This window comes from Dioscorea cayenensis, chromosome 10 (genome assembly GCF_009730915.1).
Source record: "Dioscorea cayenensis subsp. rotundata cultivar TDr96_F1 chromosome 10, TDr96_F1_v2_PseudoChromosome.rev07_lg8_w22 25.fasta, whole genome shotgun sequence".
NCBI classification, from domain to species: Eukaryota; Viridiplantae; Streptophyta; class Magnoliopsida; order Dioscoreales; family Dioscoreaceae; genus Dioscorea; species Dioscorea cayenensis.
In genome coordinates, this window is record NC_052480.1 from 22,764,633 (window position 1) to 22,836,721 (window position 72,089).

General features: G+C 34.5%; 3 protein-coding genes, 1 long non-coding RNA gene and 1 pseudogene across 11 annotated transcripts; 2 read left to right on the forward strand and 3 right to left on the reverse strand.

Annotated features, from left to right (window-relative positions):
* The first annotated feature begins 10,206 nt into the window (after positions 1-10,206).
* LOC120270038 lies at positions 10,207-10,914 on the forward strand. The gene is made up of 3 exons (XR_005539544.1): positions 10,207-10,447; positions 10,540-10,586; positions 10,719-10,914. It is a non-coding gene; the product is annotated as an uncharacterized LOC120270038 (long non-coding RNA).
* A 4,971-nt stretch (positions 10,915-15,885) lies between these two features.
* On the forward strand, positions 15,886-18,393 carry LOC120270674 (serine carboxypeptidase-like 45). The gene is made up of 10 exons (XM_039277745.1): positions 15,886-16,259; positions 16,358-16,459; positions 16,532-16,627; positions 16,715-16,807; positions 16,880-16,959; positions 17,053-17,334; positions 17,420-17,544; positions 17,627-17,719; positions 17,817-17,934; positions 18,080-18,393. The coding sequence occupies exons 1-10, from the start codon at positions 16,019-16,021 to the stop codon at positions 18,227-18,229; spliced, it is 1,380 nt and encodes a 459-aa protein (XP_039133679.1). The 5' UTR covers positions 15,886-16,018; the 3' UTR covers positions 18,230-18,393.
* A 109-nt stretch (positions 18,394-18,502) lies between these two features.
* LOC120270673 (chaperone protein ClpC1, chloroplastic) lies at positions 18,503-24,858 on the reverse strand. Of its 4 annotated transcripts, none has more exons than XM_039277743.1 (11): positions 24,778-24,858; positions 24,570-24,611; positions 23,122-23,710; positions 22,484-22,599; positions 22,282-22,404; positions 22,008-22,193; positions 21,712-21,927; positions 21,207-21,424; positions 20,471-20,546; positions 20,301-20,390; positions 18,503-19,998 (listed from the first exon to the last, which is right to left on the reverse strand). In XM_039277743.1, the coding sequence occupies exons 3-11, from the start codon at positions 23,675-23,677 to the stop codon at positions 18,817-18,819; spliced, it is 2,763 nt and encodes a 920-aa protein (XP_039133677.1). In that variant the 5' UTR covers positions 23,678-23,710; positions 24,570-24,611; positions 24,778-24,858; the 3' UTR covers positions 18,503-18,816. The 4 variants fall into 4 exon arrangements, with proteins under 4 accessions (XP_039133677.1, XP_039133676.1, XP_039133675.1 ...); XM_039277742.1 differs by having other exon boundaries at positions 24,462-24,611; XM_039277741.1 differs by lacking the exon at positions 24,570-24,611.
* A 9,746-nt stretch (positions 24,859-34,604) lies between these two features.
* Positions 34,605-51,452, reverse strand: LOC120270391 (annotated as a pseudogene).
* A 4,176-nt stretch (positions 51,453-55,628) lies between these two features.
* LOC120270659 (protein MEI2-like 4) lies at positions 55,629-65,141 on the reverse strand. Of its 5 annotated transcripts, none has more exons than XM_039277722.1 (16): positions 64,674-65,141; positions 64,296-64,333; positions 64,164-64,222; positions 63,912-63,957; positions 61,864-62,217; positions 61,280-61,695; positions 61,012-61,170; positions 60,491-60,607; positions 60,255-60,403; positions 59,263-59,360; positions 58,660-59,097; positions 57,632-58,295; positions 57,443-57,527; positions 57,287-57,355; positions 56,999-57,178; positions 55,629-56,204 (listed from the first exon to the last, which is right to left on the reverse strand). In XM_039277722.1, the coding sequence occupies exons 3-16, from the start codon at positions 64,218-64,220 to the stop codon at positions 56,064-56,066; spliced, it is 2,973 nt and encodes a 990-aa protein (XP_039133656.1). In that variant the 5' UTR covers positions 64,221-64,222; positions 64,296-64,333; positions 64,674-65,141; the 3' UTR covers positions 55,629-56,063. The 5 variants fall into 5 exon arrangements, with proteins under 5 accessions (XP_039133656.1, XP_039133655.1, XP_039133653.1 ...); XM_039277721.1 differs by having other exon boundaries at positions 64,296-64,359; XM_039277719.1 differs by having other exon boundaries at positions 64,164-64,333.
* Positions 65,142-72,089: the final 6,948 nt, after the last annotated feature.

Consider the following 72,089-nt stretch of genomic DNA (forward strand, 5'->3'; position numbering starts at 1 on the left):
TCATTCACTATGATATGCATTGGAATTTTGTCCACATGATTGTTATTAACTTATTGTATTATGCTATTTGAAGGACTCTAATCATGACATGGGAAAAATCCAACTGAAAATTCGTGATCCTCGGCGAATTCTCTTTGAAGATACTATGCAGAAAAGCTCAAATAGTTTACATCAATTGACATCAAATGTTATCGATACTAAGGTTTTTGCAAGTTCCCTTTCAAAGCTCTGTGGTAATGGCAACAAGCAAGATAAAAAGAGTGAAATAGAGGAACAAAACAAGCTTTTTGCTAGTCATAAACTTTGTCTAGTTTTGGACTTAGATCACACTCTCCTAAATTCAATCAAGGTATGATACATCTTTATAGTTTTTCTCTTTTAAGATTACTATATTTTCCACCTAAAAGATACTAAACTTTAGCCATATTCATTGTTAAATTTTTAGTTTGAAGACTTAGATCCTATCTATAATGAGAAATTGAGGGAGATTGAAAAGAAAGAGAGAGAGAAGCCACAACAACAAAATCTCTTTTGTCTTGAGCATATGCATCTATGGACTAAGTTAAGGCCCGGAATTAGAAATTTTTTAGAAAAGGTAAATAATTTTTCAAGATTTGAAATGATGAGTTTAATTAAATAGAAGTAATTGTGGAGTGAGAGCTTGAATGGTTGAATGTTATGATCTTGCAATATTTTATTTTTTTATATTTTTGGGTTTGCCCAGGCTAGCGAATTGTATGAATTATATGTTTATACCATGGGAACAAAATCATATGCTGACGAGATGGCTAAAATTTTGGATCCAACCGGTATGTTATTCGCGGGACGAATCATTTCAAGGGAAAATAACAAAGACTTAAATAAGGATTTAAAAAAAGTGTCATGGATGACATCTAGTGTTCTTATCATTGATGACACAATTGAAGTTTGGCCTCAAAATAAACCTAATGTGATTGTTGTGGAGAGGTATTTACTTTCATCGACAACTTTATTCTAAAATTTTTTCTCTCTGCATGTTTTGTTTATTTTGTTTTTGAAAATTTACAGATATATTTATTTTCCCCATAATCAATGCAAATCTAAACATCTCAATTCATCACTTTTTGAGGTTGGTCACGATGAGAGGGCAGATATTGGCACACTTGCCTCTATTTTGAAGGTATTTTTTTCACCCTTAGCTCTTTTTAAAGTTCTAGAATGGTCAACAACTTAAATAATGATTATTTTTTTTTAATTATGTGCATGTAGGTGATTGTGAGAGTTCACCAAAATTTCTTCTCACTTTCTTCAGTCACTGGCACTGATGTTAAAAACATACTTGCATTAGAGCAACAAAAGATTCTCTCCGGATGCAAAGTACTATTTAGCCACATTTTCCCAATTGGTGAAACCAATCCTCAACAACATCCCCTTTGGCAAACTTGTGAGAAATTTGGTGCTATTTGTACTAATCAAATTGATGAAGATATTACCCATGTTGTCACTAATTCTCTTGGAACCGAAAAGGTATATTTATTTTATATACGCATCATTTTTTTGTTATTTTGTTTTTAATCTTATTTTATCTTTAGGTTAAGTGGGCTTTTTCAACCGGAAAATTTGTTGTAAATCCTGGATGGTAAGGCATTTTTAATCTTGAAATTTAACTAACTAATTTTTCTCAATTATTTTTAATTTAAATGATAAAAATTTTTTTAAAGTATATTATATTACATTTCTAAAATTAACACTACATTCATTTTTTATGTATATTAATAGGATAGAGGCTACGGCATTTTTATATAATCGGGCGAACGAAAAGCAATTCATTGTAAAAAATTAATTTCTCACCATCAAATCAATTAATAGTTCAGATCAATTAAAATAAAGCTTTTATGAGCCACAATTGCATTTGTTGATCATAAGATAATGCTTTCAACTTTGGTACATATGCATAAAGTGAAGCCATAAAGTTAATCATGCAAGCAAAAGGGACATGTAATTGCAATTGAATACAGAGCAACAATTGAATGTATTTGTTTGAAAAGATTAATGAAACTATTATTTTTCACATAACTTTTTAATGCTACAAATTTGAATAATTTATTAATGTATGTTAATAGAAATTTAAGAATTTGAGAAAAAAAAAGTAAATTAAGGAAATAAGGCCTGATAATATGGGGCTTTCCATTAAATTCCTCTTATCCTTCTTTTAATTTTAATTTTTTTTAGCATCCATTATAATCTTTAGTTTTGAATGCTTTTGTTTGGCCACAATGCATGTGTTGCTTTCTTGTGTGCCATTGTGACACCCTTTCTTTCTTTTTCTAATTTTTTTTGTTGAAAATATATTAAAAAATTTACATTTTCCAATATTTATTTATTTAGTTCATATAATATATCAAATACATTTGATCTTAGCTAAATAACTAACTAGTTAAAATCAATAAATGAATGGTGGAATACATGATATTTCAATAATTATATTCATGGTGTGGAACAAACCATTGAAATATTTTGTAGTTTTTATTGTTTTGGGCTTTTAATTGTTAATGAGATCACCCCAAGAACTAAATTGTAATATTAAAATTAAATTTATGTTATTTTAAGAATATTTTAAGAAATTTAACAATTAAATACAGGTTTATTGTAAGATAAAATTAATGAGTTTGCAATTTTTTAAGCTCCTAAAAATTTAAAAAAGAAAATCAATGGAATATCACAATTAAAAAAATTGAGGGTTTGCACTAGTTCTCGTTTATGAAAAAAATTAAATATTTTTATTTTAAAATAATTTTATTATCCTTATTAAAGCAACCAATTTCATAATAAACGTGACTAAAATAATTGAATTTAAATATCCCCTTCCAGAATATGTATATAGTAAAAAACCCTAACCATTATGTATACCCCCAGATCAATTTAGTAAGAAGACTACTCTTAGTAAAAAAAATAAGGGTAAACTACATGTTTAGTCACTAAATTATTCGTGTTTTCCTAATCTAATCACTAAACTAAAAAAATTCAATTGGGTTACTAACGTTAGCATTTCCTTCCAATTAAGTCACTCGCCTTAACTCTGTTACCATGATGATGAGCTGGCGAGCCACCTCACCTCAAATGTGACTGACTTTCTCTTGGATTGCTAACATGGCAATCCCCAGGGATCTTCACTCGTTGTCGCTTCCTCATCATCCTCAAACCCATGTTAAAGTGGAATGCCACGTCAGCAATCCAAGAGAAACTTTGACAAGTGTCAGATGAGGTGATGCACCAACTCAACATTAGGGTAACGGGTTGAGGTGAATGACTTAATTGAAAAGGAAATGCTAACGTTAGTGACCCAATTGAATTTTTTTTAGTTCAGTAACCAAATTAGGAAAACTTGAATAATTTAGTGACTAAACATGTAGTTTACCCAAAAAAAAATAAAGATAAAATTATAATTTTAATAAGAAATTCAAGTCAAATTATGAGAGCTAAACCTCTCACAAATTTTTTTTTTGGTGCAAATTATGAACAAGTTACGAATGAGTCCGAATTCGAACCTTCGATAAGGAAGGGTTTGACTTGAGAAGAAGATAAAATACCAATTATTCTATACATGATCAATCAAAATTTTTATTTATTTATTTTTTAAACACAAAAAATGTCAGCTTGGTTAACTTTCAAATTAATTTAAATAGAAAAAATTTTGCACCCACACCCCTATAAAACATGTATATACTAAAATCCCCCGACATTTACACACGCCCCTAGATCACCAACTAAATTGAATTTCTTTTGAGTACCATCTTAGAATATTTTTTATATTATTTTATACTAAAATAATATTTTATCGGAAAAAAATATCCACAAATATTGATGCTTTAGAAGGGTATTAGGGAAAATTATTTATTAGTTTTTGGAATTTTTTTGTTTATTCCAATAAGTCTTTCGGATAAAAAATTTTCTTCTACAATCCCTCTGTTTTACAATCAGTTCCATTTCATCCCTCCCATCACTTTTGGAAGTTCGAATTATGTTCAACAATACACAAATTTGAATCGGTTTGTTAAATAGTAAATAGATACACCAAAAATCAAAGAGCAAAACTAAAAACTGAAGGTGATGTAAGAATAGTAAATCTGAAGTACCAAAACCAAAAAGCAAATCTAAAAATTAAATATGATGTAAACGTAGTAAATCTGATGTTATCTAGCCGTTGGACTTAAAAGTAATTCTGGGAAAAAAGAGGGACTTCCAAGAGATTTAGAAAAATCAAAGATTTTTTTAGCCCAATACTAAAAGTTGTTTGGACCTTTTTGAGCAATTCCGAGTACTATACTATGGTCAAATTTCACATTGAGCATCAAACTTCAATTTGTATCATTTCGGTTATCCAACTTCAATATGGTTTCACTGGACGGGTACCAAGAGGTTTCTAAGAGGAATTTGATGATATTGCTGCTAGAATTGCCTTGTCAGTAACAATTGACAACGTCAACTACTAACGTGTACATGCCACATCATCAACAATGTCTATGTTGCCACCTATTATATACAAGAGACATCATTGAATTGCATAATAGGTAACCACATTGATATTGTTGATGATGTGGTATGTACTCGTCAGTAGATAACGCCATGAATTGTTGCTAATAAGGCAATTCTGGTAGCATTGTTATCAAATTCCTCTCAAAAACCTCTTAGTATTCGCTCGGTGAAACCAAATTGAAGTTGAATAGCTGAAATGATACAAATTGAAGTTTGACGCTCAAAGTGAAGATTAACCATAGTATAGTATCCACTCAAGATATTTACCTGAGCAATTCCTCTATAAATAAAGATAAACTTTCCAACATATATATATATATATATAAATAAATTTAAAGTAAAACATTCAAATCCCTATCTTTTGAAAGTAGGAAGTAAGGATCATCATAACCTCTTTATAAAACACAAACACACATATATATATATATATATTATCATCATATATAAATACTATATATATATATATATATATATATGAACCGAGGGGTTTCTTTAGAAGCCTTCATCTTCTTTTTTCCCTCTCACGCTCTCTTTCCCGGAGTTCTTTCCAATCACAATCATTAGAGTTGTAGCTTGGAATTAATAAGGTATTATTTTTCTTGTTTAAATAAATAGTTATAAGATTTTTATATTTATATGAAAATTCTAGATCTTTTAAAGCTTTTTTTTTCTCATCTTTTTGTTCTTCCCAAACTTGCATTAATTGCATTTTTTTCAGGTTTATATCTTCTTTTATTTATTTCTTTCCACCACAAATTGATTGTTTTTAAAATCTGATTTATTTTATTTATTTTTACATGTTTTATTTTTTTTTTTATTTTTTTGCTTTTGCTTTTGATGTTCTCTGAATTGTGTTTTAAAACAAGATGTGAGATTAATTACAATTGTTTACTCTATAAATAATTATTCAAAATAATTAATCATAATGTTATTTTTTATAAAAGTGTTTTGATTTCATAAGTCCATGTTATTGTCAATAGTTTTTCGGTCTATTGGTATTGAATACTTTAGGATGTCCATTTCTCGGAAGATCCGAGATTAAATCTTGAAACTTAAGCAAGGTAAGAATATTAGTGCTTATTGAGTTTCTCATTGCACTACATTTAAATCTGATTAATTTTTATCAATTTTCACATATTTTAATGTTATGTATTGTGTTTTTAACAAAACATGTGATTATAAGTTTTCACTCTACAAATATTTATTTAAAAGAATTAATCATAATAATTATTTTTTATAAAAGGGTTTTGATTTTATAAGTCCATGTTATATTGCCAACGGCCTCTTGGCTTATTAACATTGGGTCCTTTACATAGGGTGTTTATTTTAAAAGAACCCGATATCAAAACTCAAAACTCACTCAATGTGAGTGTATAGGTGTTTATTGAGCATATTGTTGAGCTCCACGTCTATGCACAACCCGTGTAAAAAGGCAGTTGTTGCCGGTTTGTAAAAAATAATATAAAAAATCCATGTTATTTGGTCTACATAGAAATTTTTTTTTATTTTTTTTAAACATATAATCCAAATAATTTAAATTTATTTAAATAGTCTTTGATAATATTGGAGGGAAGAAATATTTTTCAAGATTATTTTAACCTGTTCCATTATGTAATTTAAGAATTATTATCATAATAAATTAGAAAAAAGCTATAAAAAAACTATGAAATTTCACTGTTTTAACTTCCTAAATGATAGTAAATTGTCCAAATTGATCTTTTCAACAAAAAATTATATTTTTGAAAATAAAGGGTACCAAGGTATTATCGAGGAAAAGAAACTTTGATTTTATTTTAATAAAAAAATAAAAGCATAAATTATTATTTTATTATTTGGTTAAAAGATATATGGGAGGGTTAAAGTATATTTAGATCAGATATATATATAATTAAGAAAAACTATTTTTTTTGGTTAGATTATTATTTTATTTATTTAGATTAGAGATATATAACAAATAATTTTTTTTTTATAGATACACATGATGATATGTCAATAAACTTGATCCTTCTCGTGGTTCTCCAATTATGTTAGGCTTGCATGTTGGTTAATAAATTAAATTTTTTATAATAATTTTTTTAATGAAATGTGGACAAGCACATATCAGGAACATGCACATGATTAGAGTTAGTATTCCAAAATATATGTGCTCTCATTCTACATGAACTAAAGTTCAAACCCACATCTCATACGCAGGACATGAACACTCTACGCAGAAGATCTGGTACTAATAAATCAAGAGATCATTGGCTTCAATAACAATTTGATAACTATGTTTAAACTTGATTAATTATTATAAAAGGATATTGCTCTAAGGAGTACGGCAAAACCAAATAAATCAAAATTAGCCATTGAATAAAATTTTTATAACTAGTTATAAAACTCTTAAAATTTATAAGTCTAACAAGTGTAAAGATTTATTTTGTTGATTTGTTTAAAGCCAAAATTTTATTATTTTCAAGCGCGGATGTTAATTTTAAATTTTGAATTATTTGGTATTTAAATTTTAAATTATAACATGAAAGTAACGTGTATAGATAACTAAAAGTAAGAGAGAAGTGGTGAAAACGACAAAAATGATTAGTGTAAAGTTAGGGTTTAAAAAAGAGAGTCGAGAGGATCCCGAGCTGGGGTCAGAAGGCGTGACACTGTTGGATGTAGGGTTAGAATTGAGAGATAAAAGATCAAGGAAGAGAATCCTAAGATAGGGTGGGGGAGACACGGTGCCGTTAGATGTTAATTTCAACGGATTGAACAGTAGATGACACGGATTTATGTATAAACAAAAGCGGTTACAAAGAATCTAATATAAAATTCGGATTTATATACAACATTAAAGTTAATTATTTAAAAATATAAAATTCTTAAAAATATAAATTAACATAGGAAAATGGAGGGAGAAAAAAAAAAAGAAGTAGATCATCATCACCGTACAATGAGGGACGTGTATGGCTGAGATTCAAACTTAGAATCACTGGAAATATAGAGTATTAACCCGCTCATTGAATTCTAATTTCCCTCCGAGGCTGAGCTCTTTCTTTTCTCGGAATTTGGTTTCATTGAATCCAATTTCACAGATTCATTCATCTCTCAATCGAAATCCCTTACTTTCCATATAATTTCACGCCTAGTTCTTGATTCCATTTCATTATAGAGATCTCAATCTAGGGTTTGCTTTGGAGTTTGTCAACAATGAATTAAACATTGTGTTTGCAATCTCTTTGAAGATTGAAAAAAAATTGTGACAAAAATCTTTTTGATGGATGACTAAATGGATTGATTGATGATTTCATAATGGTATCATCAATCAAGATTTGTACTTTCAGTGTTGCTTTAAATTCTCATAATGGTTTCATAATTTTGCAGAAAAGTTGCAGCTTTTGGAAATGCTTTGAGAGTTTGAGCTTAAACTTTGCTAGTGATGGATGCTTTGGTTCAACAGTCTTTCATGGAAATTCAAACAATGAATTCAGTGAGTTTTTTTTGGTTTATGTTGTGGTTATTTGTAAAAGTAGTGTCTTTTTTTCTTGATTAGAACATCATGTTTTGTGAATTTTGTTTCAGGCTTGTTGTTCAAGGAATTTGAAGGATGCTGGTGATTTTTTTAAAGAAAAGACATTGAGGTTTGTCTATGACTCTATATATAACATTATCCATCTCAATGATATACATTTCTTTTGAAGACATGTTGTAAATAATTATTTAACGTTTTTCATTGTGTTTTTATCAGCTTTTTTTCTCTCATAAAGCAGCAATACCATTCTTTCCTGACATCAGAGCAAATGAAAGAAGTTTGCACTCTTTTCCTAAACTTTGCGTGATTTGCTGTAATTGATTTTTTCATCAAATTATTCTTGGAGTCTCTTTCACAGATTGATTTAATCATACATTCATTAAGTTTTGAGACAATGAAAATGACAAGAGATAAAAGTATTATGTTGCGAAATATTAAAGGATGCTTTTTGACATCTATGCAACTATGGCTACCTATTGGTATCAAAAGCAAAGAGATAACTAAACTAAATAATATGGGTATCGATAACATTGCATTGCATTAAGATGAAAATTGCTTTTTTTTTTTTTGCAGAATTACCCAAGAACAAATGTTCTTTTGGTAAATCCTAAAAAACATAAAAGTTCAAATATATCTTTATTGAGTGAACATGTTTCGAAAAGACCAAAGAGTGAGATTTTAGAACCTAAAATTGTGTTGCAAAGTATGGACGGGGAGGTGAATTCTAATATGTCAAATGAAGCTTCCTCAAAAACCTCAGAAGTAATACAAATTCAACCTCAGAAATATCCGGTGAGCATATCTTTCATTCTTGATTCATTTGATCCTTGTTTTTAACTCTTATGAGCAGAAATTTTGAAGCACTTAGATGTTTTTCAGACTATAGTTCCCTTTTGCTTCTTGAATACATGTACTATTTTAGTTTTCATTCTTTACATCTTTCAGTATGATATGCATTGGAATTTTGTCCACATGATTGTTATTAACTTATTGTATTTTGCTATTTGCAGGACTCTAATCATGACAAGGGAAAAATCCAACTGAAACCTCGTGATCCTCGTCGTATTCTCTTCAAAGATAATATACAGAAAAGCCCAAATAGTCTACATCAATCAACATCAAATGTTATCGATACTAAGGCTCATGCAAGTTCCCCATCAAAGCTTTGTGGCGATGCCATCGAGCAAGATAAGAAGAGGGAAATAGAGGAACAAAACAAGCTTTTTACTAGCCATAAGCTTTGTCTAGTTTTGGACTTAGATCACACTCTCCTCAATTCAGTCAAGGTATGATACTTCTTTATAATTTTTCCCCTTTAAAATTAATATGTATACTCGTAAAAAATACTAAACTTTTGTCAAATTCATTGTTGAGTTTTCAGTTTGAAGACTTAGATCCTATCTATAATGAGAAAATGAGGCAATTTGAAGAGAATGAGCGAGAGAAGCCACAACAACAGCAGCTTTTTTGGCTTGAAAATATGCATATGTGGACTAAGTTGAGGCCAGGAGTTAGAAAGTTTTTGGAAAAGGCAAATAAGATTTGAACTCATGAGTTTATTCAATAATTTTACTATGGACTGCAAACTTGAATAGTTGAATATTATAATCTTGTGATATCTAATTTTTTGTATTTTTGGATTGGTCCAGGCTAGCGAATTGTATGAATTATATGTTTATACTATGGGAACAAAGTCATATGCTGAGCAAATGACTAAAATTTTGGACCCAAAGGGTAAGCTATTTGCAGGAAGAATCATTGCAAGGGAAAATAATAATGACTCTAACAAAGATTTAAATAAAGTGTCACGAATGGTATCGAGTATTCTTATCATGGATGACACAGTTGAAGTTTGGCCTCATAATAATCCCAATGTGATTGTTGTAGAGAGGTATTTACTTTCATCGATATTTTCTAAAGTTATCTCTCTTTGTATGTTTTGCTTATTTTGTTTTTGAAAATTTTCAGGTATATTTATTTTCCCGATAATCAATACAGATCTAGATATCGTAAGCCATCACTTTTTGAGATCGGTCATGATGAGAGGGCAGATATTGGTACACTTGCCTCTATTTTGACGGTAATTTTTTTAATCCTCAACTATTTCTAAAATTCTATAAAAATTAGCGACTTAAAGAATATTTTTAAATTATATGGATACAGGTGCTTGAGAGAGTTCACCGAAATTTCTTCTCACGTTCTTCCATCAATGGCATTGATGTTAGAAACATATTGGCATCAGAGCAACAAAAGATTCTCTCCGGATGCAAAATACTATTCAGCCGCATTTTTCCAATTGGTGAAACCAATCCTCATCAACATCCCCTTTGGCAAACTTGTGAGAAGTTTGGTGCTATTTGTACTAATCAAATTGATGAAGATATTACCCATGTTGTGGCTAATTCTCTTGGAACTGAAAAGGTATTTTTATTTTATATACATTTCAATTCTTATAGTTTATGATTATTGTTGTTGTTGTTGTTGTTCTGTTCTTAATCTTTTATTATCTTCAGGTTAAGTGGGCTCTTTCAACTGAGAAATTTGTTGTAAATCCTGGATGGTAAGACATTTTTAATCTTAAAATTTAATTAACTTATTTTTCTCAATTATTTTTAATTTGAGTGATAAAAAGTTAAAGTATATTGCATTATATTTCTAAAAATTAACACTATTTTTTTATGTATATTAATAGGATAAAAGCTTCGGCATTTTTGTATAATCGGGCGGACGAGAAGCAATTCACCTTAAAAAATTAGATTATCACCATCAAATTAATTAATATAGTTCATATTAATTTAAATGAGGGTTTCATGAATCACAAATGCATTTGTTGACCATGAGCCAATACTTACAAGTTTAGAACATAAACATAAAGTGAAGCTATAAAACTGATCATGCAAGCAAGAAACATGGATAATGCAATTGAATACCTTGTAACAGTATGGATGTATTTGTTTGAAAGATTAATGGAAATATTATTTTTCAAATAACTTTTTATATTTTGAATTTGAATAATTTATTAATGTATGCTAATAATAATTTACAAATCTGAAAAAAAAACAGTAAATTAGAGAAATGAGGCTTGATATCATGGGGCCTTCCATTACATTCCACTTAAGGCTTCTTTTTAATTTTCTCTTCTTTTATAATCTTTAGTTTTGAATGCTTTTGTTTGGCCACAATGCATGTGATGCTTGTTTGTATAATTGTATGCCTTTGTGATAATATGCATGGCTCCTTTTTACTAATGGAATAATGACACTTTTTCCCCCCCTTTTTTTTAAAGGTTGAAAATATATTTGCCCATAATTTATTTATTTAGTATATATATATATATATATAATATTTGATCTTAGCTAAATAATTATCTAGTTAAAATAAATAAATGAATGTTGAAATTCCTGATATTATGATCATTATATTCAAGGTGTGGAAGAAACTATCAGAATAGTTTGGACTTTTTTTTTTGGGCTTTTAATTGTTAAGTAAATCATTATGATAAATAAGTTGTAATATTTAAATTAAAATTACGTTATTTTTAAAATATTTTAAGAAATTTAATAATTATATAAACATTCATTGCAAAATAATAAATTTAAAAATTTTTAAGCTCCCAAATTTAAAAAAAAAAATCATAGGAATATCTCAACTAAATATTGAGAGTTCGTAGTTTATCCATATTTATAAAAAACTAAAATAATTTTATTATTTTTATCCCAGCAACAAATTTATAATGCTGACTAACAATGATATTATTTTTGAAAAATATAAGAGGTTTTACCTTTAAAAAATTTTTAAAAAAATGTCTTTATCCCATACAAATTCCAAAATTTTTGAAATCTTTTTTTAAAATGATAAATAATTAATAATTTTTTGGTTGCAAAAGGAGATTTTTCACGACCTAAATTAAAATATAATAACTAATAAGATCATAAAATTATCCTCTAAATTTATTAATCAATAAATATATAGCAATGAAAATTATTTTTCGGAAATTTTTAATGGTTGCTATATAAGTGTTGGGTAGCAACATAGTGTGGTGCCTATCCTCAGTCCACGTCAGCAGACATGCTGATGTGGCATGTCGGACAAGACAGCACGCCCATTTCATCTCATCTTTTTTGCACTATGGCCCTCCACTTCGTTTGAAATCATTACAACCAGATATATATATATATATATATATCACTAGACTACTAGAGGGGGCAAAAGGCAAAAAAGAAAGAAAAAATAAAGATGCCATTATTTATATTCAGGCCAACAACCTCCACAATCTCATGTCTTCCTTCTTATTTATTTTAATTTTATTTCATCTATTTGTACATTTAAAAAAAAAAATCTTTTAATGGGGCATTCTTTAGGGTTTTATCAAAAAAGGTTCTATTATGATGATAATCCACAAAACAAAAGGACTTTATGATAAAATTTTTATTTCAATAAATAAATCCCTAAACTGTACAAAATTATTTTATATATAAAAAAACCTTGTTTATCTTGAAATTTCTTTTCTCTCACCATTTTTTTTGCTAAAGATATTAATGTAATATTATATAAATACCAATATACCTCAAATCTCTCGAAAATAATATAATTTAGAAAGCAAACTCAATAAATTTGTGTGAATTATTAAATGTTCATATATATAAAGATGTCGGAGAGTATATAAATTATATATATAATGATAAAGTGAATAAATCATTACTTCAACCATGTTGAGAGTGAGTTGGCCAAGGTAATTAAATTTTATATATGGTAGTAGACTAATTGAATATTATAGTATCATAAATGTAATTTGACTGAATCTATTCAATTTACCGAATAATGTCACAAAAATAAATAATATATAATTTGATTACTTCTCATTTGTTGTATTGTTGCTCTCTTTTCGCTTGGATTATGGAGGGTTGTTTTGTTCTAGCTTTTTATTTAATTGAAGTAGTTTATTTATTTATTTTCAAAAAATAAATAAATAATATAAATTTGTATCATTAAGGTATTTATATTATATATTTATTATTTTTTTATTTTGTGGAAAGGCCAAAGCTCTTCACATGCATGCCAATACCACCCATAAAGAAACAACAAACACATATAGACATTAAAAAAAAAAAAACTTGACACAAATCATCACTGCCACAAATTCTTTTAATTAAATATCATGCAATAATTAATGGAATGCTCCAAAAATTAGTTGTACAATGTACTAGATAGCAAACTACTCTTAAAAACAAAACTTATATTAAAGAATATATAGAGTATTATAACAAGTATGGAATTGTCACCTTGAACCCTAATATATAGAATAGGAATATATAATAAGTTTGTCCATGAGGGGACAAATTTGTCAGAGAGGAAAAGTTTTACTTGGGAGACTTAAATTATAGGAAAGCCAACACTCTTTTCTCTTTGCAAATCACTTCCGAGAGAGAGAGAGAAACAAGTTAATTGCAAGGGTGGAGGAGGAAAAGGAAAGAAGAGAAAACTTTTCTTCATTGGAGCCATGCATGGAAAGCAAAAACAGATAAACATGAGAGCTTTCCCAACTCCCCATTCTTTGACCACCATTAGAATTTGATATTAATAAACTTATATATATTTATATATATAGTGTGTTTGATCTAAGAAGAGTACTTGTAGTACATAAAATCATAATGAGTGAGTTGGTACAAAAACAGTTTGTAAGTGTTGATGGTATATGTTGTTTTATTGTTCACTTGGCAATAAACATTGTTTCTGTGCCATTGTAATGACAATAAGGAATATTGTCATTACAAAGAGAGAATTGTAAAAGATTTAGAAAACATAAACTGTTTTTGTACCAACTCACTCTCTTTGTTTCTTTTAAACATAGTAAAAAAGTGAAGCATTTTTTACAAAGAGAGAATGGTAAAAGATTTAGAAAACATAAGGATCAACAAGAGAAGAAGAAGCACTGTTTTTCTTTGAAAGTTAGAGAAGAAGACTAGTTCAAGAGGAGCTGTATGGCTTTGTATTATACCCAAATTCCAAAGGCATCACATGTGTCTTTGTCTATTGACAGCACTGAATGAGCCAAAACAACTTTTCCAATTTGCCTGCCTTCTTCTTCCATTTACAAAGATTATTTACTTTTGTTTTTTTATATTATTTCAAAAGTTCAAATAGTGTAGATCATCTTAAGTTACATCATAACAAATGCATCATCCTTTTAAGTTATATCATCTTACATTATGACCTCTAAGTCAAAGTTCATATGACATTGTGTCTTCTCATTCAATATCAACAATAACAAGCTTGTTACTATTTAAGGTCATGAAGTTATATATAATGACAGAGGAGTGTAACATGAGGACTAATTCCTAAAGATTCTTACCCAAAAATACTTAATTTTAGAGTTCTGATTGTATCCAGTGCTTTAGTGCCATTAAATGAAATTTATAAATCTCTCATATGTTTTTATAATCATGATGTTTATGTTAAATTGAACTGATTATACTCACTCAATTTTTTTAACATATTCTTGATCGATGAAAACAAATATGAGTAATATCAAAATGGATACACCTTGATCATACATCATATCATATTAAAAAAAAATCTCTGTACATTAAAAAAAAAAAAAGAACAGAAAAGAATCAGTTCTGAACAAATTTCTGTTAAATCAAGTTCATGCATAACATTGTACAGAACAGTTGTGCTTTAAGTTGGTCAAACAAGAAAACAAGAAATCTTGCTTTAAACTACAACAGAGATGCTCCATGCAAAACCAGAAAGGAAAAAAAAAAGTTAATAATGCCAGCAATTCCCATACTTCAAAAGTTTCAGATTAAATTGTGTACCATATATATATGCATCTTATTAATTTCTGCTGATTTTTGGTTTTTAAATATCAAAGTGAAGCATGATTTGTTGCCATTGCATCTTTGAGGATAAACTTTTGGAAAGTGAATTTCATCAATAATAATGCAGAGCATTTCTTGATCTTTGAACTTCCATAATTTCACATCAAATCAAGCTTAGTACTTTCATGCTCTATGAGTGATCTGTGATCATAATCCATTCTCTTCTTTCTTTGCTTTTGTAATCAATCTTTGAAGATGGAAAACAATGTCAAAGAAGATTAAAATTAAAGTTATGGTGTTTATTCCTGACAGTAAATGCTATTTGTCTTTAAACCATTGACTGTCATTTGATTTTTATTTTATTTTTTTAAATTATTAATGAATATTGTCATCCACCCAAATTTTTATATTTTTTCTACACAAGTTTGAGGAAAAGTGAAAGCACTGCAGCCAAGCTAAGCTTTTTCATCTCATCAGACAGCCTTTTTCTCTTCCAGGCTTGCATGCCTTCATGTGACCCTCCCTTCACTCCATTATATATATATATTTACATTTTTTTTTTCTGCACATATTTTCTGAAATCTTTGTCAATGTTCCACAAGTTTTTATTTTTAAATAGAACTCCAAATTTACAGTTAATTAATTATGATTTAACTCTAATTAGAAATATGAAATGATGAGATTACAGCAAGCAAGGAAAATAATGAGAGGAAACAGACTGAGAAGGAAAGGAGAAAGTGTTTGTAATATGAAAATTTCAGAACCTAATAAAATCAATCTCTAAAGATATAATATCTTTTTGTTTTCACCAAAGCTCATCAATTTAATTTATAAAACTAATTTAAAAAACAAAAATATAACCACTGGTGTTTAAAGTGAATATTTCCTGCTCTTTTAGTCTTTTTAACTTGCCTGCATCTTGGACAAATATCAGAACACTCCAAAGAGCTAGCTATATACATACATACATACATATATATATATATATATATGGCTAGCTTCATGTGACCATTTGTATATAATGTGTGTGGACAAAAGCATTAGCATTGTCCACTTATTTTAAGTAGTTAAAACAGTAAAAAGATTCAAATCTCTTTTCCTATTTCTATCACCACCATCACCACCACCACCATCCACTTCCCACTCTCTGTCTCACATACTAACTACAACTATGCATAATCTACAACCATGGAAGAAGACCATGGCAATGGCAATTGCAATGGCAGTAACTTTGTTACAAGTCTGTGCCTCAATGAAGATCACTAAACTCCCTGGCCAACCTCAAGTGAGTTTCCAACACTACTCAGGTTACATCACAGTTGATGAACTTAAGCACAGATCTCTCTTTTACTACTTTGCTGAAGCTGAACTTGATCCTTCTTCAAAACCTCTTGTTCTCTGGTTAAATGGAGGTACTTTTTCTTCTTCTTTTTTCTTTAATATTCATGTACATCTGTGCCTCCAATCTTAACTTGATCAATGAAACAACTAAGTTTTGAATCTTTGCAAGGACCTGGTTGCTCATCTGTTGGAGTTGGAGCATTCTCTGAAAATGGTCCTTTTAGGCCAAGTGGTCAGATTTTGGTCAGGAATGAGTACAGTTGGAATAAAGGTATGTTCTTGATCTTTGATTTACAATCTTTTTTTGTGCATTTTGATTCAATGTTATTGAGTTTTATTGCAGATGCAAACATGTTGTATTTGGAGACACCAGCAGGAGTTGGTTTCTCTTATTCCACTGATTCTTCTTACTATACTGGTGTCAATGATAAGATGGCAGGTATTTTCTCAACATTAACATTCACTAATGATTTGTTTTCTTTGATTGTTTGATATCTGAATTTTCAAAGCTTTGATTCATCTTAAGCAAGAGATAATCTAGTTTTTCTGCGTCGATGGCTCACCCAATTCCCGCAGTACAAAACCCGGGATCTCTACATTGCAGGAGAAAGCTATGCAGGTAAACACAGAAAACAATATTGCATTGATTTCCTTTAATTTGATTTTCATATATCTGAATCTTGTTTTTCAGGTCATTATGTTCCACAATTAGCTCAACTCATGGTACAATTCAATATGAAGGAGAAGATATTCAATCTGAAAGGAATTGCTGTAAGATTTTTTCAATTCTTCAATTTTTCAATCTCAAATTGATTAATTAATCAATCAATTGAACTTGCTTTTTCATTGTAAATTCAACAACAGCTTGGAAATCCAGTTCTTGAGTTCTCCACAGACTTCAATTCGAGAGCAGAGTACTTCTGGTCTCATGGATTGATTTCTGATTCAACTTATAATCTCTTCACCTCTGCATGCAATTATTCGAGATATGTTCACGAGTATTACGGAGGAATGCTTTCCTATGTATGTGCAAGTGTGATGAACCAAGTGACAAAGGAAACAAGTAGATTTGTCGATAAATACGATGTCACTCTCGATGTCTGTATTTCTTCAGTACTTTCACAATCTTTGGCACTGAATCCTCAAGTAAGTTCAAAACCAAGATACTCAATCCGTGCATTTTGTCGGTTGCTTCACTCTTTATGACAATTAACAGTAAACATTTTGGCAGAAATTGACTACCCGGATTGATGTCTGCGTAGAAGATGAGACAATGAACTATTTGAACCGAAAAGATGTCCAAGATGCACTTCATGCAAAGCTTAATGGAGTTACAGAATGGACAGTATGCAGCAGGTTCTTAAAGTGACTCAATGTTTGATATTCAGAATTTGCTTACTATATATCTAATCAGAGATTATTGATTGCTTCTTTTCAGTGTTCTTCAGTATGAGCTTCTCAACTTGGAAATACCGACGATAACCGTCGTAGGTTCTCTGATCAAATATGGAATCCCGGTCCTTGTTTACAGGTAGACCAAACTAAGATAGCAGTTCAATTTTGTCGATGAAATTTGAAGTAATATTTGATTGAAGCGAATCGAATTGAATTGTTTTCATTTATTGTAGTGGGGATCAAGACTCTGTCATTCCTCTAACCGGTAGCCGGACATTAGTAGACAAATTGGCGAAAGAACTGGGACTGAACACAACAGTGCCTTACAGAGTTTGGTTTGAGGGACAACAGGTTGATACACACTAAAGCAAAATCAAATATCAATAAAAAAATTGCCGGAAAGTACTACTGAATTCATTTGATTTATGGCCGTGTTTGATTTATTGCCGGAAGTACTACTGAATTCATTTGATTTATTGCCGTGTTTGATTTGCAGGTTGGTGGATGGACACAAGTGTACGGCAATATCTTATCATTCGCAACGATAAGAGGAGCATCACATGAAGCTCCATTCTCGCAGCCGGAGAGGTCTCTTGTGCTGTTCCGAGCTTTTCTGCAAGGCAGACCACTGCCGGAATCATTCTAATGATCTGCACTTTTCTGCTCATGTAATTAATTCGACGAATTGCATTGATTGACACAAGAGTTTGTCAAATATATTCCACCCAGCAAGTTGATGAAATTGTATAAAAAGAATGCAGGAATGTGCAAGTTTTTTATCATGCAAACCAATGAAATTTTATTTGTTCATTGAGAATATAATTTGAAAGTTTGTATCATGTCAAACATTTGCAATAATAAGTCGTGTTTTCCACTGCCCAGCAAACAACACTGCAATCCATTAATTTGTCTCTAAAAGTAAATATCCTGAAAAACATAATGATCATTCCATGCAGTACTTATTTGTGTATCCTGAAGTTCATATCTGATGAGATAAGACAATACACTAGACACTAAGATGGGGGTGAACATGCCTCTTGATTTCTGAGGATGGGTGATGAAGCTGAGGTGTATAAAATTCGACTCAAACATCAGAATAACTTAAATCAAATACGAGACACTGAGGTGGCGATTCGGCAGCAAGGACCGAGCAGCCTCGACAAAAGACTACCATCTACCTATCAGCATGTCATTTGCCTCACACAACTGTCTAAGGAAACAATATAACTGCTATCATACAGTAACAGCAGGAGGGGATGCTTCTGCTGCGAGACCACTTCCTCCGTTCAGCACCGTGACATTGCCGTCAGAGTCAACATCAACAATGGCTGAATCTCCCTCTTTGATTTCCCCGGCAAGCATCCTTTCCGCCAAGCTATCCTCTAAAAGCCTCATGATAGCCCGCCTCAATGGTCTCGCTCCATAGCTCGGGTTGTAGCCTTCTTCGACCACCCGATCCCTGAATCTCTCGGTAACCTGAAGATCTATGTCCTTTGCTTTCAACCTCTCAAACACCTCTTTCAGCATTATGTCAGCAATCTCCTTCACCTCCAGTTTTGTGAGCTGCCTGAAGACAATCATTTCATCTAACCTGTTAAGGAACTCCGGACGGAAATATTGTTTTAGCTCCTCAGTCACCAGACTTTTAATCCGGTTGTAGCTGCTATCCTTCTCGTCGTAATCCAGATCGAAACCAATTCTACGTCCTCCTTTCTCAATCACGCTGCTACCAACATTGGAAGTCATAATTAAGAGTGTGTTCTTGAAGTCCACAGTTCGTCCTTTGCTGTCTGTCAGCCTTCCATCCTCCAATATCTGGAGCATCATATTGAAAACATCTGGATGAGCCTTCTCAATCTCATCAAAGAGGACAACAGTGTAGGGACGACGGCGAACTGCTTCAGTCAGCTGGCCACCTTCGGTGTAGCCAACATAACCAGGTGGTGAACCGATGAGCTTGGAAACAGTGTGTCTCTCCATGAACTCACTCATGTCAAGCCGGATCATGGCTTCCTCTGAACCAAAATAGTAGGCAGCCAAAGCCTTGGCCAATTCAGATTTCCCTACACCAGTTGGACCAGAGAATATAAAGCTTGCAATTGGCCGATTAGGATTCTTAAGACCAACCCGGGCTCGGCGGATGGCACGGCTTATGGCCTTGACAGCTTCATCCTGGCCAATGACACGTTTGTGAAGAGTTTCTTCCATCTTCAGGAGACGGTCAGACTCATCAGTCGAGACTTTCTCAACTGGAATTCCAGTCCAAGAGGATACAATGTGTTGGATATCTACTTCTGTAACAACTGGGCCAGAATCACCAGCCTCACTCTCTGCTTTGCTCATTTCTTTACCCTTATCAATTAATGCTGTAATCTGAGCCTTCAATTCCATCTCTCGATCTCTCAGCTCTCCAGCCTGTCAAAATGGACATTAAGTGCAATTAGAGAGAGATATGAATGCAGTAAAACATAAGAAGACCATCATTATTGCTCAATGGAAGTAGATTACATGTTCCCACCAAAAATAAATAAATAAAAATAAAAATAAAACAATTGCATCCACAATTGCTGCAGACCCTTTAATCTCCCGTATCCTTACATCACTCACCCAAATTAACTACCCACTTTGAAAACCAATGTCAATATCAATCCTCCAGAATCCAGATATTTGCTTTTAAGATTTTAACAATATCCATCAAGTTCAATAAACAAATATACCTTCTCGAAATCCTGACCACGAACTGCCTCATTTTTTTCCTTGGCGATCTGCCTGAGCTCTTTGTCAAGTTCTCTAGCCTCCTCAGGAAGCTACAAAACCCATATACTACTTGGTTAACAAAAGGTAAGCAATAACAACACGTTAGAAACATTGCTGGTGTGAATAATACCTGTGCATGACGAAGCCGAACACGAGAACCAGCTTCATCAATCAAGTCAATAGCTTTATCCGGAAGGAAGCGATCACTGCAAAAACTCAATTGATGAGTCTCCCGAACCATATAACAAATCAGAGAAAGTAATTGAACATTAATATCAATTTAAGTTTTCAAATATCTATGGTGTAATACTATCTGTCGTTCAGTTTCTTCACTGAGTGGTATGAGACCAAAGTGTCTCTATGCCCATGCTGATATTACACTTTTTTACATCTTTTATAGCTGTGAATTATCTCACAGGAACACCATAACTGAATTGTTCATGACATATTTTTTTTAGTTTTGAATCTCATTTTTGTTATATGACAGAGTACTCCCTGCACCTCTTATTTCTGTGCATAAATACATGGCATGCATTTTAGTTGCTTCCACAAGTATTAATCATCTGTCATTAGGATGCTTGCTTACACACAGAACAGGTATAAGGATTACTTTATAACTGAAGACCCACTTTCTAATACTTCTCAAGTGTATGATTCCATAGTTTTCTCCTCTGTCTACTACCATCTTCGACAAATAAATGAAGAAATTAGTTGGAACTTCTTTGAATGAGAAAATTTGTTTTTGCAGACACAAACAATTCTTAAACTCACACATGGGTTGTCAGATATATATATATATATATATATATAAACAGAGGAAACTTGCAGTATGTTAACAACAAATAACTCAAATGAATTTTACTAACCTGATATACTGATATGACAATCGTGCAGCAGCATCCAGTGCCTCATCTGTATAACGAAGTTTGTGATGAATTTCGTATCGTTCACGAAGCCCTCTAAGGATTTGTATGGTTTCATCGACAGTTGGTTCAGGCACTCTTACTGGCTGGAAACGTCTTTCCAGAGCAGGATCCTTCTCAATGTGCTTCCTATATTCATCCAGTGTAGTGGCTCCAATACACTGACAAAAAAAATAAATAAACACTTTATATTGTTTCAATAAGCAAGACAAAAGCAAGTAATAATAGGTAACAAAAGGAAATATAGGAAAAAAATGTTTATAGGAAGAAAATGAGGGGAGAAACAATTGCATTCAATGCGAAAATGTCACCATCACATTCACTACATACTTGCAGGTAAGTGTAGTGTACAGACCTCAAATTGCAGCAAAAAAAAAAAAAAGAAACAGACCTACCAATAGTGGCAGATAATGTTTCTTAACCCAAATCCATGTATTGATGTGCATACCTGCAATTCACCTCTTGCAAGAGCTGGTTTCAGGATATTGGCAGCATCTATAGCACCTTCAGCTGCTCCCGCACCAATTAGCGTGTGGACCTCATCAATAAAGAGTATAATCTCATCACTTTGCTTGATTTCCTCCATCAGCTTCTTCAATCTTTCTTCAAACTCTCCACGGTATTTTGTGCCCGCAACAAGCAGCCCCATGTCTAGGGTAATTACCTAAATCATACAAAAGATAAATACTAACACAGGTGCTATAAGTGAGGAAAATATTCAAATAAGCAATTCATTTGTATTACCTTCTTGCCTTCAATAGTTTCTGGAACATCTCCATTTGCGATGCGCTGGGCAAGGCCTTCTGCAATAGCTGTCTTCCCAACACCAGGCTCTCCAATCAGGCAAGGATTGTTCTTTGTACGGCGACCCAAGATCTGGGTAACACGCTCAATTTGCTGCTGCCTTCCAACAACAGGATCAAGTTTACCCTGCAAGATGTCAACATGATAAAGCATGGACTTAACAAGCGACAAAAGAAACAACTGCATTGTGCTAGAAGCAAATAAGAGAAAATACCTCTTCTGCTAATTTGGTTAAATTGGTTCCATATTCCTCAAGAGTAGGCATCTTGGCTCCACTGTTTCCACCTCCAACTCCGGCACCAACAGCTTCTGTGCTTTCACCAACCATCCGAATGACCTAGTTGTGCAATGAAAATGTATAAGCTTTATATTCTTTCAGATAAAAAAAAAAAGACCATTCTCCAACAGTTGCTTGCCTGTGTACGGATATTGCTTGGATCAGCTCCAAGGCTCTCAAGTACACGTGCAGCTACACCTTCACCCTCGCGAAGTAATCCAAGAAGCAAGTGCTCAGATCCTATGTAATTGTGACCTGTATAGAAAGAAATTTCCATAAGAAATTCGTAAACAAATATTATGATATAATGTTTTAAACTAACATTGTAATATAAGAGTGCCAGAGACAGACAAATCTGTATGCCTGCTATGCAAACTATAAAAGCTAGCCTCAGCTCTCCTTTCTTATGCTTACATTTCAAAAGTTCCACCAAAAAATAAATAAATAAATAAGTCAAGTGTGCACGTACACGCAAGCTTGTAGTATCTAATGTATTGTTCCTACAACACTGTTGAGACAAAAGCAGATAACTTAAATGGGAAAACATCAACCATAAAATCAAATGTAACCACTTTTATTTGTGCATTTGGCTTCATCAAATAGAAACATGTACCACAGAGTTCATCATGGGTTAACGGCTTTAAAACATTAGAAAACTGCTGAAACAATGTATACTAATAGTAAGTAATCATTAACACTCTGAATCATTTAACTTAGAAAGAAGAAAGAGAATAACAATTAAGCAGGTAAATAATGAATCAAAAAACTAAGTTATACCAAGTTGGCGGGCTTCCTCAAGAGAGAGTTCCAAAACACGCTTTGCACGAGGTGTAAATGGTATCTCCACAGCTACAAACCCACTGCCCCTTCCAATTATCTTTTCTACCTCTACGCGGGCATCTTTAAGGTTGATCCCCATTGATTTCAAAACTTTGGCTGCTATCCCAGTCCCTTCACCAATAAGACCAAGCAATATCTGTTCTGTTCCAACAAAATTATGGCCTAGACGTCTTGCTTCCTCTTGGGCAAGCATAATAACCTTGATAGCTTTCTCTGTAAAGCGTTCAAACATAGCAACAACACCTCCTCGACTAGCCTTCCTTTGTGGAGCAAGGATTGAAGCTGCCACAACAGAATGAAAATCCTTCTGGGATCTAGAACCCAAAGGAGTGGATACTCGCAAGCCATTAAAACGGTGCAAAGTAAGGGGATGGCTTCGCACAGTACACATCATCATAGCAGCCCTCCTTGTTCTCCCTGAACCAGAAAGCTGACTGCGGCTTCGAACTACCGCATTAGGAACAATAGCTGACTGAAAAAGGGTCCCAGCCATGTTCTCTTACCACAAAAGCACAAAAGCGGTTAGCTGAAAAGGACAGAAATACAATAGTCATTACAGATCATTGTAGTATATTAACTCATCAATTTGATCAATCAAAATTTCTGAAGAAAAATTTTCATTTTGCACAAGTTAGAAAATATTCAAAAAGATGGGCATAGAGCAAGCTAAAGACTGGTATATAAAAAGACATTTGAGAAGAAATGAAAGAAAAAAGAGAAGATTCTAAACATGGATAAACAAACATATAAGATAAATGAGACTGAGCAACATAGCTGGTATGCCTAAACAATCCTACACTAACAAGGAAAGTAAAAGAGAACCTGTGACTGTAAATACTAATATTGCTCACTAAGGGAAAAAACAATCCGCTTGTGTGACGCAGGCCAAATATAAGATCATCTTGCAAAGGGCATCTCTCATACAATTATTAAGAACTTTGAGGCCAACACTGTGCCAAAATTCACTTCTTGGCCGTTATATAAAGATAGCACAAGCATTCAGTGAAGATCAATCAAAAGATTAAAATAAAGACCATAATCAGGAACGCAGATGGAGTACATCAATAGGCCACTAAGACTGAGCATCCTCACAAACACCAACCCAAAAAACAATGATTGCAGAGAAAAGCTAACATATTGAGAAGACAATCCATGAACCACATCCCATAGATACAAATCCACACATAAAAAAACCACAACGGAGAAAAAAAAAACAATCAGTTCAAAAAGCAAGCAAATTAAACCTCACAAAACATAAAAACTCAACAAGATCTAACCTTTACTGATTTCACACCAAAACGAAGGTATTACCGACAAGTCCCTAAACTAATTCGTCCATAAATCCACTAAATCAACCAATTAGTAAAACAAAAATGAAGCTCTACATCAATCAAGCGTCCCACGAGTCAAAAGCTCCATTGGATCACCTATTTATCAAAAAAAAAATAAATAAATAAAATAAAATAAAATCAACCGTTCCAAACAATCAAATAGGGGAAAAAAACGATCTTTGAGATCTAGGAATAGAAATAAGGAGCTGAGCTTAGAGATGCAACGAAATCTAGAAGGAGAAAAGGGGAGGAAATCGAATACCTCGGAGCCAGAGGATGGAAAATCGAAACCCTAGCTCGAAGAGAAGGCTTCTTCGAAAGGATATGAAAAGAAGGAAGAAGACGTGGACTGGAATAGGCCGTGACAATTTGTATTTAAACCCTTGATATTTTAATTAACTTAATTTTTTTTTACTTAAATCTAAAATTAAAAAAAGGATTTTTTATTTTATTTTAAATATAATAATTAAAAATTAGTGGTAATCATACTGAAAACTAATTTATGCATGGGTGGCGGTGTAATTATTTATTTGAGTATTTTTTATCTAATTAGTTGCGAAGTAAAAAATAATAATTGTAAAACTTTAAAATGATTTAAATTATTGGTATGGTGTATAATTATAAATAAATAGGTATTAAAATTTTTTATTTATTGGTAAAAGTTTCATAGAATTACCGTATTGGTCTCACTGAGAAAGATGAATATAAGATGTTCAATCATCTTAAGTTCAAATCTCGTTGGATATAATGATAGTAAAAAATTCTCAGTTATAGGTCTGAGCTTATAGTCCATATCCTATATTATTAAGTGAGGGTGTGGATTTGAATGATCAATTCCCAGTTCGTATGGACACCACTTCAACTAACATGACACTTGCTTAGTAAAAAAATCAATATATATATATATATATTATTACGTGTGTAACGACCATGTTAAGTGGTCTCCTAATCAACTGCAATTACACAAAATTTCAGCTAAGTATTTCAGTATTTGGCTAATTTATTTTTACAAGAAAGTATTGAAACATCCCTCCCAAATTTGCACTTTCCCTCTAAATCCCTGCATGGTTTCCACTTTCTTTTTAGTCCCTCCTTTATTAGGCATTTTCTTTTCAGCCTTTATCCCCAAACGGAGTTAATTGGGGTGTTAAATGGTCATGGAAGTTACCATAATGCCCTTCGTATGGAGAAAGTTCCCAGGTGTGCGAAATGATGAGTATGCCCTTGAATATCTTGGTAATCGCGCACGGTTGGACGGTTGGATTTGCGAGGCATTGTGATGCACGGCCGCTTTTCTCCAATCTTGGCGACTGTTCATCTTCTATACATCGTGCGCAAGTCGGTGGAGAACCCTTTCCCTGCAATCATCTTCCTCGCGAGCGTCGGCTTTCATCTTCTCTAAATCTATTGTTCTCCTGTCAATTGCCGGCCACCGAAGAAGTTTCTCAAAGTAAATTGCAACCGAAAGGTGAGAAAACGGGCCTTCAAGTAGGTGGATGATAGTGCTATACATAGTGTTCAGACGTTGTAACATTGCTTCGTTTGTGTGTGAAATAAGACATTATCATGATGATGCGTATATACTCTAGCTTGTCATTTAGTTTGTGCATCTTATTGTGTAATATTTGAGTTTCTGTGTAACATAAGGTGTTCCTGTGTACAATACCTTCTTCGTGTGTAAAATAAGTACGCTCGTTATGAAAGATATTGATATTTTTTTTTCTTGTTTTATTTCCACAACAAATGATGACGACAACATTTGTAAATGCAAGGTGTTACCTAGCTCCTGTTGTAGAACTGATCTTCGTATTGAGGAAGGATATGAACAGGCAGCACTGGGAGATATTCCGAGGCACTCCTTTTGCCCATTTCATGGATGTCGCACCCATCATTCAGGAGAAAGGGGTGATTGACACGCTGCTGCAGGTGTATGACGATCGCACCCAGCGATTTGAGATAGGAGAGAGCATGTTGTCATTCAGGCCAGAAGATGTAACACTCATTCTTGGTCTTAGTTGTGAAGAGGATATCATATCGTTCAAGCACGAGAAGGTCCAATGTGAGTTTGAGGAGACATTCCTCAGTAAAATGCATTATCGTCACCGTGACGCAATTAAAGACAACCTATACAAGCTCATGCGAAGAAGAGGTGGTGATGAGGAGACATTTGTGAAGCTTCTGGTCGTCTACTTTCATGGCTACCATCTTCTTCCCCAGCACTTCTTTTAATGTGCCAATATTTGCGGCCAGGTACGCTAATGATCTTCCCTCACTTAGGCGTTATGCTTGGGCCCATGCCATTCACAGGTGGTTGATGACCGATCTCCCAACAATGGCCGAACGTGTACAGATGCGGTGTAAAGGAAACTACACCACCGCAAGCTACTTGAAAGGGTGCACCGTCGCCCTCATCATTTGGTTCTACGAGGTAACTGGCAGTGTGAAAAAACAGCGGCTGGGAAGAACACCCTGTATAATGTGTTATGGGGAAACCAATTACATCAAGACGACTTCAATCGGTCCTCTGTTGAAGTCGTTTAAAGGAAGAGAAGTAAGTTTGTGAGCCACCTGTGTAAAATTTTAGCAAAAATATGCGACTTGCGTTATTACCTGTGTATAACGTTGTTTAAATGTGTATAACCATAATGTCATATGTATAATACTTTGTACATGTGTAGGAATATATTTTTCTATGTATAATAATGACTACCTGTGTGAGACAATGTATTCATGTGTAAATTACATATGTCATGTGTATAATAAGGTTTACCTGTGTAATATATGACCAATGTTGCAGTTCTATGAACTTGTTCCAGCCAACAATAAGGAGATTGAATTGATTGGCGTTGGAAGGCAGGAAACCAGAAAGCAAGGTTACGAGAGGTCGTCTAAAGTGGTCGAGAGAAAGAGAAGGGTCGGACGACGTTCCCCGCTAACCATCGCCTACAAGAACATTTCTGTACGTGTAGGTTGACAGCACTATTGTGATCGTCAACCACTTCGTAAATGTCATCGCTTGATCGACCCACGGCGAAAACCAACTGCTTTCGATGATTTGTTCAACCTTTTTTCGTATCTCAGGGAAAAGGTATGTGTCCCACATGGCGACACTTCGCACCGCTCAGTAAGCATGTTCATAAGTTTAAACCGGCGTATTAACATGCTCGAAGCCAGGTAAGAGTTACTAATGAACATAAACATGATTTGCTACACATGAGATCGCAATCGCACATAGCAGCTCACGATTTTAACCACTAAAGCAAAATATTACACAGTAACATGACATATTACACTCCTACTTAAATTTATACCTAGTTAACCATTAGTTTACACAGTAACCACTATTTACACACATAACCTTTATCAACTACACAGGAAAAGAGGGATTTACACAATAAAAGCAATTGTTACGCAGTATTGTTGATTACTACACATTAAACACTGAACTGTATATTAATCTTACCTTATAGTATAGACCATGCTTGTTATCGGTAGATGCCTTGCCTATTTGGTCCAGGTATTGAAAGACTCCGCTACATTGGAATACATCTCGCACCACCGCATACCCTTGAACAAATAGTTACACTAATGATTAATGTCGGACTTGTGTAACAACAAATCATGTGCATCAGTCGATATAGCTACAAGTTCACTAACTGCATCATCGAATTCTTTAGATGTGTATGCTTACGCAATTTTCACGATTACTGCCCAGCATTGTTCTTTCAATGATTTCCCAAGGCTGCCATTGGCCTTCATGAAGTTGCCTTCCAAATGGCACAGACAATAACCATGCAGTGATGACGGGAACACACACGCGACTGCGTTAACAAGACCTTTCGACCGATCCGAGATAAATGTAAAAACTTTCTCGTAATCATCTTCACCATACAATGCCTCCCCGAGAGTAGCAAGAAACCAAGTCCAATTATCATCTGTTTCATTGTCAACTATTGCGAATGCTACATGGAAGATACCCTCATTCCCATCTTTGGCAATTGCACCTAACAGAATCCCGCCGTACTTGCCAAGCAAGTGAGTTCCGTCAACAAAAAGTAATGGCCTACATCCCAACTTGAAACCCAACAAACATGCCCGAAACGAGAAAAAAATGCGTTTAAATTGCTCACCGTCATTCTCAACGATTACAAAACTACCGGGATTCGTCTCAACCACTTTCTCCTCATACTAGAGAAGCAAATCGTAACTACCAACCTCCTTACCATGAATGGCGGCCCGTGCAATCTCCTTCCCCATCCAAGCACGCTTATATGGTAATCAAACTCCATGGTCCTGTAATATATCTTTCTGAATGTCGACAGCTCTATATAATGGCCGCTCCTGGAGTTTCTATATTACACATTGATAGACCCATTTTTCGCTTGCTTTCGGGTGCGTTGTTGAATCAATGCCTCCACCGCAACTGTGCGTTACTTGCATTGTCTTCACCCGGAAGGTGTCAACATTTTCCTCTTTCGATGCATGCACACGCCATTGGCAATCTGGAGCAGTGCACTTGACGGTCACACGAAGTTTATCATTTTTTATAAACGTAAAATCAAAAATTTGTCTTATGGCGTTGCTGTGTAGGCAATCTTTGAACTGCTCTGCATTATCAAAGCGTTGACCGACTTTGAAGGTAAACCTGTCAACTGTTTGTGAGGACTGAACAATACTGAGCGCCCCCGGAGGATGTTGTAACAGATAGTTCTCGACATCTGCATTCATACTTGCTGAGAAGTGTTCTTACGTGACAATGCATAAAACAGACAATATCAATACCATCCAAAAGAGGCTACCAATGTCAGAGATTTTCATTTCTTTTTTATGTAAGTCTTCTTCTTCTTCATCTTAGTGCTAAAGCATCTCATTTTTTTATCCTCCTTCGATTAGTTTGTTCTCTTTATATTTGTGCACTTTCTTAAGGCTAGGAAAAGAGCTTTGTTAGTTTCGTCATTATCTCATTTTCTACTCTCCATCCTGTAGAGTCTGAGGTCGAGGCAGTGGGGAAAGTTTTTTGAGGTTCTTCTTGTTTTCATCTTTTATACTAAGCAATAGACGATAGCCTTTGTAACTTTTTCAACTTTATGTAGGTGTTCATAATCAATGGAAACCTTTTGTGCCGTGGCACGATACAAAGGAGAAGAACGTATGCTTCAATTCACCGTATTGAGTTCATGGGAAACAGTAATGGGTGACATAAGTGAGCGGTGGGCATTGGACGGTTCTAGGGTTAGGGTAAAATTCGTGATACCTGACTCGTACGAGACGCTTTGCCCAATTGAGTCGGATGTTGACTTTCAACGCATGTGCCATATACATCATACTTTCAACAAGACTGTTGTCGACATCACCATTGAGGACGCGAGTGGGTCAACGGATGACAACTCAGGCTCATTGATTCCATCGTAATTACAATGATAATTATTGCCGGTTACCTTTCATTTGTGTGTTATGTGTAATTTATCTCATACATGTTTATTAAATTGGTCTCATATGTATTAAACTAGGTTATCTGTGTACTAAACATTCGTTATGTGTAATATTATGTATTTCTGTGTAAATATATACTTTGATGTATAACATTACTTATTCTTGTGTAGGTTTGAAGTTTTTTTTGTGTAATAAGGCTTTATAACTTTTCTCCAAAATGTGATTTGACATGGAGGGAAAGAGTTTTCCAATGCTTGCTTTTCAGACAAGGGCAAGGTTACCATTTCACAGCCCCATAATTGACGCCATTAACAGTAGGGACTAAAGAGGAATGCAAACATTAAAAGAGGGATTTTTGTGAAAATGAAAAGGTCAGAGGGACTTAACATGAAGATTGAAACTTTTCAGGGACTAAAAAATAATTTTCCCTTATTTTTATTATTTTAAATCATTCTATTTAAAAATCAAAACTATATTACCATTAATTATATATAACCCAATTCAATTAATAATAAAAGGATAAAATGACTCCATGTGATGCAGAGTGTTGTTATTTTTTTTTATTAATCAGAAAATTCTTGCATAGGCATATAACAGACTAACACAACAATAATAGCGAAAGGCATTGTCTAATGGTATTAGCTCCATTGTAAAATGTATTTTACAAAAAAAATTTATTATTTAAAGTTTAAAATACAGTTGATGTAATGATTTTAAAAATAATCCATGGTTATAGAAGCAAATTTACAATCCAATCTTTATGTTAATCGGATAAGTGCACATGAATCAAATGATTAATTTTTGGTAATCTTGATTTATTCATTTTATTATAAAATAAATAAAATAACAATTGAATTTATGGTGAAACTTTTCCGCATCAAGGAGATGCACCATGGATTTTTTTTTATATATATTTTTTAATTTTGCTTTATATAATAATATTAGAATAATACCTGCTTATAATGATTGGAATTAAGGGAGTGTTTGGTTCACAAGATTGGAGTGGGAGTGGGAGGGGAGTGAATCCAAACCTTTGTTTGGATGGTCATGAGTGGGAGTGAGAGAGGAGTGGATGAGGAGTGAGTGGGGAGTGAGCAATCCCCCCAATCCCCCCAAAAAATGGGGGGATTGCTCACTCCCCACTCACTCCTTGAGGGAAAATGACCAATTTGCCCTTTTATTTAATAATTAAAATAATAATTTAATTTAAATAATAATTAATTAATTAATTTTAACAATAATTATTAAATAAATAATAATAATTTAATTAAATATAATAATTAAGTTGATAATTTAATAATAATTAATAATTAAAATGAAATTATAATAACTAATAATTATAGTTAAATATTTATTTATAATAATTAATTAATAATATTTCTTCATTAATTAATTATTTATTATAGTTAATTAATTATTAATTAATTATTTTAAAAAATATAATTGATTATCAATTTGATATAATTATTTATTATAGTTAATTAATTACTAATGATATTAACAAAAAATTTGAAATATTTATTTATAACAATTAATTTATTTTTTTTCAATTTACATAATATTTCATTTGAATAAAGGGCATAAATGTCATCTTATCATATTTACCTTCTTTACTTTTCTCATTCCCAATAAATTACACTTTCCAATCCTTATCAACCAAACACATTCTTCATTCTCACTCCTCCTCCACTCCCCCTCATCTCACTCCTATTCCACTCCTCCCCCAATCCACTCCTGACAACTAAACACTCCCTAAGAGGTCGTTTGGAGAGCTCTGAAGTAAATGAGTAAGTTTTGAATTCCTGAGAATCAAAGCATGATAAACAAGTTATAGTTAGAGAGACAAAAACACAATTGCTGATCATTAATTTTATGAATGTGTTATGTAAATAGATGGAATCAAAATACCTGTATCATGGTATGTGCGGATTCCTTGATGCAAGAGTAGACATAACATCACCTAATTAATTAATGCCGAGAGGGACTTATTAAAGCTACTTCCTCCTGACCTGAAGGGATGAGAAAAAGGCCAAGATCACCTCAGATATTGGAAAGCTTCACTTGTCCTCCAACTCAGACCCCTTGGCGTATTTCTTTGGCAACGTGACTGCCAAAGCTAGGAGATGAGTGTTTGTGTATATATATATATATATATATATATATATATATATATATATATTTTGTTGTTATTTTATACGGATTGAGCATATATGTTTTTCCTCATGTAGCATGCATGAGAAAGGCATTGGAAGTAAGAGGAAACAAAACATAGTGGTGGAGCTGGAGCATGGAGGTTTTGTGGGAGCCACAGGGACAAAACACACAGCCTGAGATTTCTCACATGGCCATAAGTGCAGTGCACCTTTGCAAATGAAGTTCCATGTTGGTCAGCAAGAGTTCCTGACTGTTACAAGGAGAAGGTAATTAGAGTATGAAGATGGTTAACAAAGAGAACATGCAGAAGCTATTTGGTAAATATATATAGTCAGTTGACACTTGACATAGTGCTACTACGCACTGACTTTGCAACCCAAAATTGCTGAAACAAAAGTAAAGTCTGTTGGTGAAGAATTAGCTGCGGTGTTGCCACCTTGCCTTCAAAAATTGCTGCAGTTCTTAACTAGTTTGCAGATATATATATTTGATCATAAAATTTTGTTGAAAGAAGGGGCTCAGCCTGTCAGCTTATGCTTATGGTGCATTGCAAAAATACATAATGGTGAAGTTAACCCAAATCAAATCGGAAATTTGTCATATTATATGGAATTAATTAATGGTAATTTCATAGTTTAGAGCCACTTCAATTAATAAAAAGACTACAAAGGCTAAACTTACTCACAAAACACTTTAAATTAGGCATCCAAATATGTATAACTTCTGTATAAGCACTTCTTAAATATATATATATATATATATATTTTAAAAAAAAAAGCTTCCAAAAATAATAAGTTAGGCACTCGATCTCTTTCAGAAGAAAATCAAAACAAGCCCACTCACTGTTCTTCTTAGCTTCTTATAACTTTCAACTCTAGATTTGATAATTGATTCGGAACTGCCTCAGAACAAGTTAGAAGCATATATCCTTTCTTAATATGCACTTAAACATATAGGCAAGCTTTCTACAAGAAAATGAAATAAGGTTCTACCATGAACCAAAAAAGGGTTAGCCAAATATTGAGCTTCACTCTTTACATAATGCAACAATCCATAAATGGCACCAAGCAAAAATCTTTGACAAGGGCAATAAAGAGCCCCGTATTATGACTTAAGAAGGCAAGTGAAAACTAACACAAATTTGCCACAAGGATGACATTTCCCATGAACATAAGATATTAAAAAAAAAAAACATTTGGATAAAAGGGTATTATAAATGAAACAAACTGACTATGACAATATCAAGTATACAAATAATACATAAGCAACAATGCAACTGTACATTCATACCTTGAATTGAGATAATTATCACAAAAAAACAAAAAAATTATTCAATTAACCAAACTAACATGAAATGAAATAGTCTGAAGTTAATAAGAAAGTGACTACAATATTGTCGACCTTCCAATTTAAGACATGGAAAAACAACCACCAGAAAAATAGCCAAATGAAGTACTGTACTCCATCGGTTCCGGATAAATATCAAATAAATTTAGATGTAAAACTTAGTTCAAGAGCACATCAATACAACCTGCAGATCATTAACAAAAAAATTTCATGCCACCAAAAATCTTATTATCTTCCGAAATTGGTAACTTGAGAAGACCCACACTATTCATGATATCAAATTAATGACCAAAAAATATCAAACAGCAAGACAGGGAACATAACAATCATAATTCTTGGCAATAAAAAACAAAATGCACAACAAATGGCATCAAGAGATACACCATATCACCTGTACGCAGAACACAAAAGACAAATCACTATTCTTGACTTGCTCCAGCAGAAACGGCATTGCTTATGAGAGCATATTCAAGATAGGCAACATAAAATTGAAGCAAAACCATATATTAAAGCAGAGTTAAAAACAATCTGAGGTGGAATACAGTATCTAGGATAAGATCAAGTAAAACAAAGAAGCATTTTCCTTGGTTTTACTGATGCAATTGGGCATTAAAAAAAGAAAGAAAGAAGACTTGAAAAGAAATTAATTCAACGCTTATTTATTCTGGCAGGGAAGAATTTCACTCAACTCGGTGAAGGATTTATATGCCTTTGATAACCAATGATATGTTAGAAACTGCAAAAGGAGACAAATCTATAGCTTTTTTATGCAAGTTTTATGGGAATTCAATAATCCTGGAGAGAGAATTCATTTAAAAGATAAAAGAGAAGGCCAAAAAGTAAAATATTTTGTGATACTGAGTTTAATGACCTATACATTCAATAGTTTCTGAACAAATGTGAGTTCTCATTGAATCAGAGAAAAATGGCTCCCACTGCATATCACGCCATTTCCGAGCTTGCATATTGGACACACGGGATGTAGTTCTAGCCACGTGTCGATGCACTATTAAATGTAGAAAATGCACTAGTAACCCATGAATTAAATAAAAAATCTAGACAATTAATTGAAGATTAAAAGAGCTATCATTACCGGCTTGTGGATTTTGTGTCCGCAGGGGAGGTGGCAGATAACATTCCCAAGCCAATATTCCTCTAGGCAGATAGCACATCTGTCCTCATTACATCCGTCTACAAAAGCAACAAACTTATCAATCATGAGTTATTTGAAACAGATAATAATAGGTGTAATTTAAAACAAAATCATGCAAACCTGACCAACTATCGAAGTTGGCAAGCTAGGTAGTTGATCCCTAAAACAAAGTCAGTATTGACATTTTGAGAGAACAATTCATTAAAAGGGAAAACTAGAACATCAGACAATGTAGAATTATTGCCAAACAACTAGCTGATATTCAAGCTTACCTATCATAGTTACGTTGTGAAAAATCAACTAGTGGTGGCAGGCCTCCAGACACGACCCCCCTCACCTAGAAATAACAAAAAATGCCACTTTTCAGTATCTTTAAAAACAAATGAAGCAAAGGGAAGAAAAATGAAACGATGGATTTAAAATGAGCCAGTAATTAAAGAATGATACAAACATCACCAAAACAAAAAAGATACAGTTTTCCACTTCAAATTGATCAAAAAGAGATTAATTAATTTTTTTTTAAAAAAAAGTTGCCTACATACCATTTGCAAAAATGGCCATTCGGTGGGAGAATATGGAGCTCATGGGACTGTACCCTGGACCCAAAAATGCAAATGATTCCAATTAGAACTTTTATAAAGAAAAGGGCTTTAGACATACCTCGAATCCTTGATCACAAAATACATAAATAAATTGAGATTCCAATAAAATAGCTTGAAAATAAGAACATTTCTGTGCTAAAATTTAAGGAAGGAAACAAATTCCATTATCTAAATCAACACAATTCAAAACAGAATTTAAAAAACAACCCTAATCTTGATCAAATCAACATTTCATCTACACTTAAAGGAGTGCTAATTTAGTGTAAAAGCTTATTGTTCACCTCCTCGCCAAATGTATAAAAACATATATTAACAAGTCTATGATGCCCTAAAATTTTTAAACTTAGTTCTTTGACCAAGAAAATTAAGCCTCTCTGTTTTTCCTCTTTCCTCTATTGTTAACACTCACACCAACAGAATTGGAGGTATCAAGCAATTTCTCTATACTCATATGGAAAACATCATACCTGATAATGCCCAATTAGCTACCTCCAACATTCTTCAGAGTTTGGAATGTGTAAGAAAGTATCTAACAAAAGAATCTAAGTGATACTCTCCCTGGATTCCAATTCCATATAAGATTTTTGTCTTATTCAACATAAATCTTTAATGTAGGATAAAAAGAATCTAAGCACATTGAATAAACGAATTGTCAGGAAAATAAAAAGTTAACGTTGGAGGGAAAAACATATACACGCTATAAATGACAAACTTATATCCAAAGATTATTATGACAGTACGAAAAATGCATAAATGACTAACCATTTCTCAATGACGGGATGATAATGTCACGGAATCCATCTGTCTTTGGAATATAGGGTAAGCAGTTTCAATAATATTTCTGAGAGAAAGATCAAGCATGTGTACAGACCAAAGCAATTTTTTTTGGCACAAGAAGTTTCAAACAAAAGACATTTCAAACAATTCTTAACCGTGGTAAACTATGAAGATTCCCCACATATTTGTCACAGTTCGAATCAATCATAACATCTAAGAGATCTATTTGTAAATACCATGAGAGTATTATGAACGGGAAAATTAAAAAAAGAAAAAAAAAGACTATAAACCTTTAAGATCAATACTCTCATGATCCAAAGAAAAATGTCAACATAATACTCACCCCCAGGAAAGCATCCATAGCCAATCTGGCTTCATTCCTCATAGCATAACAATGATGAATAAGCTCATTGTCAGCATTCAATGAACCATCTAGTTCTGTGGATATGCCAGAACCAACAACAGTCTTATTGAGATTAAGCCAATCTGCATGCTTTTCTTTAAATTCGAAGCTGCATAAAAAAGTTAACAAAGGATAATGACTTAAAAAATGATCAATTTTATTTTTTTATAAATTTAAAAAATAAATTAAAAATAGGGATGGAGTAAATCCCCATCCAGGTGTTTAGTTTTGGTTTATAGGGAGGATTGTCATTGTCAAGAACCATGATACCATTATTAACTTGAGCAACATGAATACAGTTATCATAACAGGAAACAGATCAACTAGCATTACAAACTAGAGCGAGGTCAACCGAGGCCATATGCATTACCCGTAAGATCTACAGCAGACCATAGCAAGAATTACAACTAACCTGTGGAGCAATCTCATGCCATTGGCAACAAGGAAGCCTTTGAATCATCATTGTTGTTTATGTTTAGAAATTTAAGGCTGGGAATTGCCTTGGCCAAATGACGGCCAAATTTGAGATAACGTATAGGTAACCCTGAAGCCAACAGTTCTTCAAGTCAGTGAGAGAAATCATGCGAGCATCCCAATGTAATCAAACATTAAAAACAATTCTCATAATCAAGATACGATCGTGCACATACCCCTAAACAGTGTACGTAATGATGAGATCATCTCCTCCCACAACCAGTCAGGAAGGTAGTCTGATCTTTTACCGAAACCTTTAGCTACAAAAAGTTCGTCTAGTTTGGGAGATCTCAGCTCGTGCAACCGGTGAAGTTTGCAATATTTCTCTACCCACACGATACAAGACATGTGGATTATTCGCAAACCAACCTACACCATAAATTTGGAACAAACTTGTCAACAAAAAAAAAAACACTTCCTATTTATAATAGTTGTCTTGCACACCACACCTAGCTTTATAGCATATTAAGTCTTGTGATTCATGAAGTTGCATAATAAGAAAATGTTGTTGTTCCAAGGAGTGAGAAAAGATGATGAACGTGACGAGGATAACAACAATTCTGTAGTATTGATGGAATTACAAAGCAGTGAAATGGTCTTTGGTCAAAGTTCCCTATGGGAATGTCTAGAATCTAGATAATGTTTAGAGAATAACTGGCTAAATCTTTTAATTAACAACATTCTTACAACATGCAAAACCTGAGCTAGGTCTGTTTCAACCATATATTTTTTTTTTTATTAAGAGTGGATAAACCACTGATTTATTAAAAGTGGAAAAATAGTACAAGGAAGATAAGACCCTCACCAGAAGTGAGGGGGTACAAGTGCAAGAAAGAAAAGGGAAAAGAAAAAGAGAAGAAAAGGATCTAATCGAGTGAAGGCACCTGCCTAGCGCCCTCAGCCCCGACTAGAAGAACAGTGGGTCGACTAATCCCCGGGAGACGTCATGATCCAACTACCCCTGCAGAGTTGGAGGCCCTTGCTGTCAAGAAATCAAGAGAGCGCTTGATTTTTTTGAGAAGCTTCAAGAAGAGGTTGTTGATGTCTATCTCGTCGTTTGGGGAACCAAGATAGAAGCATATTAGCAGTTTTAAAAATGATATTTAAATGCGGCAACGCAAGTAATTGAAAGATACGAGAATTCCTTTCAAGCCAAATGTTCCACAATATTGCACGGGAGATAAGGTCCCAGAGAGGTTGAGATTGAGGAGCGAGGGACGAGATCCAGGAAGTCCATAAATAGGGAATGGATTGTGGAAGAGAAGGCGAGCCTAAGGAGTGAGTGAAGAACGCCCAAATACGTTTAGAAAATTCACAGTCAATGAAGAGGTGATGAAGCGTCTCTGAAGAATTGTGATAGAGGACACAGGTATCAGTGGAGTATTGAAAATTGTAGCCCTTCTTGAAGATGTTGGATAAAGTGAGGATTTTGTCCTCGCCAGCCAGCCAGGAGAAGAGAGTGATTTTGCTGGGCAATGGATCTTCCAGAAGAGTGGGTATAAAGGGCTGCGGGTTCCTCCATCTATGAGGAATTTATAAAAGGATTTAACAGTGAAAGTGCCACAATTTTCCAGGTTCCAAGTGTAGATATCACTTTGCTCAAGAGAACAGTCAGGAATAATATCTATGATAGGAGATAACATGTCAGCGTGATCAAAGGCGGAAAAATTTTGCTCATTGTTGGTAAGGAGCTGGGAAAATTGCCGAATGGTAATCCAAGGATCAGTGCAGTCATTGAAGAGGTCAGGCCAGCGATCTTTAAGTAGGATTCCATCATGCCAGCGGTCAAACCATAGAGAGGTGTTGGAGCCACTTTTAATCAATTTCGAGATACAAAAACGGAAGGAGTGGAGGATAGGAGTCACACCTGCCCAGAAAAAAGATTTGTTCCTAGGGGGAATGTGAAATAAGATTTCGTTTGTATCTTTGAGAGTGTAGTTAGCATGAATGGTTTTGGCCCAACCACCGCTTGGATTGCCCGGATAATTTCCACCACCACTTACTTAGTAAAGCAATGTTGAAGGTTTGGAGGTTAAGTATACCCCAACCACCCATGTCTTTAGGGTCTCAGTGATCCTGCTCCGTGCAATTAGTCTCGATTCCCCTTAGGGCCCTGCACTGTGGGCCTCTCCAAAGGAAGTCTCTCCGGATTTTTATCAATTTCCTTGATCACCCAAGCGTGAAGCTTGAAAACCGACATCCAGTAAACAGGCATGGAGGAGAGGATAGAGTTGACAAGGGTCAAGCGACCGCCAAGAGATAAATAACTAGCTTTCCAAGTAGTAAGCCTGGAACGAACCATACCAATGAGTTTCTCCCAGTCAAGTCTTCTGGGACGACGACCAGAGAGAGGGACTCCTAAGTAAGTGATAGGGAGACTGCTACGAGAGTAGTTAAGGATTCTAGCAGAGGAGTGATGAGGTTGGAAGCCATAGTTGGAAGAATATAGGCGCTCTTGGAAAAAAATTTATAGATAAGCCGAAGACCCCTCATAGAGATACAAAATTAGTTTGATTATTTGAAGGTCTTCATGTCCTCCAGTGGAAAAGATTAGGAGGTCGTCTGCGTATTGGAAGTGACAGATGCTATCGGAAGAATTAAGGGGAACGCCGTTTAAAACTTTAGAGTTTAGAGCGTGAAAGAACATAGCGCTTAAGACATCAGTGGCAAGGGCGAAGAGCAGGGGAGAAAGAGGATCACCTTGTCTCAGACCCCTTTTGCAACGAATGTAACATTGGGAAGTTCCATTGATAAGGAACTGCACCTTAGCGGAACAGAGGATGGAGTTGACCCAGGAGAGCCATTTAGGGCCAAAGCCTCTTGCGGCAAGGATTTCAAGCAGAAAGTTCCAATCAAGGGAGTCAAAGGCTTTTGCAAAGTCCACTTTGAAAATGTGACCCAGACGTTTTCTTTTTTGAAGGTTAAAAATGACTTTTTGAGCGCCAACAATGTTCTCAGCGATACACCTGCCCTTGATGAATCCAGATTGTGAGTCATCAATTAGCAAACTGATTACCGAACTTAAACGGTTGGCAAGGATTTTGGAGATGATTTTACATATGGAGTTGATAAGACTGATGGGACGAAAGTCCGATACAGTGCAGGGCGAGTTGTTTTTAGCGATGAGGGCAATGTGAATCCAGTTAATACGCTCGAGGTTAATGGTTCCCTCATAAAAGTCCTCGTAAAGTTTGACAATTGAGGGTTGAAGGATGGTCCAATGTTTTTGAAAGAAAAATATAGGGAAGTCGTCCGGACCAGGGGATTTGTCGGGATGAAGACCAAAGACGGCAAGTTTGATCTCGTCAGAAGAGAAAGGTAATTCAAGATGGGAAAGATCAATTCTTTCCTTGTAGCCGAAGAGGTAGTGCCAGTCAAGGAGAAATCTGTTTGACAAAGCAGTACCGAAAACCGAGCGGTAGTGATTAGAGAAAAATCTTCCAATTTGTTCGTTACCAGAGATCCAACGGCTATCCTGAAGAATACGAGGGATAAGATTTTTATTTCTCCTGCCATTAGCAACCTAGTGGAAGAATTTGGTATTGGAGTCTCCTTCCTTAAGCCAGGTAATTCTGGATCGTTGTTTCCAGTAAATCTCTTCCTGATTTAATATGTTATATAATTCAGAACGAATTTGAGAAAGACGGTTAGACTCTTCCTCAGAAAGAGGTCTAGATTCACCAATGATATCAATGGAGTGAAGTTCAGCCAGAAGATTGCATTTAAGGATCTTAGGAGCTTGAAAAGTGTTTCCGGACCAAATACAGAGTTTGGATTTAAGTAGAGTCAATTTTTTGGATATGACAAACACTCCGCAGCCAACCGGGTTTAGTTCTAGCCACCAATCATGAATGAGGCTGGTGAGGTGGTGATTGGTGTACCAGAACTTCTCGAATTTGAACAGCCGGGGACGCTTAAAGTGGTTTCCAAATTCGAGACAGATAGGAGAGTGATCTGAGCCGAATCTAGGAAGGTCAAATTGATTAGTTCTGGGAAATAAGGAAGTCCAATCATGCGAGTAGAGAAATCTGTCAAGTCGGACCCAGATAGGGTTAGCTTGTCCATTGGTCCAAGTGAATTTTCTCCCATTTATAGGGGGATCGATTAGGTCAAGATCTCAAAGAAGGTTCTGGGAAGAGGTGATATCTCTAGGATTAGAAATACCAAGGTTTTTATCTTCAAAGGAAAAGATAGTATTAAAATCGCCACAGATAATCCAGGGTGAAGTAATGAGGTTTCTTAATGTTCGGAGTTCATTCCAGAAGTTGGGTCTTAAGGATCTAGAATTAGGTCCGTAGACGCTAGAACAGATCCAGGAGGAGTTATCGGAGCGATTAGTGAAGTTGATGGAGATGGAAAAGGATCCTTTATGAAAGAGATTACCGACAAGAAGCGAGCTATTCCAGGCGATAATAATTCCACCAGCGGAGCCTTGGGCTGGTAAGAAATCAAAAGAATCAATGCTGGAGCCCCCGATTGTTCTCCAAAGAGAGCAATGGATGTTTTGGAGTTTGGATTCTTGGAAGCAGATGATGTCTGCTTTGGAGTTAGAGATAACATCTTTCACTAAATGGCGTTTAGAAGGTCTGCCAAGACCTCTGACATTCCAGCATAAAATTATCATGAAAACAGGGAATGTCTAATTAGGTCTCGGAGGAGACCCAAGGGCTGTAAGGCATTTGGAGTTCCTATCAGCTTCGATAGACCTGATTTTGTCTATGCATTTTTTTTTGTGATTAGGGGAACCAAGAAAATTAATGCCACAGGAATTACTGTAATTAATAATTTGAGCATCTGACTAGGATGAAAAAACAGAATTAATAATTGAGGGCGTACCTTCTCGTGGATCTTCAGGGGTTTTCTTCTTAGAAGATCGAGAGGGATGGGGAACGAACCCAACGTCTTCATTCCATCGTCCTGATGGTTTCTTGGGTCTCTCGCTTCTTCTAAGCTGTTTGGGACTGGTATGGAGATGTTTTGAGAAATATTTTGGGGACTCAGGAATTACTGGTGCAGTGTCAATATGTGGGGAGATATGATCCTCCTGATCGATGCAGTTGTCTTCAGGGAGGAATTCAGGATCAGCCATGTCCTGGTCAAGAAAGTTCTCATCTTCCCCCCAGTCGAGAAGTTCTTCATCAGAAGGGTTATCTTCTGGGGAAATATGTGGAATGGGATCAAGATCATAGAATTTCTTAGAGTTGATGCTTGGCACCAGGGTCCATCCTCCATAAAAGAAAATCCATTTATAACCCTCAACCATATTGCATAAGCATATTGACAACTATGTTATCAAATAAATCAGAAACTGTAATGGTTGTTTCAGTAAATACCTATTGTGTCGAAAGTTGGGGCAACTGGTATGATACCAGCATTACAGACAGAACCGTGTGATGGGCGGAATGCCAAAAATGCCATAAAAGGCAGCAAGAATCCTAACGCCACCATTACTATCAACACCTGGCGAAGAGAAAACATGTTTTAGACCTTCCATAAAGTATATCAATATATCATACTTGGATTCAGTACCAATAATTCTTGAGACAAACGCACAAAAAGCAACAAACTAAAGAAAATCAAATTTGCAGCAGTAGGCGATTGGAAAAAGTCATACTTGAATGGGAAAAAGAAGCTGGGAAAAATATATAATATATTAATAAGTATGCATTTGAAAGAACGCAAGCTAATTATCAAGAACCACTCCATGTTTGAACAGTTAAAAGTATACATACAAAGACAAGGAAGAGGCTTTAACAACAGTTACCTTTCTAACAGACAAGGAGTTCATAGCATTTATTATAAATAATTAGGGTGTGTTTGTATGATGTATCAATGATTACCTTTGTAGGATAATCATTGATTACACATTCCCACCTATGTGTTTGGATAACACATAGGGGTAATGATTACCTTCCTTTATTATCTCTTGAAGGGTAATCACCATTTTGGGGGGAATGGAGAAGAGAGAGAAGGGAATGGGTGTCAAATATCTATTTTACCCCTCTCTCTATATATTTAAACATTACATTAATTAACATAAATTATTTAATTTAGATATTTAATCCTAATAATTAAAGTAAATTATATTTTTTATCTATAATAATATATTTGAATAAATAAAAATAAGTAATTTAAATAACTATTATAATAATTAAAATAAGCAATAATATTTAAAATATTTATCATGCTTAGTTTTTTAAAATAAAAGGTTTTATTTAATTTAATTGATAATCCTAATATTAAAATAAATAATTATATTTTAAACAATTCAAATAAATATAAACATTAATTTATCATTATATATATATATATATATTACAAGAAGGGCATAAAAGTAATTGTCTCATATATTCTCCACTTACTTTTTACATTCCCAATGCATAACTTTCATAACCAAACACAGTTTTCATTCTTATCCCCTCCCCATTACCCTAATTCCCATTCCTCACTTCATTTCCCCCTCATTCCTATTCCGTCATCCAAACACACCCTTAGAAACTATAGCATAACCTGTTTGGATGTCTCCCCAAAACACATAAAATATCTATGGTACTTCACAACATTTATTAAAAATTAGAAACTATAGCATAACCTGTTTGGATGTTTTGCTAGTTCCAAACAAGCAATAGACCATGGCTAAGAATAAAACAAATAACACACGCACGCACACAAAATACCTATGGTACTTCATAGCATTTATTAGAAACTATAGCATAACCTGTTTGGATGTTTTGCTAGTTCCAAACAAGAAAAACTACTGAAATTAAAATACCTACCACCTAGCTATTTGAAATATTCTAAAGCTAGAGTTAATTACTGGCTATTGGAACTTATCAAGGAAATCAGAAGACAAAAGCTCACCTAATGCAAAGTCAACAGAACTACTGGCAACGGCCACAGCTGACCCACTAGACGATCCACCGGGTATTCGATCAGGTGCAACTGGATTTGTAGGCATAAGGAAATGTTCGTTTCGACCAGTGATACTGAAATGGTCAAGTATTGGATTATAAAATAAAATTACCAAAAAATTAGAACATAAACAAAAATAAACGTGGAACAACTAAAAATGTTGAGACATATCTTACTTAGAAACTTGCAAGCTATATTATTCATAGATGAGCAAATGCACAAGCCTTAAATGACTTAATTATTAAAAATAATAGAGGAAAAGTATAGAGTAAGAACTACTCACCTCCATCCCATTTCATCCATAACCGTCTTTCCTGTTAGAAGAAGAGAGAGAGAGAGAGAATGGAACAAGTGTATATGCTTGAACAAGTTACAAGAGTAACCCTTTGGGTCTACATATAGAGCATGATAAGTATACATATATGTCTATACATATATATACATGTATACATAGAGATACAATACAATAATACATCTAACACCCCCCCTCAAACTCAAGGCGGATCGTGTGCCTTGAGTTTGGATAACATGAATAGATGTTGATCACGTGTTTGCGCCTTGGTAAAGAAATTAGCTACCTAGACCTCTGTAGGAAGATAGTGAAGTGACACGATCTGAGGACGTACATGACATCGTGTGAAGTGTGCATCCACACCAATATGTTTGGTCAGCTCATGCTTGACCGGATCTGTAGCAATCTGAAGGGCTCCAGTACTATCACAGTGAATAGGAGTGGGAGATGCGATCGGTACACCAAAGTCCTGTACAATCGAACGCACCTATAGCACTTCCTGGACGGTAGAAGCCAACACACGAACCTCAGCCTCATCACTAAACTTGGCAACGGTAGGCTATTTCTTGGTCTTTCAAACAATAAGAGAAGATCCAAGAAAGATACAGTAACCAATGACAGAGACCCGATCATCAGGAGAACTAGCCCATGTAGCATCAGAATAGGCCTTTAGCTGAAGAGTGGACTGGCGTGGATAGAACAGACCATGAGATACAGTGCCACGAAGATATCGCAGTACCTGAATAAGATGAGCATAATGAACAGAAGTGGGTGCCGCAACGAACTGACTGAGAATGTGAACGGCATGTGATATGTCAGGACGGGTGACGGCCAAGTAAACCAAACTGCCAACTAGATGTCGATAGCGAGAAGGAATCAGATAAAGGAACCCCATTAGAAGCACGAAGCTGTAAATGTAACTCTATCGGTGTAGCGGCAGTACGGGTATTAGTCAAACCAGAGTGAGCAAGTAGGTCGTGAGTATAACGCTGCTGAGAGAGACGATAACCATTAGGATGAGAAGTGATCTCGATACCAAGGAAGTAGCGAAGCGGACCTAGATCAGTCATCAAGAAAGTCTCACATAACCTCTACTTCACAAAGGTAATGTGAGCAGAATCATCGCCAGTAAGGATCATGTCATCTACATATAAAAGAAGAATGGTCTGACCATGAGAGGAAGAGTGAATAAATCTACTGGATCATGTATGCTTGGAGTGAAACTAGCGACCCTCAACCATCTGATCTTGAATTGCTCAAACCAGGCTTGTGGAGCCTGTTTGAGTCCATAGAGAGCACGGCGAAGATGACAAACAGACTCCTGAGGCACTCGAAGGCCAGGGGGAGGAGTCATGTAAACCTCCTCCTTCAAATTCCCATGAATAAACGCGTTCTTCACATCAAGCTGATGAAGAACCCAACCACGACATACCGCAATGAAAGAACTAAAGTGCTGCATCAGGCGCATGTAGGCTACTGGAGCAAACGTCTCCTCATAGTCGTGGCCATACTCCTGCTGAAAGCCATGAGCAACCAAACGCGCTTTATAGTGCTCGAGAGACCCATCAGAACGAGTCTTCACACGGTAGATCCAGTGACAAGTGATGAGAACGGCATGAGAAGGAAAGGGAACGAGATCCCATGTATGAGTCCGAGTCAAAGCATCAAGCTCCTCTGCCATAGCACTCAACCACTCAGGTAATTGAACTGCTTCCCTATAGGTGCCTGGCTCAAAGACATCTGAAACACTGGTGCTAGCAGAAGCGTAACAGACAGGGGGATGTAAAGTAGAGCGATCACGTAAAGAATAAGTGTGAGAGTGTACCTCAGGAGCTGGATCGATAGTAGGAGAAGTGTCAGAGATGACCAACCGAGATAGAGGCTCTGCGGGGTCCCGACGGTGGTATGTGAAACGAACAGGTGGGTGAGCAAGAGGAAGCGAGGGAGGAGAAGAAGACATTATAGTAGACTCAACAGATAAAGAAATTCAGCAGGAGGGTTGAATGATGGAGGAGAGGAAGACACAGGAGGAGTATGCTCAGCCGAAGGGATAGGAAAAAGGAAGGAAAGAGGAACAGAGGGAGATGGGGACTCAGTGGAAGAAGGAGAAGCATAAAAAGGTGTGGACTCATCAAACGTGACATCACGGGAGATGCGAAAACGATGAGTGACGGGATCATAACAACGATAACCTTTATGCTCAAGACTATACCCTAGAAAGACACATGAAACAGGCTGGGCTATTAGCTTTGTTCTCTCCCGAGGTGGGAGCAAAACAAAGCAGCGACAACCAAAAACGCGAAGATGATCATAGCGGGGAGCTGTCCCATGAAGACGCTTACTTGGACTACAACTATTAAGGTGAGAAGAGGGTTGTAGGTTTATGAGATAAACAGCAGTGCTGACAGCTTCAGCCCAAAAATGAGGAGGAAGAAAAACGCCTAGAAGAAGAGCACATGCAGTCTCTAAGATGTGACGATGCTTACGTTCAGCGACCCCATTCTGAGGATGAGCCCCAGGACAAGATAATTGAGGCAAGGTGCCTTCAGAAGACAAAAAAGCACGAAAGGCGTGAGAGGTGTACTCACCGCCAGAGTCAGACCGAAAGGTCTTAATAGAGGCAGAAAACTGGGTGTGGATCATAGCAGAAAAAGAGCGATAAATAGATAATAACTGACTATGGTGAGACATAAAATAAAGCCAGGTGAATCGAGTGTAGTTATCTATAAAAAGAACATAATAGCGATGACCACCTTTAGAGACAAAGTGAGCTGGACCCCAAACATCAGAGTGAATAAGTTCGAAAGGAGCACTAGTCTGAGACACACTCAAAGAATAAGGACGTTGGAGTTGCTTACCAAGTTTACAGCCAAGACAGACGACATCAGAAGGAGGAGAGACAGCTCCTAAAACACCATGACGAATAAGGGATGACAAACGAGACGGACATAAATGACCAAGACAATGATGCCACTTATGATGAGACTGAATAGCAGTATAACAGTGATGAACGGGTTCATGTGAAGATGGAAGACGAAGGGAATCCAACGCATAAACTCCATGTTGACGATGGCCAATTCCAATCACCGTCCCACTGCGATCCTGCACACGACACGAGGTACGGTCAAAGATAACCTGACAATCATGATCAGTAAGCTGGCTAACAAATATAAGATTCATGGATAAATGAGGAACATGAGAGACTAAAGGAATTGAGAAATCACTAGAAGAGAAATGACTAGTGGAGGAAACAAGAAGAAGTGTGCCATCAGCAGTGCGAACACGAGTGATGTGAGATGGTGAATGGGAATGATGTAGATGAGTGGCATCAGGGGTCATGTGAAGAGAAGCACCAGAGTCAAGAAGCCAGAGAGGACAGAAACTACCTGAAGCAGATGGAGCAACCTGAGTGGAACTCGCATGTCCAATAGAGAAGGTAGAGTCTGCCAGATATAACTGCTGGAACTGCCGGAACATAGCTAAAAACTACTGATCTGCAGGAGACAACGGAGTAGGAGAAACCTGTGTAAAATGAGGTGTTGGAAGAAGAGGTAGAGTCGGTGAAGAAACTGCAGGGCGAACGACATGGGGAAGCATAGAAGAAAATCTGGAGGTGACCCCCCCTGTGGAGGAAGTCCGGAGCGAGTTCTTTGAGCATGAGCAAAAGTAGGTTCATAAGTACCCATTATATATATATATATTTTTTTTTAAAGCACTATTTTCAAAGATAGAAAGAAAATAGTAATAATAATAAAGATAAAAGAAATGGAGATAATCAGACACTTTTTTTTTATATATAGAAATTTATATGATAGGTCCCACCATGTCTCTATGTAAAGATTTGAGATGGATTTTTTTTTTAAATAATAATTTATGGTGGGCCTAGTGGTCTCCTTGATGTCTTCTTGGATTTGGAAAAGTTCTTCATGTTGGCAGGATGTGGCTGGAAAAGGTTTTGAAGTTGGAAACTTGTGATTGGAGAAGTTTTTGAGGTTGGAAGCTTGTGGCTGGCAAAGATGCTTCAAGTTTCATGTGGACATTGTTTGAAAAATGTCAGACTCAAGGCTGAATTTCAGAGTTGCTGTCCGGCGGTTTTGGTTTCGTGGAGATGAGATGGCCGGACTGTGGTGGTAGCGTGGGCGGTCGGGCTTGGTTATGTGGATTCGTGGAGATGATGGTTGGTTTGTGGAGATGGTCAGGTTTGTGTAGATGGTGGTTGGTTTGTGGAGAAGGTTTTGTGGGTTTGTGGAGATGGCCGGATTTGTGAAGATGGTGGTTGGTTTGTGGAGAAGGATTTGTGGGTTGGGGTAGATGAATAAATGAAGACAGAAGGTGATATAGAAATTTTCCTAAGAAAATGACCAGAAAAGGGAAGAAAATTGATGAAGATGATTGGAGAAGAGATTGCCGGAGAAGATGGTAGTTTGTGGATCAGGCTTGAGGAGGAGACCGGAGATGGAGAGGCTATGTACAGCGAGAGAGAGGAGATCAGCAGCAGACGATGATGGCCGGAGGGATCTAGGCATCTGATACCATGTTAGAAGAAGAGAGAGAGAGAGAATGGAACAAGTGTATATGCTTGAACAAGTTACAAGAGTAACCCTTTGGGTCTACATATAGAGCATGATAAGTATACATATATGTCTATACATATATATATATATGTATATATATATATGTATACATAGAGATACAATATAATAATACATCTAACATTTCCAACACAAGACGCACCAGCTTCTACAAGGGATGAAACCACTAAAGATGTCCCTTCTGCGGGGTCATGTGGTGTCGCCCAATAGTGATTGCCAAAGCCGGTGATGTAACCACTGATATCAAATCTGCAGCAAACAACTTATATTAGCATATTGCCTTATGAAAAGTAGGTTGGGCTTTTGATAAAGCAGCTTTAATATAAATAGCAAAGGAGGTATAGTAGAGATGAATGGGGACCAATCTAAGCCACCATTAAATATTAGCTGTACTTTTTATACAAATGTCATCATATAAATATAATTTCGCAGCATCCAATAGCCATATTGCAAGACGTACAAATCAAACATAAGCTTATATAACTTAAGCTAAACAAATAGCAAAAATGGCTTTGTATAATGAGACATACCTCACCAAAGATCGACAAGGTGTAATATATTAATTTTATTCTATTTGAGAGAGTAATTGATCAAAAGACTTATTCGCCATTCATTTGTAGATATCTAATTCATTCAGAAAGGTTACAAATCCCAACATACACATTAAGAGGTAGATTAAAAGAAAACATAATCAAACAAAACACACAGATTACCATGCAATCATACACACTGGCAAACATTTACACCCACTACTTACTGTCTCCTCTGGTACTACATTGACTTAATATTTTTTGGGTGCACTGAAATCAGAATAGTCAAAGATTGCTTCTAGACAGCTTAAGCCACTTGATTTGTTGTCAACTTCTTAATGCAGCTGCTAATCTACACTCATAATTAAAAACCACAAATATTTTTATAATGGCAATTATAGCAAAACATCCTCCCAAAACCCTCGAAAGAAATAGTGAATCAAGAATTTGTTATGTGAAAATGCTTCAAGATCATTGATAAGCCCTTTAAGATCATGACCAACCTACCTTCACTACTATTTATCTTATTCCAACATATTAGCATCTTCAGATTGGCATACAAACAAAATATTCTTGTTGTTTGACTATAGAAACCTCTTTCTTGGTTGTTCTAGCAATGTAACAGTGCAGTGCTAACTATAATAATAAGAAACTCCAAAACAACAAACTATGAAATTAAAAATTATCTAAACAGTCATCCTTTGGATGGTCCAATGGTATGACACAAGAGTGCAATGGGGAAGGTAAGAGTTTGAATCCTTTCTCCGGTAGTACTATTCATACACTATGTTCTTAGGCCTAGTACTGTTAATACTGTTTACAGGCCTGGTCCCTGTGGGAGAAATAGTGATTTCACCCATCTAGAGTTGGTAAAAAGATTTTCCTAGGAGATCTGTAAGTCAGGTGCATCTTTGCACCTGTTTGTCCATTTGATAATCCCTTATGGTTTCACCCCTCCAAAGTTGCAAGGTAATGGGGGCAATTGTCTCCTATTAGTTATTTGGACTACCCTATTAAATACCTCTAATACGATTTGTCCCTAAGAGGTCGAGTAAATTTTTTTAGTGAGTACCTAATTTTAGCTTTATTTCAGTTTGAGCACTAACTTTCAATTTGTATCAAAATGAGCATTAAATTTTAATTTTATTTCTCCGGCAAGATAATTAAGGATTTCTAGTGGATTTTTGGTGATGTGGACACCAGAAAGCATGCGTGGATGCCCTGTGTCCACGTCACCAACTCGACAGCTCAGCCACTAGCAAGCTTTCTGGTGTCCACATCACCAAAAATCCACAAAAAATCCCCAATTACCTAGCTGGAGAAATGAAATTAAATTTTAATGCTCATTTTGATACAAATTGAAAGTTAGTGCTCAAATTGAAATAAGGCTAAACTTAGGTACTCACAAAAAAAATTTACCCTTATGTCCCCATATTTTAATTTTTGGGTAAGGTATTCTACCAAAATAAATCTAAACAAACCAAGTAGATAATTAAGAATTACGTAAACAAAGGTACCAAATAATCAATTATTATCCAAAAATAAAAAATGAGAGAGACGAAGCACATAAAGAATCAGGAATCATTAGGAAAAGCACCAAAAGGATCAACAATCATTCAAGAAAAGCACCAAAAGGATCAACAATCATTCAGGAAAAGCACCAAAAGGGTCAAGAATCATTCAGATCAGAAGCATCCAAATTAGATGAACACCATAGAAAGGTTCTTGCACTTACATATCAGACACAGCGAACGTCAGACCGTTCAATGGAGGAGAAGTTTCTGAGGGCGATGGCAGTGGAGGAGCGTGCAGCTCGAAGCGCGTCAGGAAGGCCCCAAATCAATTCGGAGTTCGAGTGTGACAGTGAATTAATGAATTGATGATGGAGTAAAAATTTGAATACATCACCGTACTTTGCCTGTTTCTCACTTTGGTGATCGACTTTCAATTTGTTTCTTTTCAGTCACAAAAAACTAATTTTTTTTTACCGGGAGGGTACTCGTTCATTTCTGTTCGTTTTAAGATGGCGTGGTCACCGGAGATATTACGTGGCTGTTGACAAGGCTATGACTTATCCGCGTTGGATGTGACACGTCAGCCACATGCTAACTGGACACCCTCTCTGCGCCATGTCAAAAGGCCAACTCAGCCCTTTATCCACGTCAGCCCTAAGCCATTACTTTCCCTTATGTTTCTCTCTCGCCCGACAGTGGCTTCTCGAGAGGCAGGAGGGAGAGAACCACCGCGGCAGTCTGTCTGTCCCTCCATCCGAGAGGTGCAGGGAGACCAAGACTCTGTAGATGTCTGCTTATGGAGTTTCTTTGTTATCATTTGCAAACATGGTATGATTTATGTTCTCAGCAATGAAAATATATTTTCTAAAATGTGTATAGCAGACTATATACAGTGTTTACATTTTCTGTAATTATTTTTCCCCAGTTGTTACAACTAGCAACTAGTGTTTATAACTGATTAACATGTTGATTATTGATTAGAATTATTGACTAACTTATAAATAGTTCAATGTATTAAATATAAAGATTTTTAAACATGTTCATTACTAATTAAAATTAGTGACTGACTGACTAAATAGACAAAAAAAACAACAACAACTAAAGATTTTTAAACTTCAACAAATTCACAAATTTCCACTCAATTTGATGAATTTCCATTAACTTCAACAATTTCTCACATTTTAAGAATTACATATTAAACTGGATTTTCATTGGAGGAATGGATTTCATAAAAGGGAAAAAAAAAACAAACAAACAAACAAATACATCAATGGACTTTGTAAAAACCTAGCCAATTGTCAACCTGCCATTCTACCCTCTCCCAGATCTTCCAGCATGCCATGGAGAAATATGTGCTTGTCTGCTCTCCCCAGTTGGAATGTCGTGCACTCAGAGTCTTGGTCTCCCTGCATCTCTCGGATTGAGGGACAGAGTCTTGGTCTCCCTGCACCTCTCGGATGGAGGGACAGACAGACTGCCGCTGCCGCGGTGGTTCTCTCCCTCCTGCCTCTCGAGAAGCCACTGTCGGGCGAGAGAGAAACATAAGGGAAAGTAATGGCTTAGGGCTGACGTGGATAAAGGGCTGAGTTGGCCTTTTGACATGGCGCAGAGAGGGTGTCCAGTTGGCATGTGGCTGACGTGTCACGTCCAACGCGGATAAGTCATAGCCTTGTCATCAGCCACGTAATATCTCCGGTGACCACGTCATCTTAAAACGAACAGAAATGAACGGGTACCCTCCCAGTAAAAAAAAATTAGTTTTTGGTGACTGAAAAGAAACAAATTGAAAGTCGATCACCAAAGTAAGAAACAAGCAAAGTACGATGATGTATCCAAATTTTTACTCTTGATGCGATTGTTTTCAAATCATCGAGGCGCGCATTTTAGGGTTTAATAACAGGTCGGCAAACCGGTTCGCGGTTCGACCGACCGGTTCAACCATTTTTTATTTTTTATTTTTAAATAAAACTTCATAAAATTATTAAAAAATCCAAAAAAAAAAGAAAAAATGGGAAAAATAGAAATTTAATAAATATAACTATAAAATTAAAATTTTATTACTTGTACTAGTTCACAAGTTACATTTACTATATGAATTTTATTTTTAAAATACAAGTATACAACTATAAGTCTACAAGGCTCAATACTCAAAACAAAACTACATTAAATTGAATAAATTCATTGTTTCAAAATAAGATTAGGAGAACTAGAATTCTAGTCCTTGTATTTCTTGATCAAATTTATATATTTTTATAATTTTTTTGGATATTAATAAAATTAATTTCTTGTATCAAATATTTGTCATTCACATTTGTTTTTAATTGGAGGTTCCCATGCATTAGTCTGGCGTAATTAACCCACAACTTTTTAAAGTCTAAACAAAATTAAAATTTAATTTGTGATTTGTCATTTTTAACCGGCTTAAAGACATGGTAAAAATAAAAGAGCCCATAGTAAAATGAATAATTAAATGTATCTTAATTATTACCAATTTAATGATTTGGTTTAATATTGATCCATGTATGTTTAATTTTTGAGATAAAATTATTATTAATTCTAATGAATAAGGAAAGTGACGAAAGATTAATTCAGCCGGGTAAAAAAAAATCCGGACTCGGTCCAACCAAAATAAACCTCAACTCAGCCGAGTTGCTAGCTACACAGCACGAGACGTTACCAACTTCCTAGTTGGCTCGGCCAGAAGATTTTTTTACCGCCTAAAAATATCCGAGGCGGAGATATTATGACCTACGCCACGTGTAAAGCGGTGCCACGTCGGATGCCTTCGGGACCCGCTCCCCGAAAAAATGCGCCGTTTTCCTCCCTTGGGTTTCTTTTCTCCCTTTGTCTCTCCCCATTGGGCCCTCTTCTTCTCCTTCTCCTCCTCCTCCTCCTCCCCCTTTTCGGTGGATTTTGTGATATAGATTGGTGGCAAGGTAGTGATGGATGAGGATTATAAGCATGATCGACGATTAGAAACTCAGGGGATTGATAGTCTCAAGGTGATCATATCGTTTTTTTGGTTTTTCTTTTTTTCATTGTGTTCTTATGATTATTTAGAATGGATTCTCTAGAATGTGGTTTTATTGTTGTTGATTCTTTGGGTTTTATGTGATGGTTTATCACTGGGGAAAAAGGTATGGTCTTGATGGAAATGGTGGGTTTTTGTGGTGTGATTGAAGCAATTGATTTTTTATTTTTTATTTTTTGAAAAAGAAGCAATTGATTTTTGTCTGGGGATTGGTTTTAGATTTGATTGATGAAGGTTTTGTTTCTCTCTTTACTTTTTTTTTGGTTTGTGTGCTTGATATCTATTTTGGAAACAAGGGTTTGATAGGATAGTGCATATTATGGTCCGAAATGACATTTTTGAAGCAGTTTGTTTGATTAATTGAATGTTTAACAGTTGATTTGAAGTTATGTTTTAGTTTTTGGGGCTTCCTTTTTGTTGTTCTCATGTTGTACATGAGGAATCTTACCTGTTGAACGTGGGTTGCATTATTTCAGGAGCCATTATGTAGGAAATTGTGAAAACAATGCATAATCTAGTGAAAAATGAAAATTAAAGAAGAATAAGAGGTTGTAAATTCACTTCCTTTGTATTGTTGGTTGTTGGGCAAGCTAGGATTTTATGATGGAAAGTTGGAAACCCTTGCATCTTTCTTTTGCCAATTTCTGGTTGTCATTAACGCAAGGAACGATGAGATACAGTTGAGGCTAAGCAGGAAAAAGATCTACTATCAGTTCATTGTAACCTTTCGTATAATTAATCTTCAACTTCACTTTTGGAGATATGACCAGACATTATTTAAATGTTGAGTTATGGATTTCTTTGTGAAGAGAGCAACTTGAGGGCTTGATGAGACTTATTTGGTATGATAGAACACAAAGGGCTGTATCATGTCCCATTTGCATCGAGCTAGGTTTTGAATATAAGTTGGTGGACACCCATTTAAGCGCAGCTTTCCTTGTGAGAGGTTTGAGTTCAAAGTCCATTGGAAGCAAATTTTGATGTGGATAATGATCAGTAACTATTGCTGATAAAAACATCTTGTCCACATTCATCTAGAAACATGCATGGACACACTTAAGTCTGACACACATGTTTAACTTGTTTTTTTTTAATTGGTGATATTTCAGCACCTTCTGCTGCTGAGTGAATCTTAATCTACTTAAATTTTGTTACATCACCAAGTGAAGTTTACTCAGTTATTCATTTAATTAGGAAGTTTGTTATGTTTGCTCATTCAAATCCATGGTCTCCTTAAATGTCTTCTTATATGAAATGTGCATATTTGTGAACTTGTAGAATGTGCCAATTCACCTTCTTCTCTTTTTTACTAATAACCAAATTGGAATATGATGAAAGAGATATGGTAATCATGCTACATCCTTTGGAGAAAAGTCTTGGTCCCCCATGCATGTCCTGTTATGGGAAATGTGCATATTTATGAACTTATTTAGTTTCTTTTCCTTGTTATGTCGATATTCCTTTTATTTTTAATATATATGATTAACTTATTTTATTTTAAAAAAACATTTTTTTGTTGATAAATACAACAACCATATTTAATTAAAAACATACACACAAACCAGAAATTAATCATCCAATCCATACATCCTCATCCAGTGACGTAAGATTTTGAACTATATGCTTGTGCCTACACTAATACCTACTATTATCAGTAGAATTTGAAAAACCAGAAATTGATCATCCAATCCATACATCCTCATCTAGTGACATATGATTTTAAGCTACATGCCTGTGCCTACACTAGTACAATAGTACCTACCATTATCAGTAAGATCTGAATTCAGAACACTTATAAGTCTCACACATCATTTACAGTGAAATCAATACAAAGTAGACTAAGAACTCTTTGGTTAATTTACAGTTTGTTTTACCCTCATGTCACCAAACAAGTGAACAAGCACAAAAAGATTTGCAAAATGTTTCATAGATTCAAATACTTTGGTATTCATCTGAGCTGTAAGTAAACAGGACACAATAAGACACAAAAACATTGAGCAGTGGCTCAGCAAAATTTTCAAAAGATAGCATCAACAACAAGGCTATGCAAAACTAAAAATGGAGAATTTGAACATGAATGATGGAATGCACAGAAGGTTTTATCAAAACTGCAGATCAGTTATCGTCATCGTCATCGTCATCTCTAATTTTCTCTGACTGCCATCAAACTGCTGTACATTTCACTCTTGTTGCTCCTTTTGGCACATCCCCATTAGATAATGAGGATTGAAGGTAAAGGAAAAACTGGGAATGAGATCATGGTACAAACTGAATTCTTTCTTGATAGCACCCAGAATGAACAGGTTCTTTGTATCACTCTGAATTTGTTGTGGATCAGGAGGAAGAATCAGTAAAATTGGGAGTTTCATCTCCATGAGCAGAATTGGTTGGGCTACCTTGATTGTGCTCTACATTGCTGATGGTTCTAGACCTGCCAGGTCTCGTTCGGACGTTGTTACCTATGGGAAATGGTTCCTGCAATGACGAAAAACATGAAAATATCGTAGGAGTTCGTGAGTAACCGTTCAAATTTTAACAATTTGAGAAAGAGTTAATAAAGCCTTGAGACTTCCTAGGTTGATAATATTCTGTGTGGTTTTCAAATAAGGAATGCAAAGAGTAGCAAAATGTAATGTTGGTAGCTACAACCATGCAACAAAATGTTACAAATTTGGGGAAGTCATTCAGTGTTTTGCAATAATAATTGAGATTTAAGAAGTTCAGAACTGAACAATTTACTTAATCGAGCTTTATAGTGATTGAAATGCTCTGGAGAGAATTCCTTATGTTTACATGTGAATTGTGGTAATTGCACCTTGGTCACTAAAGTTTTTAGATTTTCTTCTACAAAGACTTATCAAAGATCAGGCATTACTGAAATCAACAAACAAATTGATCTTTTTAATTCAATACAAAATGTATTGCGGGTTATATCTCCATGAATGTCTGATGCCAAAATACTAGACTTTCAATGGTTGGGCTACATCAGCAACCCTTCTGCAAAATAATGAATGGATTGCATAAACCCTCTAAAAGTGTAAAATATATAAATCACCGCCACTATTCAATAGGCTTCTAATCATTGAGCTCCTAGTTTAACAAAAAGAACAGTGTGGGGAATATCTTTGTGAGCTAATTTCAGAAGCCTGGCTGGCAGTATGCGCAAAGCTAAATTCACACTTTAAGTCATTTTGAGATCCAAGGGACTAATGACCATAAATGTGAAATAATTTAAAGATGATATGGCAATACAATATGATTGGTCATACCTGATCACCTGCATTTGGACCATTCGAATGGAATAATATAGGACGGCACCGTTTATCCTCATTCATCAAACTAGAGTTTTGAAAGTGAGTAATCAGAGCTGCTTTCCCTTGAATACGAGCGTACGCAAGTGATGCAACCTTTTCACTGTTGAATTTCTCCCATTTCTTACCATTGAAAGCCTGCACACAATATATATTTTTTTCATTTTTAATTAGGACACTAGCTTAGGCCTGGCACAGTGGGAAATATAATCCAAATTATGATAATGAGCTTGCAGTGGGAATAACCTGGAAAAATGGGATTATATGTTGCGGATTAATCATGTTGATAAAAGCATAGCCCACATTACATTTATTCTGCAAAGGAAAAAGAAATTTTCAATCAGATTAATAAGTCCTACTAGGTAACAATCAACAAATTGTCCTTGAATCAATATTACTTACCTTAAAATCAATAGGCAAATAAATGAAATCATAAGTTCCACGATGATGCTCATCAATGGCAGCCAAAAGCATCTTAGAGGTGTACCTGTAAGCGAGGTTAAGATGATTTCAATAAATTAAAAATAACCAACAGAACAGAAAGTAGAAATTTTGATCAAAAAGTAATTTGCAAGATGTCAGTTCACATACTTATTGGGGATGTTTTTAATCATTAACGTCGTCCGGGAGTCTTCACCGTGGAGAATGCGGTCAATATCAAGCTCGTATTGTTTTTTATTTTCAGACAAATTTCCACTAGCATCACTACTTCTCCGACTTCTTACATGCTCATTTGGAGAATCAAATGAAGCAGGCATCGGCATCATAGAATTCCTTCCATGAAACATATGGAAACTTTGCTGACGTGAAGGAATTCCGATGCATGTTGAGGGAACAGAAGAGTCTACATGGTTTCCATTAGAATGAGGAAAGATGTTTTGTGAAGCAAACTCCAAACGATGCAATAGAGAGCTGCCAGAAAAAGCCATGCTACCCAGAGAACCTGGATGAAGAGTAGTAGAATCTGCAGAATCTCCAGAAAACACATGTGCCATATCCCAAATGGAAGGTTTTATGGTAGGTGCAGAACCCACATGATGGTGCTGCAAAGGCATAGCTGGGCTAATCATTGGTGATGGTGCTGTTGGAATCCCATGCATATGTTGCTGATGTTGAGGAGGAATGCTATCCATGAATGAAGGTGAATTGGACCATATCATAGGCCCCGGTGCATGGTGTTGATAAGAGATGGAATTATTTGTAAATAATTGACGTCCATGCAACCGACAGCTACCATTTCCCAAACTTCCAAGACCTGTGAAACAGAAGATGCATATAATACCGGCAAGCAATAGAAAAGGATATTTGCCAATGTTTACATTAAGTATAAGAATTATTAGAAAGAAAATTTTGGCCAGGTATCAAACATCATTTTAGGCAGCTTCAAAATCTAACCAACCATTAATTTATTAAAACTTTAAAATTTTACCTTAAATATAAAATATATATATACCATATATGTTAGAATGTTTTTTTTTTTTTTTAAACCCACGGATCCCGCCCAATTTACCTGCCCAAAAAAAAGAAAAGAGTACCTGCAAGTTTTACCCATGAAATTACACATAGATAAACCTTGTACGAGGGTATGGGCCAGGTCTAGACTTTAGCATTGTCCTTACCAGTTCCGTTATGCTCAAAGGAATGACTGTTGAGACCACCAGAAGCTACTCTATGCATGCTCCTCTTGTCAATTCCTTCAACACTCATGGGGTTGATGTTAATAGGCATTGCCGACATCGTGCTTGGTGAGTTGCATGGGATGCCATTTATTAGCCCCTCATGATAGTCTGGAAGTGAGTGAGGGCTGAAAGCCGGCATGCTTTGAAAGCTAAAATTTATCTGCCCGACAGAATGATTGTGATCAACAAGGCAAGATGCATGATTGCCAATTGATGTAACATTGACTGGAGAGGATAGTCTATGAACCACTTTAGGAGAGATCCCGTGAATTCTGGTGTTCATAAATGTAGAAACTGGCGTTTGAAATGAAGAGTTAAGGCCCTGGGCAACACCATTATCAAGACCATTGGCGGTGATCATGCCCATCGTAATAGTCTCTGAAAGAGATACGGATCAACAGATTAATATATATGCCAAAGTCAAAGCAATGCATAACCCAAAATTAAAACAAAACAAAACAAAACAAAAAATGAGCCAGAAGTTGCAGCATAAGCAAGTTTCCATCAAATAGGCATCCGATATAACAATATATAAAATCATACCGTGGTAATCTGATGACGAAATATTGGGAGGGCTCCCATGTTGGCATCCATTAGTTTCATCCTGCTCCAACTCTGGGCATAACTGTTGCATCAAGCTGCTGAATAAATAAACCTCAATTAATAAACAAGTATCACTGAAAAACAATATAAAGAACCCAATGTTTATTATTAATCAAGAGAACATTCAATCATCTACATAAGCATAACATTTGACATAACAATAAGGCAAAAGTTAAAGATAGGGGCACATTAAGGTTCCAAGAATAACTGAAAATGAGTCAAGGTTGCAAGCAAAATATAAAGCAATGTTATCAGTCAATGTTGTGTAGACATCCCAATTTAAATCAGAATACATCAAGAATAATTTTGTTAAATGTTTCACATTAATAGAAATTAAAGAGATTCCGCAAAATGGATGCCTGCAAAATGGTACGAGAAAACACCTCTGGAACCAGAAATGTGCTGTGGAATTATGCTTTCTACATGTATTTATTGTTATGTGATTATGGAGGAATAGAGCATTATCAGAAGTGCAGATGGCTCCTCTCTAAGTTTAGAGAATGCTGCATTGAGATGAAACAGAATCTCAAGTCAGCATGAAGTTATTGATGTTTTTAAAACAAACTAGAATTACAATTAAAACCTACAAGTTCATGTCTCCAAAATTTGAAATATAATAAAAAATGCTAAAAGAGGAAAACCACTTCATGGAATCAAATCCCATCTCAATCCAATTTTGATAAGGTCAATAGGTGCAACCTAAAACTAGCAAGTAATGAGGACAAAAACAATACTGCTATGACTTCGGTTACTAATGTGATTCTGAGCAGTTTGAGAATTTGTGCGCAATATTAATGAAAATAAATTTCCTACATAACAACAAATGAATGGCATATTATCAAATTAGATATCCGACAGATTAAATAACAAATTATCTGAACTGAATTCAGTTTGAGGTCAATGAACAAGTGAGTTTGCTTGGAGAACATTACCGTCTTGCACCTCCAGGCCTGCTAGGTTCAAGCTTAATTTTCTTGCCTGCAATATCACTCCTGTTCAATGCACGAAGAGCAGCTTCAGCAGATCTAACATCGTAGAATTCTATGAATTTGTGATGCCGTTTGTGAGGAGTTTCACGTATCTGTAAAACATTAGATAGAATCAGCAAGTCTATGCATTGCTATAAGTGCTAAAAATAGTATAACATTGACAACCCAATCAGGCTCACCTCTTTGATTTCTCCATAAGCACCAAAAATTTGGCAAAGGTCTTCGTTTGAAACAGAAGAATCCAAGTTGAAAACAACAAGAGTTCCTTGGTTAATATCTTTTTCTGAAGGATTATCCTGGCATATCACAGCAAATATATACACATGGAATGAGAAGTTAAAACTAGCAAAATAAGATCCCATACAGCACATGTGATCAACACCATTATTGAAGTTTAAGGACAAGACCAAGAATGAAATGGATTATTATTCTTAAAGGACAAAAAGAAAGGATGCATCCAAGGGTGTGTAGTAGTTGTCAAGGGCTGTATGGAAGAACACATCCCTATGGAAAAAGGAGAGCAAAATAAGGAACAAAATCCTTTTGTAGTTCTGAAGGTTGTATAATGCTATTTTATGTTATAAAAGGAAGGTGGCCTAATGGTATATGTTTGCTTATCAGCTAGTAGCATGCCCTTCAGCAGTGACATGTCAAAAATTTAGAGAAACAAAACCAGAATGGAAGAAAATGCAGATACTACCTTTGGAATAGAGAAATGTATATCAAGCTTCCGACGCCTCAATGTCTTATTTTGAAGAGCTTTCATTGCATTCCTTGCAGCTCTTATATCAAAGTATGATATCATAACAAAACCTCGATGTTTGCATGCTGTATAGAGTGCACGGATGTCCCCATATTCCTGTAAAAATATAACAGAACAATCAAATTATGAAACATCAATGAGAAAGCTCCCTTAAATTTGACGAATATAAAATGCAACAATTTGCCAACAGAATATAATAAAATACCTCAAATAAATCCCTTAACTCAGCATCCTCAACACTACTATTGATGTTTCTCACAAAAAGTGTTCTGGATGGATGTTCACCAGTGAAGGCACTACTCAACCCACCCTGCTGACCAGAGACAGCACCACCATCAAGTGAATCAGGGACATTGTTGCAATTGAAACCATCATCCACCTCAAGTTCCATTCCTCCTACACTGCAGAAAAGATCATCTTCAAAATCACCACCAACATGAGGTCGAGCAACACAATCAAGATCGTCAATGACTCCAGAGAATAAATCATCATCATCAGGAAGTAGGTTCTCAATTGTTTGGGCTTCAACATCTTGTAAGGATTCAAATGGGTCTTCATCCTTGACTTTGGAGTTAAAATTATTGGCATATTGTTCAAAAGAATCATTGGATGACAACCTCACTGCCTCAATATGCAGAGGAATGAAAGTAATTGTCAGTAAATTAATCAGCTAGAAGGTAAAACCGATAACAAACTTAGTAAGTTTAGTTTATTTCACATGAACAACATAATGCATCAACAATGGAAAATGTTTACAGTTGCATAAGCAAAAAAATGAAAGGTACGCACATGTTCTTTTAAATACTTCGGATAAAGAACTTGAGAAGAGAGCATTTTCATTCTCATAATGGACCCCATTTAAACCAAGTTTGCCTCCTTCCAAGCATCGGGTTGAGTGTTGCATTTGCAAATCAGACGCTGAGCTGCAATCTTCTGCAGTTCTCCAAGTCCTGGATTTGGTGGCAGTATTCTCCATTCTCACCAAACTCGGATTAAGACTGGATTTAGTTTTCTGGTCTTTGAAGACATACGGCTGTGAAAGTTCTAAGCATTCCAGAGGCCTGGACCCTAAGAAATGAAGCTTTTCCATCGAAGATGAAGAAACTGACTTACTCCCTGGCATGAATGCCATTCGCTCTGTACCTGCAGATAATAAATAGCCAAAAGAAAGTTTTGCCGGCTAAAGAGGAGAAGTTCGATGGAAATTTTCATTGTGAGGGAATAAAATAATGAAGGAAAAAATTCTCATGAAATAAAAGATCACCCATTCGCATACTTCCATAGCTAAAATTGACAGATAGATGACTGAGGAGCTGAACAATGAATAAAAAAAGGACATCTCAACATGCAAATTGGTGTGGAAAATAAGTGAGATTTGTTGTGGTTCATTGACATTGCACCATCTGAACCAGTCTAACATTAAAATGATCAATAGTGATCACCAACTCGGTGGATCTTGTCTACATATGGTGTACAGAGTACACTAATCATATATTAGTAATCAATATTGTCGAGTAAGATTTCATAAGCAAGTTTTGGTATGCAGAGATTGGAGGAAACTTTCCAACATGTTCCCCACAAATGGCCAAACTAAAACAGGATAGTATCAGAAGTACAAATATTTCAATTATGAAAGACTACAGATTACACCTGGAACCAGCTGCAACCTTAACATTCTAAAAGATAGAGTGACAAATGAGCTTTCTTCTTGAATTGTTATAAGCATGAAAAGAAAGAACAGCCAATTTAGAATTCAGACTACTGTTTTATATAATTAAGATAGTATCACATTTTACAAGAGGTGTAAACTCTGAATTTGAATGAGTTTTCATATTGTAATAAATGTCATGATTCTATTAATGGTCTAACTACAATTGTAATCCATTTTCAAATCAAACTTCTTACAATATATAAGAAAATTTGTTGTACATTATAATTCAGTGCTGATTGTTGACTATTCATGAAGTATCCCAAAGCGTGTGTGTGTGTGTGTTTTTGCCTAAAAACAAAAACTAGGGCACCAAAAGAGCACAACCAGACCTAAGGGGAAAAAGGCAAGGGAATCAAATAGTGATCTAACTATGCACTTAAGTTTACAAGTGAAACAAATTATACGACGTGTATCGCAGCAAAAACTTGGACTTCCAAATACAGCATCATTTGTTAAACAAAAATAGAACTCAAGATTCTCTTCAAAAAGAGAAACCTTGAACAAGGTCAGTGTAAGGGCAACACCCGATGTATTAATTAGGCTGCCCTTAACTTGCACTTGGCACAAATACACCACTATAATGAAAAACATGTGTTCTCTCTGTCTCCAGTTAACCATGTGAATTAACAGTCTCTACATAAAGGCAATATAATCAGATTGGTCATAATTTTCATTTAACAGAACTACGGCCCTATATGCAGAAACATGCTTGGTCTCCTACTCCAGCAACCATGTCGGTCAAAAGTCTCCATGTTAAGGCAATATAGACATCAGAGTTGAATTACTTACAATGCTTATTCTCAATGTGATGTTAGACATAGACAAAGTGGATCTTGAAAGACCACAATCTCCAGATAACACATAATTTATCACATGATGAAAATGAACTCATACACATTTGAAACATGCCTATTCAGTTAAAAAAAAAGTGAAATAAAAGAAAAAGAAGAAGAAAATGATGAACCATCAATTAAGTGATGTGATGCTGCAAAGAATAAAACCAACACACACACAGAGCTACCAAACCATATCTAATAGTTACCGAGTGAACAACTGAAAAATCAACAAGAAGAACAGTCATTCACAAACATTAATCCAAATGCACAAACAAAATACCAACACTCACCCTGGTGATCAGGCACTGAGTCAGGCTTCCAAAGTCCAATATGTCTCTGAGAACAAAGCATAAGCCACATGGAAGCCACAAAATTACAGTGCCAGAAGTAGAACATCATAAGAAAAAACAAAGAGAAAAGCTTAATTTTTTTTCTTTCTATGTATAATACAACAAAACATAATTTTGCCCACAAATTCCTAAAATGCGTCTGTAAATCATATGAGAAACCAATTAAGATAAGCTCAGGGACGAAGCTGATACCTCGGTGGGGAAGCAGATTTCCTCTGAAAAGAAAGACAGATGCCTCCGATCCATCATCTCTGTTGGCATCCTGAAGCTTAATAAACACCAAATACTTTAAGGATAATAATTCAAGCTCCAAAGTTCTCACACCTCTTTCTCTTTGGCGCTCTCCAACGAAATCCAAACACCTTGAATTCAAACAGATCGCGAAATTCTAAGCTCACACAAAAGAACAAAAATTTGAAAGAATAAGTACGAATAAAAGAAAACTTGCTAAATTTTACTAGTATATTTATAAAAACTTTTTTGCGAATTTTCTTTTACAAAGAACTCGTACGCGATCGGTCAGAAGCCGAAGAAAAGGCCAAAAAATTTTTTTATAAAAAAACAAAATAATCACTTCAATGAAAACAATTTAAATAAAAAAAATTCAAATCAAGCGCGGATCAAGCAGCAAACCCAAAAATATCCAAAAGAACAACGGCAGATTTCCACAAAACGAAATGAAAATAAGCTCCAAACACTCACCAAAAGATACTCCTCGCTCTGATTCTCACACAAAACAACTCCACCAAACAAACCCAGAAACCCAAGCTAGCTACTCAGAGATCGAATCATGGGAAGACCAAAACCAAGCAATCCAAGCGAGAGTGGAGTGCCGCATAAGCCAAGGAGGCAACAGCAAGATGATCAACACCATCAATGCACGCAAGCCCTCCCCTTATATATATATATATATAAACTATTCCTCTATCGATCTCTCTCTTTCTCTCTTCTTTTGTTTATAATATGAGAAGCATTCGCCAGTGAGGCTTTGAATATTCGAAACCTCCACGAGCTCTCGCCGGAATCAATGGCGATCTCCGGCGAGAGAGAGAGAGAGAGAGAGAGAGAGGAGGGTTGGTATATATATTTAGAGAGAGAAAATCGGGAAGTGCGATGGGAAGTGGATTGAAAGAGCGGAGAACCAGACCGCGAGTCTCGTCCGAAGCCAACGGAAGTGGGAATAACCCACCAAGTTATCCTGTTTTTGAACCGTACGATTGCCTCGAGATTCGTGTTTGTGCTGATCTCGGTATCATTGAAGACGTTGTGGGGTGTTGGATCGGCGGGGAACTCGGGTTTCAAAGTGGGTTTTGTACGGCGGGGGTTTTTTATTTTTTTGTGAGTTGATGTGGATGGAATGACGGATTTGCCCTTGGAGTAAATGGACGGATGAGATTTTGAGGATGGTGTTTTTGTTTGTTAATGTTGGACGTATGATTGCCTCGAGATTGGACGGAAGCTGATCTTGATGAGCATGGCTGGATTGTTATTGAACTGGGTTTGAAGGTCCGTTTTTTTACCTCAGCGGGAAATGTCTGTTTGAATTGAAATTACTGATTTACCCTTCATGGGATTGACCTTTTTTTTTTTATTTTACAAAGCCACAAGTGGCAATCAGGTGTCAAGAAACGGATATGTACAATTATGTAACCGTTACAATTACTTATCAACGGCTTAGAAATTTATTAACTCAACTAAGCGTTATATAGGGACAATGAAAATCTTGTCATATACACATTTGAAAAAAAATTTCAGAAACTATTTCGAACTAATAAATTCTCTCCACTGGCTATCTTCAACCATAGAGGGGAGGAATACAATACCTTCTATAAAGATCCACCAAACTCATTTAAAATAGTACTGTAAATAATTATTAAGCCCAAAACCGTGTGTGAACAGTATTGCTACATTAATCTGGACAGTATGCAGAGTTTTGACCCTATGCCTACAAGTGACTACTTCTGAGCTAACTAATTGTCATCTCGACTTCCAGGCATTTAACTAGTTTCAAATCATTTATATAAAAATTGCCCAAAATTCTCAGAGTTTTACTTTTTATTAAGGTTGTTTGTGTACATTTCTATAAAATATACCGTATTTACAGAAAACTCCCTGGTCTGTTCTTAATTACTTTTTTTATCCATATTTAAATAATTCCTTAGTTTAAAAATATATAAGAGAGATAGAGAATATTTTAGGAATATTTCAGCAAATACCTTCAATTCATTAAGAAATTCAGATGAATTTATGAAAATTATATGGTAATATTATTGAATTTATTATGCATGTCTTTATCATGATAGAAAAGTTGCTGGGAAGTATGGCAATTAAGTTGAGGAATTGGAAAAGAAAAGAGATTAAAAAAAAAGGGGGAAAAATACAAAATATTTGAATATTATAGTTATTTCACAACTTAATTTGACTTCGTATTCTAATTATTCTAAGACAGGTTTTCACAAATAACAACAAATTTTAGAGAATTATACATAATTTTGTATACATAATTATTTTTAAAAAAATATGTATAAATAAAAAAAAGTTATTCTTTTTTATTTTTATTTTTTTAACGAAATATAGACAAAACTCGTGTTCTTTTAATTTGAAATGGTTTATCCATCTTTTCAAAAAAAAAAAAAACTCGTGTTAGGAGTATCTGTGTTTAGAAACATGAAGTTAATATCTCAATATATCTGTGATCTCACTCATCATGAATTGAGGTTCAAACCTGTTTGTTCTCGGTGCCGATAAAAAAATAGTTAAAACAATTACCATTTATTAATCGGAGAAAATATAGAGCAATAATTAAAAAAAATACTCATTTTTAAGGGGCATATAAGGAAAAAAAATACTTGAATCCAACGGCCATGATTAATTTCCCTTTACATGATCAAATGCCCTGATCCGGAGTTTGTAGATAAATTCCAAATTTTTAGGTGTAAAAATGAAAAGTAAATATCAAATAAATAAGGGGTTATAAGTAAAGAACACAATGAACGCTGTGAACTGACCAGCCAAAAGCTGACACGTGTACGAAAATAAAGTTAAGAATTGGCTCCGAGAACACGGCAACGGCTCTGATTGGCCACTAGAGTTACCTTTTTCAGTGCTGTCCTTTTCTTTTGCTAATTTTACACTTGTTTCTTTAACTAGAAAAAATATATAGTACTTTCACACTGTTCAAAGCATCACTTATTATTACAATTGAATCATTAAACTATTTTACATATATATAAATATTTATAGAGTATACCTTCTGGTTGTTGAACAGGAGTTATTATAATAAATGATTAATTTTTTAATTAAAATTTTGTTTTTATGTAAATGATAACCTTTAAAATAAATTATTGCAATTTCAGAGTCTATTTAATAATTTATGCTAACTAAGCATGTAATATGATGACCCTGAGCCATTTTAATAAATATAATAATGGCCCCTAAAAGTTAAAACCATTGCGATGGTTTTTTAAAAAAAATAAATTATATTTATAAATCTCATAAATATATAATTTAAAATAATTATATATAAAGATATTAAAATAATAATATATATATAAATTCTATTTGCATATGTTTGTAGGAAAAGTGGGAGATTGATAAGAACAGATAGGGTTAAGATTTAAAAAGAAACTGTGTGAGGGCGAAGGGAGATGAGGGACACAAAAGCCATTGAATGATAATTCAATTTATCTCAGAACATCTATAGATTCAAAATTTACAGAGAACTGTCATCTGTCTGTGTATATATATATGTATTCATTATTGAAAAATAAAATAGATTTTTTTTTTCTTTAAATGAGCAGTTAAGCCATTAAAATAATAATAACGTGCTCGCACGCACATGAGCGTTGAAACTATCTGTACACAACCATTACTTGCACTCTCAAAAATATGTCTTTTCACATAATTCAAACTCTCACCATTTATAAAAAAATTCTAATAAGTATCCGACTACCAATAAACTGCTTAATAGTTTGTTAAAATAGAGTTAATGAAACTTGACATGAATTTATCTAATCTCTCATTGGTTGCAGCAGATTGTTTCTTTTTACGGTTAAGTCCTCGTCTTTATGTAAATTCACATTTTCTAAAGTCACTGCCATAAAAAAATTAAACTAAAAATAGACAAAAGTAATTTTCAATTTACCCCTTGTTTTTAACTCCAATTATAAATTTGATTCCAAGTGTCAGCTTTTGTCAGGATAAATCATTTTGGTGCCGTACTAAATTCCAACCGGTACTTTAACCACCATTCAAGGAAATAAGGAAAAAGGGAAACGGGAATCGTGAATCGATGGGGAACCGGTCGGGTAACTTTCATTAAACTCACCATCCGGTTACGAGATCGGGTGAGCTGAGAACCGTTGGATTTGATGATGAGGCCCACTAGATGGACCGTTTGGATAAAATGGTACCTTTTGTTGGTCCAAATGGAAACATATAGACTTTTTCTAGATAATATGTAGCCAAATTTAACTTTTGGTTCTCTGATTTATCTTTAATTTGTCAATTGTCCTTATAATTCCAATTTTGTCCATTTAACAACAATATCTTTCATATTTATTTGTTAATATATATAATATTAATAACATCAACATGTAACTTCAACTTATTATGTAATAAATATTTAATTAAAAAACTCGTATTATGAATTATGATTTTTTTTTGAAATTTGACAAATAACATAATAGACTTGAACATATTTGGAGTTAATCTCTCAACATATTTGTGCTTGCATCTGGTGTGAGCTAAAGTAAGATTTTATTTTCTCAGTAAGATATGAACACCCTATGTATAGGACCCAATGCCAATAAACTAAAAAACTGTTAGCAATGACCTTATATTTATAGGTAGAAAGTAGTTTTTTTAAAAGTAAATTATAGAATTAAAAACAATAACTTTAGTGTCATGAAATAAAAAAAAATTGTATGCATTGATGTATAATATATATTTTTATATATATAAAGAAAATTTATCCACATGGTCCACATGGAATACATAAAAATGGATAGGCTAAATCAAGAGGAGCAAGTTGGTCCAATAAAATCTTCTCACTTAGATTGATACCTACATAAATTTGGATTTGACTAAAAATACAGTAACATAAAGAAGGAAATATTCTTTTCTTTTTTTTTAATTTGAAAAAAAAGAGATGTGAAATACTAATTATTAAAAAAATATATATATTGATAAAAGTTCCTTCTCATTTTTTGATAATAATATAAAAATAAATACTCTGCTAAGACTCATACCAACTATTTAGTTGCTGGTGTTTATTATGTAAATTAACTAGTTTTGAAAATTTATTGTGCTTCAAAATTATCTTATAATTAAATATATCATAAAAATAATTTTTAGAAAAAATAAAATTGAAATTGAAATTGAAATTAAGCAATATTGTCATTGATCAAGAGTGGAAAAAGTGGGCAATAATGTTTGGTGAAATGTCATTGATAGGGAGATATATTGTAATAATGATAGTGAGGGCTACCTAAATTTTGGATCCTTAATAAAATAAAGGTTAAAAAAGTAAAAATAATTATAAATAATATAATATGAAATTTAAAGACAAAAATAAAATATTGATTTAATAACACCAAGCAATAAATTGGTAAATTGGGAATATTTATATATATTATATACTTTGGTAGACTTTGGTGATAACAGATGAATTTGAAGAAATAATTATTGGTGAATTAATTAATCTAATAAAAAAAAGATGTTTAACCTTTTAATGATGGAGATTGCCTTTGTTTTGTTCCCCTTGTTTTGAGAGCCAACGAATCCATAGGATGAGATTTATTAATGAGAGTTTAGTGTCCTAATAATGAAGGCTTAATCAAGTTACTCTTTTTTTAATTAAAAATAAAAATATCAATCAACCAATAAATTAATGATTAGTTTGGTTGGGAATCTCAAACATCGATTAAAGAAAAATATATCTAGCAATGAACTAAATAAAGAGTTTAAGAAAGTTTAAGTATATATATATATCAAGGTTTTCAGACCCAGACAGGGCATCGACCCGAAGAAAGGTAAGGGTCAGGGGTTAAACCGGGGTCAATAATTTTTATTAAAAATAATATAATTTTTAGTTATATATAATTAAAAAAATTAAATATTGAAGAATAAAAAATAAAAAAATAAAAAAATATGATTTTTTAAAAAAATTTAAGTCAGTATTTTATAAAAATAAATATTGAAGTACACCACATTAAAAATGTGAAATACACCAAATAACATAAGAATAAACTAATATAAAATTAATTGAGAAGGATAAAAATATTCACAAGGAAATACACAACTAAGAAATTCATAAAAAAATTAAAATAAAAATATTCTGTGGGTCTCTCCCTTCCTTAATTTTATAATTTTACATTATAATCCCAAACATTAATATATTATAAAATAAAATAAGAATTTGGCGTAAACCCAGGTTGATGACCCGACCGGATCACCGGGTCACCGGTCCGATCGCCCGGGTTGTCGGTTCAACCTTGGTTTTATCAAAATCCGGTTTTATATATTGAACTGGACCGGTTTTAAGGCCGAGGTTAATCCGAGTCCGACCTCGCTCGGTCCGATCGGGCTCTGATATATATATATATATATATATATATATATATATATACACACACATTGAATTGGTGGGAAAGCCGCACGATCATTGAGCTACCTAACTCAATGAGTGCGGACAGGTGTTGAGCTATCTCGTGACCTTATCCCTCCATCATTGAGTAATCGAACATGGAACTCATATTAGATACAGAGAAGGAGATATCACTAAACTACGAGTGTCTTAGTGTTTAACTATATATTATCAAAGAAAGAGAATAAGAACAATATCTGACTTAAAAAACCAAGGATTAATGATGAGAAAAGCACAGTGAGAATATGTGATAAAATTATCTTCATATCATTAATACAAAAGATTAGTATTTAATTTATTGATAAAATAGTGATTTGTGTTTAATGTTACATAAACTACTTCATTTATATAATATTTCTATAGCATTATAATTAAATATTTAAATTATATGATTTGTGAGCATCATTATTCATTTCAATTATTAAAATTCCATTTTTTTTAATCAAACTAAATTTAAATCGATGATTAAATATTATGATGCCATTCCACTTTAACTATTATGATTAAATATCCATATTAAGCAAATCTTGTAACTTTAATTATTATAATCAACTTTTTAAATAAATGAATTTTATTTAAAAATGAATATTTATTTAATATAAAATTATTATACTTAAACATTAATTATTTTAATATGGACATATTTATTTTATATGTTCATATAATGATAAGGGAATTGTTGGAATTTTTCAACAAAAGAATGGGCATTTCTCCATCTAAAGGGCCTTAGTGATGAATTAAATAGATGAATTTATTATAGTTTATGTATATATATTAATAAAGAAGATTAGCTTGTGAATTAACGAGAGCCCATAGAAAATGCAAAGATAGTCATCTTCATACATGTTTATATATATATACACACACACAAATATTTGAATTTAAAATTATTTAATTAATTACCTAAATTTTTACAATTTATATTGTTGGTAAATATAAAATAACTTATGATTTATTAAAAAAATAAATAACAAATAAAGATTAGAAATTTTAAGTTGTCTCAATTTATAAATGGAGTCCCCCACAAAGTATATTACTCATAGATTCCTCCTCTCATTATCATGTTAATGCCTTTTTAATTATGTAAATTTTTAAAATTAAAATAAACAAGTTATTTATTTGTTTCCACTAGATTCTCTCCAAAAGATAAAACCATCAATATTTTTGGTAAAGTCTAAAATTACAAACTTGTTTTAGTTTCTCAAATTTTTTTCTCTGTCACTTCCACAAGTTGTTTGTTATTTTTTATAATAATTTAACAATTATTGAGAATGAAAACAGGAAAACAAAAAGTTTGTGTTTCTTTACTTTATCATGATCTTGATAATTTGAAATGAACCAATGGACATTTGTTTTTTTTAATATCTCTAAATATTGAATTTTTTTAATTTTAAAAAACCCAATCACCATGCAACAATTGGCAATTGGTAGAGGCTTGAGGAGCTAGTGTGAAAAAAATGACTCATACTCTG

Bases quoted from the DNA above. Each gene is read 5' to 3' on its own strand.
- LOC120270674 (XM_039277745.1), top strand. From the start codon at position 16,019: ATGCATAATCTACAACCATGGAAGAAGACCATGGCAATGGCAATTGCA. The intron at 16,808-16,879 runs GTAAACACAGAA...CTTGTTTTTCAG, and splicing joins TGCAGGAGAAAGCTATGCAG to GTCATTATGTTCCACAATTA. The intron at 17,335-17,419 runs GTAAGTTCAAAA...ACATTTTGGCAG, and splicing joins CTTTGGCACTGAATCCTCAA to AAATTGACTACCCGGATTGA.
- LOC120270673 (XM_039277741.1), bottom strand. From the start codon at position 23,677: ATGGCTGGGACCCTTTTTCAGTCAGCTATTGTTCCTAATGCGGTAGTT. The intron at 20,391-20,470 runs GTATTATTCACA...TGGGTTTTGTAG, and splicing joins TTCGGCTTCGTCATGCACAG to CTTCCTGAGGAGGCTAGAGA. The intron at 19,999-20,300 runs GTATATTTGTTT...CCATTTTGACAG, and splicing joins GTGGTCAGGATTTCGAGAAG to GCTGGAGAGCTGAGAGATCG.
- LOC120270659 (XM_039277719.1), bottom strand. From the start codon at position 64,232: ATGCCAACAGAGATGATGGATCGGAGGCATCTGTCTTTCTTTTCAGAG. The intron at 63,958-64,163 runs GTATCAGCTTCG...CTTTGTTCTCAG, and splicing joins AAATCTGCTTCCCCACCGAG to AGACATATTGGACTTTGGAA. The intron at 62,218-63,911 runs GTGAGTGTTGGT...TATTATCTGCAG, and splicing joins CTCAGTGCCTGATCACCAGG to GTACAGAGCGAATGGCATTC.